The following is a 54,812-nucleotide window of genomic DNA, read 5'->3' as shown; positions in this document are numbered from 1 at the left end:
AGTAACATATCATATTCTATTCACAAATGATAAAAGGTTTTCATGTTACTTGATTTGATAGAAGTGTATTTTATACTATTATAGATTTATGGTGATAAATGATTATGAAGCTCTTTGAGAAATTTTAGGTAGTAAATCAGCTGAATTAATCAAATCAGATAATAAAACCTATATAAAGCTTGGTATGTCTACCTGTTGTTTTACTTGGCTTTAATTGGTTTGGTTTGACCCCCCAAATTGTTTTCGTTTTGTTATTTTTTTTTATTAATAATCTATATGACAAAGTGTATTTGTCACCGTGTTTTAGGGTGTCAGCATTGGTGGGTTTCAAAATATCATATTATGGTGACTTGGAGCGGCATCATAGTTGAGATGTCAACCACTATGATTAATGCATGTCTCATCTATTATTTATCAAAAATCAATTATGATATAATTATATAAAGGGTCCTTTTCTCAAACTAGACCTAAGACCTATAAAATGCTAAGGATGAGGTCGTGTGTTGGAAATTGAACTTGTTCAAACTCTTTAACGTCTCTTATATCACCAGTTGAGTTAACTATGCAAACTGTTATTGGCGCAATGAGATAATGTTGATTGCATATTCTTAACCCACACCACTCATCAAACTAACTTAGATGAATAATGTATGTGTGAGTTGGTTGTATATTTGTCTTTAACTTTTGAGCAACGTGGTTAAACTCGAGTTTTTACGTCAACTCTTTCTTCCTAAGTAGAATCAACTCATAAATCCATATGTGCTTATCTTATCTAAAAATAATATATATATATATATATATATATATATATATATATAATATGTGTGTACTACAAATGAATCAATAATTCAAAATTTCAACTTAATTGTTAAACAAAAATATTTCAAATCGCCATAATAATGTGTCATACTCATAAACTTTTATCAAACAACATAAATTATCCCACCAAATTATACTATCATCCAAAAAACAAGAATTTAATAAGTTTTAAAGTTATTAAACGTTAAATCAGACGATTTTACAACTGATTTAAAACTAAATTCAAACATAAAAATGTAAAATCATGATGATTTTACGAGTTAACACTCAATTTTGACAAGACTGCACTTGAGCATATATTTGATGCTAGCTTGCTTATTTTTGCAGAGGAATATTTATTTTAAAATGATTTATTCGAGTGATATCATCTTATTGTTTATATGGATAAGAATAGGTTGGTTTGTAACACCTAAGTCTGGTCTATAAAAAAAAAATCAAGGCTTAAGTTTAGTTTGTAGCATGTCATATAATTATTTTTCATGTGAGTCTGGCCTTTCTAAAATCATATGTGATTTGTTGTATGTTTAAAAGTTTATTTTATATGAACATATTTAACCAAGTAATCTCATATATGTTTAATTCTTTTTTTTTTTGTGGTGTCCAGGGTTCGAACCCCGAATCTTGCATATATTATGCGTTGTCCTTATCAACTGAGCTAAACTCACGGAAACTCATATATGTTTAAATAGACTAATGAATTAATAAGCAAATGAGATTAAACTCGCTTTTATATTTAACATGACATTTAGAAAATTTAATCATATATGATATCATATTTCAATTTTATTTTATAATAATACGCATTTATAACTAAATCTAAAGTATAAAATTAATATAATAATAATTAAAAAAATCATATTTAGTTGAGTAGGTGGTCTCGTAAGTCTAAAAGACTTATTTTTATAACATAAGACTTTTTAGTTAAATAAGTTTCTAAAAAATCCTATCTTAAAAATAAAGTCTAATCTAATTTGAGTATGACGTAGATTAAATCGTTGATCTATTTGTGCCTAATTTAACCTAGTACCATCCTGAGTCATTCTTCCATAGTTACAAATACAAATGAATAATGTTTGGTCACACATATTGAAATACTAAATCATTTTATTATCATTTTTTTTCATTATTGAAAAAAATCATGTAATGTGTGTGCGCCCAAACATTATGCATTTGTGTTTGTGGCTATAAGTTTTTTTATCTTTATCAAGAGTAGTGTAGCCATTTTCATCCATTCTAATGTTATTGTCGTCATTCCAAAACCTATACTTCATGCTGCTTCCGTGCCACTAATTTCATATACTTCTTCCACCCCCCATGAATTCTGCGCGGTGATTGTCTTCTCATTTTCTTTCATGTGTTTTTCTTCCAAACAAAATTTGAGTTAAGTAATGACAATCAAATTAATAATTAAAAGATGGAATATTGGATTGATGTGGGCATCAAGATGAGACTTTATGGCGGTGTGCAGAGGAGAATAATTGAGAGAAGGATTATCTGGAGAAGAAAGATTAGGAGAAGAGAGTGAGAAAACGTTAGCAAAACGTGGGTAATTGGTTGGTAAATGGGGAGAGCAATTTTTTATATTCTAATTCAACAAAATAATAACATGGTAAAATGATAGAATTTTATTGGTTGTCTGTGTATAGTTTCTCTACTTCGATCGCCTATCATCTTTAAACTCAAAAAGATTGCGAGAAATAGTATAGGATCCTTACATCATCTATCATACACTTACGTGTAAAAATAATCGTTTAATCAGAGCCATACTCATCTATTTGTATGTTTGGATTGGTGTCGTATTTATACAAAACTAGCAACAAACCCGTGCTAAGCACGGGCCCGTGCTCCGCACGGGTTAATTCAAAGCGAGGGGGTTATGCATCAAAGCATATTGCAATGTTATATGAATTGAGAAAGAAAAAACTAATGATTAATAAAGTCGACGTTAAAGATAAAAACTAATGAATAGAGATTAAAAATTATAACACCTTGAGTGAGGAACAATAAGTCGGGAAAAATCACTTCTGTGAAATGGAAAGAAAAAATGGTAGAAAATTAAGCGAGTTCATACTCGTATGAAAAAGTTAATTACTAAAAAATGGTAAAAATATTAAAAATAATAAAGATGTCGTTATGAGTCTCGTGTATTTAGTAACTCATTTATCATTTTTTCAGTGTTTTTTATAGTCATATTCCTAAAAGATATAATAACTAATAATCAACAACAATATAAATATTATTGTATAATATGACATGGTGCAATGATTGATTTGATTCTCGGTTGTTTCTAAATATGTTGAGATCTACAGGTTTCAAGGTCTCTTGTTTGCCTACACTTTGGTCCTTCAAGCTCGAAAGAGCTTCTATGCTTGCTGTTTATTTAGTTAGTTCTTAAAACTTGAATTTTGATATCGTGTTGACTGTCGATCCATTAGTTATTATACGCATATGTTCACTTTTCATTTTTTGTAACTTGGTTTCGCACTCGTATATGAGTTCACTGGGTTGCACCCGTGATTAGTGAGTTTTTTTTTTAAGGTTGATCAATCTTTTGAAAGTTACTCTCTCAACTAAATTGGATCTTTTGTTACAAAAGATACAAAAGGATAAATATATGTTGATGTATCAAAATATTAAGATAGGACAAACTTGTATTTTTACATGTCATTAACATTCATAATTAGAGAATAAGATAATAGATTGTAAATTGTTTTTTTAAAGAGATTGTAAATTGTTTTTTTTAAAGAGATTGTAAATTGTTTTTAACTCTTTAGATATTTAGAAGTTAAATTATAGGAGAATTTGTTTTTATTGAGATTAAGATTAATTTTGTTTGTTTTTTAAAAAAAGTTAATATTGTTTTATGATTTATCGAGAGAGTTTGTTTTAATTTGTTTTTAAGGGAGAAAAAATAGGGATTGAAGCAAAAGACACAAAAGGATATAATTTTGATGATGTGTCAAAAAATTAAGAAGGGGTAAGATTGTATTTTTGGTAGACATTAAGTTTAATATATGGAGAATAGATGAGATTAAAATTAAATTTGTTTGTTCTTTAAAAAAAGATTTAGTTAGTTTTGTTTTATGATTTATTGAGAGAGTTTGTTTTAATTTGTTTTTAAGGGAGAAAAAATAGAGGGTGATTGAAGCAAAAGACACAAAAAGATATAATTTTGATGACATGTCAAAAAATTAAGAAGGAGTGAGATTGTATTTTTGGTAGACATTAAGTTTCATGTATTAAGAATAGATGGCGTCGCAACGCAGGATGGTTTGGCAAACGCTTATCTAAACACAGGCTATATCAACGGAGTTTTAAGCAATGCCAGTTTTGAGAGTTTAGGCTCTTTGCTCTGCTGAAAGACAAAGTTACTGTCGTCATGGTCAACAAGATCATCATCCCCTTGCTTTCTTCTTCCCGTACTTGCTGACTCTTTTTGTATCTTTTTTTAATTTGTACTTATTACTATAAATAAGAATAATGATACCATTAATTGTTTTTGTCGATCTGGTTTAGTACTGTACAGTTTCTTCTTTTGAACTCGGTACAGTACTTTTTATTTAAATTTTAACTCGATGATAAATTAGACACCATGCACACCAACAAATTTGCTTGCTTAATTTCTGTATATGGCTAGACAATGAAAAATAGAAATAAGTCAACCTTTTTCTCTACAATCAAAATAATTTTTCTCAATTTTCTTTAGCATTTAACAGTATATCCAAGATCAATGAGCATGACTCATGAATTTGGACGGGGATCAGGTTTTGTCTTCAGATTAGATTAAATACATAAAATAAAAAACTTTTGAGTTGTTCAGAAAATAAATACAAGCCTTTGATAAAATAAGAATTGTGAATGCGTGTAGATCTAATTTATTTAGCTGAACTTGGTGAGTTTATGCCATCGTTCCATTCCATGCTTCGATCACATATGCATCCATCCATCAAAATCAAACTACATTACACAATACTAATACTAATAATTAACATTCCAACAAAATTAAATTCAAATCACAAAAATTCACCTCAACAAATGAAAAACATACAAATATGTTTGACTCAAACGAACAAAGTTTGGTAAGTACACTGGGGTAATGGTGGTGGTGAAATTCCCAAATATCGAAACATGGATGAAAAACCAAGGACAACAACATTGACATTTCAAAACCATGGCAAATTATGCAACGAAATCTAAGTACAAAAGCTTATAGTATATATACAAACCATGTACATAATCAAAAAAAGAGAAACCATGTTTCCCATATCATGGTTCCAATATTCTTGGAACTTTTTTTATCACCCAAATTCAAAAACCCATTTCTTCCATGCTTTACAACTTTAACACAACACAAGCATGTCACAGCCATTGAAGCTTAGAACAAAAAATATAAAATAAATGTGACACATGAAATGAAATCAAATCCACGTTGTCAAACCAGAATACCATCATCACCAACCAAGCAACCTCACCTCACGACTTTGATTGAAAGAAAGAAGAATTTGCATTACCCAACACAACACACATGATGCGCAAATTAGCCTCATCAGACACAAACACGTAATAATACGCACCACACTCAAGATAACGCTAACACCTTCTCTCTTTCTCTCTCTAGTCTAGTCTTACTCTGCCACCACCTTCCTTCTTCCTTTCTCTCACTAAAAAAAAAACCATTTCATATGGTAGTGCATTTTTTTTGTTCCATTTCATAAAAAACAAAATAACATTATAATTTGTCTGAAAAACAATTTTCAGATAAAAAAAATAAAAACAATGTTTATGTTTTTTCTCTTGTAAACTTCTCTCTGTCTGTTTTCTTAAGCTTACCACGAACAGATCCCTATTTCTTCATTTTTCTGCTCATTCGATCTTCACGATCACGTTTTCTGACATTCTCGTTTTCGATTTCATCTATCTTTCTTATAACCCTTTTGTCTCTTCTATTAATTTATCACCTCAAAATTCGAACTTGCTTTCAACTTCATCGATTGCTCTGTTTCTTCAAAACTCAATTTGCGATTAGGGTTTATGAGGTTTGTGTTGTTTTTGAGCATGGAAGTTTAAATTTCGTTTCTGGGGTTGTTTAAGTTTTGATTTTAACACGACCCGTTACTTCAATTTTTTATTTTGAAGAAGGAATGATTATTAAGCGGAACTTGAAATCTCAAATGCCGAGTTTGAAACGGTGTAAACTCGCTGACTCAGTTGGTGATGATGAAGAGTGTTCTTTTGCTCGTAAGAAGAAAAAAACTAACGGTCGTTATTATCCTTTGAATCTTCTAGGTGATGTTGCTGCTGGGTTAACTCCGGTGAGTTTTCATGGTTTGTTGAGTGGTGTATCGGAGAAGGGATTCTCTACGTCGTGGTGCAGCCAAGTTCCGTGTTCCCCTAGTGAAGTTGAATCGAACTCGAAGGAGGAAATGGTTGCGGTGAAGAAGAAACGGGTTCAAAGACCACCATTGGTGAGAACTTCGAGAGGGCGAGTTCAGGTTCTTCCTTCCCGGTTTAATGACTCTATTCTTGATAATTGGAAGAAGGATGGTAAGACTAGCTTGCGTGATTTTGAAGTTGAAGATGAATTTGAATGCAAGAAGGACAGGGTAGTACAGAAAATTTGCAATGGCAATGTTAGAAAAGGGCGAAACAATGAGAAAATCGGTTATAAGCAACGTAAGTATTCGGCATTGTGTAGGGATGATGATGTTGGTGTGAGTATGAGGGATAAGAGTTTTGGTAGAAGGAAGAATTCAGTTTTGGATGTAGATGAAGTTGATTTGATGATGTGCAGTGATGATGAAGTTGATTTGAATGAGACTAAAAGAGAGAAGAAAGATGGGTTGTATGGACCAGAAGATTTTTATGCAAGTGATATAGTGTGGGCCAAAGCTGGGAGGAAGGAACCTTTTTGGCCAGCTGTTGTTATTGATCCTTTGATACAAGCACCTGAGCTGGTCTTGAGGTCTGTTATAATTGATGCTGCTTGTGTCATGTTTCTTGGCAATGCAGGGAATGAAAATCAAAGGGTATGTACATTATCAAATATTTGAATATGGATTATTTACTAATTTACGATATAGAGCTTCTTTGCTATTTAAGAAATTAATAATTGTCTATTTATTGTGGTTTGATTATTTGAGTAGGACTATGCATGGGTGAAGCATGGCATGATCTTTCCATTTATGGATCATGTGGACAGGTGTGAAGTTGTTGTTGGTTATTGTTTCCTTTGTTTGTATTGTTTTACTTTTCGGAAGAAACTTTGCTTACTAGGATTTATGGTGGTCTTTGGTTTAGGTTTCAAGAGCAGACTGAATTGAGTAACTATAGTCCCTCTGATTTCCAAATGGCAATAGAGGAGGCATTTTTGGCAGACCAAGGCTTTACAGAGAAGTTGATGGATGATATAAATGCTGCAGCTGGTGACACTGGTTATGATGATACTATTCTGAAATCCTCCTTGCGCGAAGTCCGTGGTTTAAACCAGTATGGAGGAGCAGGAAAGCATTTTCTTAAACAGGTAAGTCGCTTCATCTTTATTTATGGTTTTGATTATGTAATCATTGCTTCATAAAGTTTTGAATGATGTTGAAGTCTAGTCATGTTTGCTGGTGCATTAATTGGAATTTTCTATGCAGGATTTATTTGATAAGAAAGACACAAGATCATGTGAAGCCTGTGGATTGGCTCTTCCTTACAAGATGTCAAAGAAAGCTAAGGGTTTGACTCCTAATGGTCAACTCCTATGTAAAACATGTGCAAGGGTTAGTATATCTCGCCTTTTTCTTCCAATAACTTATATTTAAGTCTGCAATGAAAACGTTATAATTGAAGTTTTGTGTTTGTTTTGAAACTCTGTATTTTGTAGCCTTCGAAGTAATTTATTCTTTGCAGTTAAGAAAGTTTTGTATTCGTTTTCAAAATTGCATATTTGTAGTCTCTGAAGTCATTTAGTTTTGGCAGTTAACGAAATCAAAACATTATTGTGGCATATGCAAGAAAGTATCAAATCATTCGGATAGTGGAAGCTGGGTGAGTTAGTTGAATTCCGTTAACTAATTAAGGCTATTTTTTTCTGCCCAAAGACTATTGTTTTTTGTAGTATTAATTCGTTCGACCTTTGGGGTGTTCCCACGGAATCAGGTACGCTGTGATGGATGTAAAGTGTGGGTGCATGCCGAATGTGACAAAATTTCTAGTAACCATTTCAAGGTCCATTACTCTTGATATGTCAATATTGTCAATTCTCAGAATTCAAAGTTCATAAAGTGACATTTGGGCGTTTTATTGATTGGTATATTCTGTTTCTTTGAAGGATCTTGAAACCACCGATTATTTCTGCCCTACGTGCAGAGGGAAGTTTGACTTTGAGTTATCTGATTCAGAATACACAAAGCCAAAAGTCAAGTGAGTCTATTATGGTTCTTTCTTTGTCTTCTCCAGTCCTGGTTTTGCAACTTAAGCTTATGATTTCATGTCAAATTCTTGTGAAGTCCATTCTATCTGTCGGGGCTCAAGTTCGTATATCAATTTAGAATATTTTGTTAGGTATTACATAAAAAAATGTCATTCTTATAAAATTTGTATTTTTCTAACAATATTGGAGGCTTTTGTGCAGATCGAGCAGAAACAGTGAGCAGCTAGTGCTTTCAAATAAGGTCAATGTTCTCTGCAATGGTGTGGAAGGCATATATTTTCCAAGCCTACACTTGTAAGCACAAACTCCATCAAAATTCTTGGACATAATTTTTTTTGTCCTATCACAGCTTATCATTTAACCTGCATTATCATGTTTCAAATTGATTAATGCTGATTTTGAATGTACCGTTGTTTTTTTTCTTTTTAAATAAACCAATGTTTTTATTATTATTATTATTTATATATTGGAAATTGCTTGCTTTCTTTATATTTGTATTGTGGGCTGTGATACGTATTTTTCTTCTTCTTCAGAGTTGTGTGCAAGTGTGGTTTTTGTGGGACAGAAAAGCAAGCGCTTAGTGAATGGGAACGACACACAGGTTCCAAATTAAGAGATTGGAAAACAAGTATTACTGTGAAAGACTCTAGGCTACCTCTGGAACAATGGGTTTGTATATATGACTTATGACTTTTCTAATTTTGATGCATAATATTCCCCATCTCTTTGTGCTGGAAATGCACGAATTAAATGTGATTATTTTATTCTATTAGAATTGTAGAATTGTACAAGTGTCTAACCAACCTCTTTAGAATAAAATAATGTGATTATTTTATTCTATTCAGTGTGCATTTAATGTACTTATGGGCTTACTATATAGTACTAGTATAAGTAGAGTATTGTATGCTGCTCTGTGAAGCCCCGACACGTATTCGACACCGATACGTTCCGATACGCGTATTGGAGAAGTATCAGGCAATTAATAATATTTATTTTTAAAAAAAAAATGACCAATACGTGTCGGATATGACTAACTTATACTCCGACACCGACACTTATGTCTTATACATTTCCTTTTAAAAAAAGAATATTAGAAGAATAAGAAATAAAAATACATAAAGACGGGCAATGCTATCCAAAACAAATTGTCCCTTCTAACCCACACAAAAATTAGGGTTTTTCGTCACCACCGAACGATAGCTATTCCCTCTTCTAACCATTGCCACCGATTGCCTCAATCTCAACATCTGCATCACTGATAGCCCCCATCAACACCTCCGGTGTGTTCTACTTTGTTTCTCTTCTCTCTAATGCTATGTTTCTTCTGTTCTTCTCCCTTTAATATCTTCTCCTCTTCTTCTGTTCTTCTCACTAATTGGGAAAAAATTGTTTGTGTTCAAATTGTTTGTTTTCAATCTCAATTAGGGTCCGTTTGGATTGGCTTATTTTAGAGCTTATGCAAAGCAACTTATGCAAATAAATAAGCATTAATGTATTATTTATAAACTTGTTAAGGTAGTTTATGAAAAAACAACTTATGAATATACAATTTTCGTTAGTAAGATCTTATGAATTAACATAAAAGCTTATTTATTTGCATAAGTTCTTTTTCATAAGCTCAATAGTGTTAACTATAAAGTAGTCAACATTAGACAATGATGTTCTTTTTTGATAGTACTAATAATGTTCTCTTTCGTTGGTACTAATAATGTTTAGCTAAATTCTAATTTGTGCCGAAAAAATATGTAATTGTCACTTGTTTTGATCATTTTCATTAATGTGAATGTTTGATTATTATCATTTTTAGTTATGTTTATACATTGTGCACTTATACTATTAATTTTAAATTTAATTTTTTACTAATGTATCGAGACTGTATCGTATCGGGAATTTTGAAAAATTTCCCTTATTGCCATATCGGTATCGTATCATGTCAGGTATCGGGGCTTCATAGATGATGTGTATTATTATTATTACTACTAGCGAAAAGACGGGCACTGTGTGGCCGTCTTTCCGCTTCTTTTATAGCGCTAACGCATGTAGATTATCAACAATATTTTATAGAAATTTTGTGTGTAAATTACAAACGATATTTTATATAATTTTTTTTATATAGATTAAAATTGTAAGTATAGATATTTGTGACTTTCAAATGTAACAAACTCAACAAATCATATTTACATTTTTCAATGACAACAATAATATAACAAATATAACAAAAATTCTTATAGAAAATTTCGTTTAAGGGTATAATTGGAATAACAAAAAAGCCAGCCCAAAATCTCCCCAAAACCCCATATTTTCTTTATATATAGTATAGATTATTGTTGTTGTTGTTGTTACTACTACTACTATTACATTTAAAATTTAAAATTATTAATTAAATTTTACTTCATCTTGATTAGGTCTTAGATTTCATAATATCTTTTTTCATCAGTATCAATTTTTTTGTTTGAATTTTGTAGTCTTCAGTGTCAAAATGCTAATAATACCAACCTTTTCAAACACTAAAATTGCTAATATGATGCTATTTGAATACTCAGATGCTGAAGGTTGCAGAATGTCATGCTAAAACTCTAGTTACTATCAAACCTAAAAAACCTTCTTTAAAGGAAAGGAAGCAGAAGTTGCTTACCTTCTTGAAAGGTACCTTTTTTCTCCTTCCTTGTTTATAACATTGCTATATGATGAGTTTGCCACATGGTCTCATAGTTGTAACGGTACTGCAAACTCTTCTCTCTGACAGAGAAGTATGAACCTGTTTATGCTAAGTGGACTACAGAGCGCTGTGCTGTTTGTAGATGGGTTGAAGACTGGGACTACAATAAAATTATCATTTGCAACAGGTAATATAGCATCTTCAATTTGTCATTTGCTCGTTTTTTGTCAATATTCACTATGTATATGATGAATTGCATTTCAATTAATACAAAATGCATTACATATTTTATAGATGTCAAATAGCTGTTCACCAAGAATGCTATGGAGCAAAAAATGTTCGAGACTTTACATCTTGGGTCTGTAAGGCCTGTGAAACCCCTGACATCAAGCGGGAGTGTTGTCTTTGTCCTGTAAAAGGTTTGTCTTGCACAATATTTCAAACATATGCTATATCAAGTCATCATCTTTTTATTTGTTTGGATTGATGTAGACTCTCCTTTAGTTTGTGAACTCTATTCTTTGAAACTGTCTTGCCTCAAATTTCTATTAATCTTCTATATAAGATTCTGTTTGTTTAATATCTAAAAAAACAATTTTTAATAGTGATTATTTTATAGAGAATTTTATGTAAAGAAAAACTTAATTTATTTATTTTATAATCATAAAAATTACTCCTTAGCATTTTTTCTCAGCTACTACTCTCATCAAAATCAATTTTTTGGTTAAAAAATACTAAAAATATATTTTCATTATAATCAGAATAGATTTCAGTTTTTTTAAGGTTCTGATTAATTCTAAAAGCTGAAACAAACAAATAGAAAATTCTAAAAATGATTGCATTTAAAAAAATAAAAAATTCATAAAATAATCTGAAGTTTTTAATCTTCTTGGCTAAGAACTTTTTGCCCCTTTTACACTATTTTATTAACTTGATCTACTATGTGGTGAATCAGTTTTACATTATCATCCAATAATGTAAGTTCTGTTTGTTGTAACTTCGTAACTTGATTCTTTTTGCCTTATATATGCCTATAATTCAGTTTTACCCACCCTTTTAACTATGGGTTATATTTTGATACATTGTGTCATTCAATAATGTATTACCACATCAAAAAAGTTTGACTTTTACAAAATTGCTCAAGTTATTATCATGAAGATATTGAGATAGTCATTTTTTCTCAGCTATATTGTTGTTTTCTCAAACTATTTGTTAACTCCCAGGTGGTGCTCTAAAGCCAACTGATATTGACACGTTATGGGTTCATGTCACCTGTGCTTGGTTTCGACCTGAAGTCTCATTCGCTAGTGATGAGAAGATGGAACCTGCTTTGGGTATTCTTAGTATTCCATCAAATTCTTTTGTGAAGGTGAGCAATTGGCCACCAGCAAAAGTTATTTCATTCTTTGCATATTTCTCACTATAAGAATTGTTCACACTTGACACTACCACACATCATAAATATGATATCAGATTCGATTATTTTTTTCGAGTGTGGGATACAGAAAAAGAACTAAACTCCTGATTTCTGAATATTTTTTATCATTTATGCGTCTCTTGGTTTAGTCTAATAAATGCAATCTAAGGTCTGCATTATTTTGATTTCAGATTTGTGTTATTTGCAAGCAAATACATGGCTCGTGCACACAGTGCTGCAAATGTTCCACTTATTTCCATGCCATGTGTGCATCAAAGGCTGGTTACCGAATGGAGGTGAGGTTTCTATTGGATTGAGGTTTTTTTTTTTTTTTTTTTTTTTTTTAACAAATCAGTTTGATTGTCGTCTTCATAGAACATTCACTTCCACTTTGTGCTTTAAGAAAATTTCGAAAACTTACATTTTTATGCTATAAGAAGATTGAAAAATTCATATGATCAACGGTGCTCAATGCAACCGTATATCCAAACTCCACCAATGGGATGAGCCTTGATTGTTGTATTATTGAATGTTCCATTTATGCAGAACTGCCAATATTTAATTAAATTTTCTCTCTTTTAACTGTAGTTGCATTGTTTGAAGAAAAATGGAAAGCAGACTACAAAAATGGTTTCGTATTGTGCTTACCACAGGTATGGAACCCTCAATTATAACTAAGAAGGAATTTCTCTTATCTTTTCATCTTAATAATCTGTTATTTGTTGCAGAGCTCCAAATCCCGACAATGTTTTGATTTTGCAAACCCCTCTTGGGGTAATTTCAACCAAAAGCCTTCTTCAAAAGAGAAAAGCTGGGTCAAGGTTAATCTCGTCTACCAGAATAGAGAAAGAAGACACTCCTATTGATATCACTGAGCATGACCCATTCTCTGCTGCTCGGTGTCGGATTTTTAAAAGAACAAATCTTACCAGAAAGGTAGATTGAAGAAAATTGTTCATGCTGGTCAATGTTTGTAAAATAAAACATAAACAATGCAGCATGGATTGTATTTATCAAAGATATATTAAGTGTCTGTTTACTACACCTTTTTTCTTTAAAAAAAACATTTTAAAAAGCAAAGTTACTTTTGAAAGTTTTCATCTATTTGTTACAGCTTTTTAAAAAAAAATGAAAATCTGAAAAAAAAGAGTAATAAAAAAACTGAGAAGTGTTTTTAAGTAGTTTCACTACAGTAGACAAATACAAATAGCTTCTATTTTTCTTAAAAGATCTCTCTTACAAATCATTTCTAAATTATCAAACATCAAAAACACTTTTTTGTTCGATATAATCATGAAATATCATGGTTACGTCTTTTCTTGAACTGGTTCCTTTGTTTCTATGTTCATTTTGTAGCTAGTTATGCACTGGTTCCTCTAAATTGTCTTCGTTTCTTTTCAAATGTTCAACTTGCACTAATTTTTATTTCTTCTACTTCTTAGAGAGCAGCGGATGAAGCCATTTTTCATCTAGCGAGGGGTCACTGCCACCATCCTTTAGATGCAATTCAGAGTTTAAATACATACAGAGTAAGCCTCTTACCTTCTTGAAATTATATCAGATATTATTAATTCTTTTACCTGGATTTTAAGATCTAAACTACCCCTTTCACTCTCTTAATTTCTCCACATTTTTTTCATATCATTTTCCCTCAAACAGGCAGTAGCAGAGGAGCCTCAAGCTTTCTCTTCTTTCAGAGAACGCCTTTACCACTTGCAGGTGCTTATCTTTCTTAGTTAGATTATTGATTTCACTGGTTTATTTCTGACTTTTGTGGTGGTACACTTTATGATTCCAGAGAACCGAAAATGAACGGGTTTGCTTTGGAAGATCTGGCATACATGGATGGGGACTCTTTGCACGTAGGAATATTCAAGAAGGACAAATGGTATGATTTTCATGCCAAGTACTATAAATTACAAAGACAAAAAACACACTCCTATGTGTTTGACTGTTGATCAATCATCAGTGCAATATATGTTGACGCATGAAATTATTGTCCTGATCGTTTGTCTTTTTTAGATTTCCCTGTAAAGCTTATCACCACATTTTTATGTAGCAATAATGAGCTTAATTTAATCCTAAGCAGGTTCTTGAATATCGTGGCGAACAAGTAAGGCGCAGTGTTGCTGATCTGAGGGAAGCACGCTATAGAGCAGAAGGGAAAGACTGCTACGTGAGTTAATTTCCCTATCTTTGCATATTAAAGTATCACGGCTATCATCTCCTTATTCATAATCATATGTTATCACAAACTAAAATTCCTTGCCCTCTTACTTTTGCAGCTGTTTAAGATAAGTGAAGAAGTGGTGGTAGATGCCACCAATAAAGGGAATATAGCACGGCTAATAAATCATTCTGTGAGTCACAACCGAACTCAAATAGAATTTTATAAACCCCCGATACTGTAGAGTTGTCTTACCAGTTCTTTGGTTCATGTTAATACAGTGTATGCCAAATTGCTATGCAAGGATCATGAGTGTGGGTGATGATGAGAGCCGAATTGTACTCATCGCTAAGACGAACGTATCTGCTGGTGACGAGCTAACGTATATACATCTCTCTCTACGTGTGCTGTTTTTTCTGTGCACTTGCATTTTGATATTGTAGTTGATGTTATTTTGTTTTGTGCAGTTATGACTACTTGTTTGATCCTGATGAGCCAGATGAATTCAAAGTCCCCTGCATGTGTAAAGCTCCAAATTGCCGAAAATTCATGAATTAGGAAGTATTATTATATATACAAAAATGAAGATCATAGGACAGCAAGTATTGTCTTCTACATAAGGAGCAAGCACTAACCCATCCCCTCTTCTACAGGGGAAATCTCACAGTTAACTAAAGCTGTAATTTTGTTCAAACCAAGAGAACAACAAAAGCAGGGACCCAAAAGACAAAAACAAAAGAAAACAAGCATAGTTTTTTGAGGTTTTCTTTTCCCTTTGGGATTACTTTGAGACATTAATCAAAAGTTTAATAAAAGTTATTAAGATTTAGCAGCATTTGGCTCTGTAAATGTATAAGCCGATATTAGTTTTATTTTATTTACGTAAATTTAATGTTAACCATTTTCTTCCCGACATGTATTTTTCAGACGTTCTAATTATCTTAACCACAAACAAACCAATTTAAGACTGGACAAAAGCTAGTGACTTTTGAGGCATCCTAAGAATATTTTTAATAAACGATACCGACATAAGCCAGTGGCCTTAGGTCACCATCATTTTCCAATTAAAATAACTCCAAAGAATAATATACACTATATACAGAATTATGTGCTACTCATTTAGCACCACAGTATTTGACAAAAAAAAATAATTTAGTACCCTCCAATCATATTTATAAGAGACTATTGGGTTTCAACAAAAGATGATTTTTCTGGTCTAAATTTTGAATCAAATATATCAACTGTTGTTGATCCAAATATCTCTTGTAAATAGGACAAGAGGGAGTACCATAATAGGAAATAGTTTTTTTTTAAAAATTTAAAAAAAGTGAAATAATAAGAATTTGTTTTTGTGCATTATCATAAAAAAAAAAAAAAAAAACTACATCGATAATAATCACAAATTATTCTGTATGATTTTTTTTGGTTACATTATTCTGTATGATTTTTGAGACAGCTTTGATTAATTAAAATTAAATATTTTATACAATCTCACGACGATTAATTGAATGTAAAATAATTTTGGAGATGGTTAGAATAAAAGACAAATGTTAAGAAGCGCTCAAGTTTAGAGAAAATTCCGTTGGGTTACATTGTATGCTCACATATTTTTCAGCGGCAGAAATTTCATACCCATAACATAGTAACTATCCTTAAAAAAAACATTGTAATTAGTCTGTTGTGATTAACTGACAATATAAAGCATCGTTGCATATAAGTTAAATTCAAAATTTTATACTAGAAGTCCAGACCACTTTAATTAATGAATGAAATAATAATCAATGATAAGGAATTTGTTTGACAGAAGAACGGCATGCCAAGCAAACCAAACCCTGTGAATTGCAGAGTTAAAAGGCATCTTATTCTTTGGTCTGTGTATGTATGTGACCATGTAAAAACAAACAATTCAGCTGAAAATGAAACAAAACAATATCTTGATATTGTTCAAGGTTTAATTCCACTCAATCATACCACATAATCCTTAAAATAAATAAATCATCATAAAGAAACAATATTTGTTTGCACAAAATGAATTCTAAAGAATTTAAAAAATAAATTAAAAATTACAAACAAGGGTATTTACCTGTATCACTGGTTGGTTGGGTGGCTGCCATAGCCCCTAATCTCCCCTTCCCTAACATGACAACTGACATGGTGATGTGATGTCATATTATTTGAGAACAAGGTACAAATTTTTGAGATAGATGAGATCTATCTATATATATTACTCTACTCAAACCATTAATATTAGTGTATTTGTATTCCCCTACCCCATATGGTTTACTCTATCCATTATCTAGTTTTGTGATTTTGGTATTTCTTACTTCTCATACTTGCTTTGCCCTTTTGGTTTTTGGAGGGTTTTAATTCTCTTATATTAATTCCATGACCAACTGGACGTGTCGGCCTTCATTATTTTTTTTTTTTTCGGAATCTAAAAAAAAATTCTCAATATTTTCTTGATTTTTTTAAGGGGATTTTCTTAATTGTATATAGTTTTTTATATGAAAGTATATAGGTTTTTTCAATTTAAAAATATATATATTTCTTTGCACTGTCTGTTTGAAATGATTTTACACAAATGTCTAATTAGTTTTTACTGTTTTGATATTTGTGTAAGTATTTTAAGAAATAACGTCATAATATATATTTCTTCAAAAAAAAACCAAAAAACATCATAATATATATAAGTAGTGTAGTGTGTAAGTGTGATCTGATTAAACATCTATGTAGAAAAATTGGAATGTCAGTACTTACAAATTAAACACTTTTTTAATATCTCTAAGATTAAACACTCTTCATTAATATTTTCTATAAATTCGATTAAGTTTTTACGAAGCAGGTCAATTCTATAACAAAATTATTAAAAATAAATAAAAAGATTATTACATTATTTATTTGATAATATATTTTTTTTAAGGGATTTGATAATATTTTATTAAAAATATGAGAAATATTTTCAATATAAGTTATGATGAACCCTTTTAAATTATGTAAAATTTGAAAAACTTCATTATTATAATATCAAATTGTTTATGATAAACCCAAATACATGATATCGTTCTTAATATAGGATCATAGGTTTATATTATTATTATTATTATTATTATTATTTCATTTCGATTGTAAAAAGAAAATTTATCTCATTTCAATAGTAATAGTAATAGAAAAAGAAATTTGCACAAAAAAAAATAATAGAAAAAGAAATATGAGGAAAGGTATTGCCAAATATGTGAAAGGTTTGGCTAAATCAGCCGACACTCAAGCTAAGAATGCTAGATGAAGATGATGATGCCTCTCGATAAACTAAACCTTGAAGTTTGTGAACAAAATTTCTCTACACACCGCAAGTTGATAGAACCAGATGTGTGATCAGAAGCTCAAACTATAATTATACACAAAAAATACATGATGTCAATAAATGATAACTTTCACAGTTCACACACATTATATAGAATTTAATTTAATTACTATACACTGATATTACAAAGGTAATCGATCATGTTTTATCATTTTGTAAATACATTATCAGAAATGCTTTTATATCCATCCAAAAAAAATGCCTACAGTTCCTAACCAGAACAGACTTCTTGAAAAAAGCATTTCAGATAACTAAGTTTGGTATATACAATGCTATGAGAATTTACATGAAAGTGTGCTCTGGAGAATATGCCTATAGCAACAACAAAACTACAAGAAAAAATAGTACTACAAATTTACATTTAACAACTAAAACTACTTGTGAATTGCTATAAGAACAATTAACTAGAACTGTCTGTGTCCACAAAAGACCTTGTAAATAGGAGAGCTGATCCATTAACCCCTCGAAGAACGAGCAACCTTGAGTCCACATAAGTTCCACACACAATCTTTGACAAATCAAATATTTCAGGGGGAATTTGTGTTCTTAGTTCTTGAAGAACATTTTGAACAGTATCAATGTTTTGATCTAAAGGATCATCAAGATTCATTGTCACATCAATATCACCCGACGCAAACTTGGCTGCAGGGAGACTTGATGGAAACTCCTTGAAAGGGGTTATTTTTCTCCATTTCTTGCTAGAAAATTTCTGAGCTAAAGCCTCCTCATTGCCGGAAGGGCGGAATGAGAGCCTCTCTGAGGTATTGTCTTGCTTCAGATATAACCGTCTCCCAGCTCTTAGTATAAATGAAGAATTCACCTGCACCCTTCCTCTTTTACCAGCTTTGTCATGAGGCCAGTCCTGACCAATCATGACTGAGAATCCAATGTCAGAGACGAAGGAAAGGTTGGCCTTCAACTTTGATTCTCTACTAACAGTTAAATGCAAATCTCCAACTAGTACACGGACAGGAGGTTGGCGAAGGGTCAGCCCAACATGCCTCCCAGTGCAATACAATAGGCGCCATTTTCCTGGAAGCAGCTCCAGCCAGTTCTGGACACATGAATAATGGCATATAAGTTGGCAATACATTAACATTAAAATTTGTGACTGTTTTGGTGATTGTTTTAACTGGCCAGTTGGATTAATTGTGAACTTGCAATGATGAGTTTTTCATGAATCACGTCTTGTAGATTGACAGCCATGGAAAGAATGGTTTAGGCTCTTGGGCATTAAGTACTTTATTTTAGTGATTGAAGAAATAGAACTATTTCAAAGAAAATCATTGTAGAAGAAACAATACTAGGAAAATTATACGAGAAAGTTTTTACTCATGAATTACCTTTGGCTTTGGATGAGGATTCAACATCTCCAATAAGTCAATGAAGTGGGCAAGCCTACTGCGCTAAAACATAGAAAACACCCATCAGTCGAACGCTATGCATATCTACAGCATTTAATAATGTAATTTCAATATACAAATGTAACCTTATTATTAAGGAAAAACTCGAGGACATCAGTCATCAACAAATATATAAAAATGTCTTATATAAGCACAAGGTACTCAAAATGTAACAGAAACACATTGCGTGTATGGGCTGTCCTTAGATGAATACCTGAGGCTGACGATAAATGTACTCCTCACTAATACGCATTGCAGTGCAACCTAGACCCCATCTGATAATATCCATCGACGGGACTACTCGCCATCTTGGCCCACAAAGGAATGGGTGCCTTAGAGCATCCAAACAACTGTAGAACATTTCACATGGTTAACACCAGCAATTTTTCAATCTCGGGTAAATCAAACTAATATATCTAATCAAATGCTATTCATGGTTCACAATTGTCAGAAACTAGCTACATGTTGTCAAAAGATCAAGCCTCCTGAAAGACCAAAGAAACTTGAACACTTCTCTTTATGATTTTTTTTGTATCTCTGCTGAATTTTCTTCAACGCTACAGTTTTAATTTTTAAAATCTTGACATATTTGCAAGATAAACAGCTCAATGTAGGGGAATCAATAAGCAAATTATTAAAATTTCAAATATGTAGATACTGCTTTGAAGCATACCTTATTCTCCGGGAAGGTTTGGTTGCTAGCAATAGAGATAAAAGGTGCCAACCAGCACCCCAGTTCCTATCAAGCATCTGCGAGAAAATAATATAAGGCATTAAAAGTTATGAAAACAAAAATGGTACTCTAAATACTAAGCCACTTTCACTGAAGATGCGTAGAAATATACTTACTTGTAAGCCAGCATTTCCATATGGAGAGTTTCTGCCGAGGATTTCCATCATAAGCTGTCGCAAACATGAAGGATCATTCCCCTGAAGTTTAATGTGGCAAGAATTATCGTTAGAAAATTTGCATCATTGCATGACCCAACTTACGTTTGAAGTACACCTGTCTACATATTTGTTAGAATATATCAACATACCTACATTTGTTAGGGTAACTATGATTATCTTTTAGTATTGGTTTCAACACTTCCTTATATTTTGTGACTTGTTTCCACGTGTAATTTGAATTATCAGTTCTACTACGAAATAATATTTATTATGCTAATACCAGAAATGTAATAAAATAATGAGGATGAGTGTCCACTTACAGTAGACCTACAAATAGTCTTTCCCAAGTAAACTACTACAGATCATGGCCACGTGACTTAACCATTAATTTAGTATTATTCTCAAATGACTACTTATTTCAACAGCAGAATTTTCAAATTTTCATGATAATGGTTTATGTCCTGCTATAAATGAAGTGTTGTTAAATAACCGGTATAGTGCCCCTATACCGCTATTACATCTCGGGATTTGTTGTTAAATAACCGTATAGTGCCCCTATACCGCTATTACATCTCGGGATTTGGAGCAACTGCGACAAAAGCCGATATGTTATTGTGATTTCGCTACCACTGCAATAGCAGTGACTTTTTGCATATCGGCGATAGCGATTATTTCTTACATATCGGAAGTTTTTTTGTATGCTTTTTTCCCTTATGATAACATCAAAAATATCATGTGAACTGCACGTGACTTTCTTTTTTTAAAAGAAGACGTGACATTTTTTAAAACATCAAAAATAAAATAATTTTGAGTTGGTGATGAGGTGAGGTTTTATATAACCCCACAACCTAGGTAACCTCTCATCACTAAACCGCCTCTGCCTCTATCTTTTCTCTTCACTTCATACTTCATATTTAATTTATGTTTCTGGCATTATTTTTATATATAAACCATCTTACAAGGGTTGACCCTTACATCTAAGACAATCGGTTGTTGCATATTAATCTCTAATGCCCTAACAGATGTGCAGCTCCTGCTAATTAACCTCTAACATGTAGGTTTTTGAGGGATTGAGAGATGATTATGTACATCATGCTTTATTTTATATATAATTATTTATTTCAACCGCTTTGTGGCTACTGCTATTTGCTCGCTATGTTATACCCTATTTCTCATATCAGATTTTTTGCTATCTGCAATTTTCCGCGATCCGCTATTAATAACACTAAAATGAATAGTCACAGCTTACAGCAAAGGGGAAAAAGGAACAAATTATTTAGGCCTTAGTTTGTATGAGGCATATTAGAGACAAGAAGGCGTCCTTGGGCACTTCCTTCACGGTCTATAAAGCATTTGAGTCAGGTAGTTTTTTCTTTTCCTTCTAAAAAGTTATACTTTTAAACATTCAAGGGGCCAAAATTAAATACAATATTAACTTGCCATACCTTTGTGAGGAATGATTTGAACTTTGCGAATATCAAAGGATCCATAAGCTCTCCCATTACCATTTTTGCCATTATAAAACCCATGCATCTTTGTAACACAGATAATCAGTTATCAAAAAGATTATATAGTTGCACACAAACTTCACAAACGATATCCTAGGCCATACCTCATGTCAAATGCAATCATCATCTGTCGCCTGTCCATGTTCTCCATAGAGCCTCTATTTGAACCATCCTCGCAAAAGTCAGCGGCATTTCCCAGTGTACCGACCTGTTAAGTAAACACTTCAGGTCAAACCAAGCATGAGAAGAAAGGTTGACCAGGCTATACATGAGGAAACACCAACTATTGGTGTACAGTAACTTTGATTACGTAGTTCACACATTGAGAGCTAAGAATTATCAGCCCGGTGAAAATCATCAACCAGAAAGTATATGTCATATGTTAGGTATCGGGCTAGGCCTAAGCCCAAAAATGTGCTAAATACAGTTTGTTATATTTGCTGATATGGCTAGTTTCTTGGAGGAAAATGACAGTTATATGAAGGACAGGTGTAGCAAAAGAAGGATCATTGAGTATTATTCAGTTAGAAACCACATGGTTTGGGCAGAGAGAGAAATGTCTCTTCTCTAAGGAACTTTTGCTCTGGGATTATAGGGATTTCCATCTCTGTAATAATTCTTTTCAATTCATTACCTTGATATTTTGGGTTCTATCATCATATATCTTATCTGTTATCTTTCCCTTCCTACAGTCTGTTGCACTTCTTATCAGGTTTTCTATCTTAGGATAACTGTTTGCTATTATGTGAAACAACCGAAATGTTCAAACTAGCAACAAAAACAAATTTCTAATTTTGTGATGTTCTGAGTTTACAGCACACGTGATGTACAAAACCTTCTCTGGGATCAGCCAACCGCAAGGTAATCCACACTCCACATAAAAGACAGAAAAGTGAATGAAGACGTGATTCTATTTATAAGAGAATGGCAATGCTTACTTTGATATGTCTGTCTATTGGGCTTATATGCACATTTTCCAGCCTCAACTCTGTATGGGCAAGACCATGACTATGCAGGTAATTAACCTGAAAGTAAATAAACCATTGTAGAAAATATCACTCCTCATGTTGCTGTGCAAGTATTCAAGCACTTATGGTTAAAAATGTCTTCCAGAAAACATTAAGGTTAAAATTTCTAAAGACATACTCCAATTAGAAGATCTCTCATCAATATTCGAATTAGTCGCAATTGCCTAGAAATTGCGGGACCTCCAGTTGTGTCTTCTCCTACCTTCCTAACAGATTCTTCGTCCAGTGCAAGAGTGGCCTCTAAAGTTTGAAGCCAATCTGACTGTTGAAGCCAGTGTCTCAAAGAAAAACTGCCATGATACTGAAAGGAAAATGTATTGAGCCAAAAAGAACATCAGTGGTTCTTTTTATGCAAAGGGGCAGAAATACTCAAATAGACAACATTCAGAGCAGGATATAATCAAACATGTATGAAATTAAAATAATGAAACACACTGAGATACATACCCCGTGGACTAGGATAAATGAACCACTACCACCACTTGCAGGCAACGAGATATAGCCATGAACTTGCATTGAGTAAGAATGATACAAAAGTTTACGGCGACCCAGCTTCTTCAATACCTTGAAGATACCAACAAAATATTGTGAAAAGGGGCATGAACAAAATTAAATTGAGATACTACAAACAATGTCAACATACCTCTATTGCTCGTTTTCCTCGACGCTGAGCTTGGGAACTATAAAGCTGTCGAAGTATAACTCTTGTGTTATACAAAGGGCTGCAGAGAACAGAACAAATAAATACAGATACTGTGATCAAAACTCATCATGTAACCTGAACGGACAAAGAATTATCTTACCTAACACTGTCCTTAACCTTGCCTTCAAACACCACCTCATCCGCCTATAGCAAAACTTAATCGATGAGACCACCGGAATTAAAAAAATTAATCCAGTCATGACACATCGTAAAGTTATTTAGATTTCATACCCGTCCACCAAGGCCAATGCTAACACGATCTAAAACCTTAAAGTCTGACATTTTGAACCTCATAACATGATCCGTTTCCTCCTCCATGCAAACGGAAGAGGTCTTTGGAACCTCTTCATGCGACTCCATTGAAGAAGCAGATGCAGATCTCCGTAGTGAAGAACTGCATATTACCTTGTGCTTTCTCTTGCCTGCATTTGATGATTGTCCAGCGAAACGCAGGGGAACAGGTAAAACAAGCCTTGTCGACAAATTTATATGTGAATAAGCTAGGACATTACTCTCCAAAATCGGGTATGGCCCAGTTCTACAAAGTGCCATTGTCAAACCTCTGATAGCCAAATATTAAAAAAAAAAAAAAAAAAAAAGGATGGCTGTATTTATCAGCAAATATTCAGAGGATCCATCAATACTGCAAAACTAAATGTAAAGGCGTAAATAAAATTAAAAAAAAAAACTAATAATTATACATAATTACATCTTATTTAACAGTAAAACATACTACAAAATTTACATTCACCACATCAATGGTGCATACAGAGAAAAAGCAGCAAAGTATTTGATTATCATGAACTATATAGCATATCAGAAATGTTAATTCCTTGGCGAAATTGAAATGAAAATTGAAAAACGTGTCGAATAGAAAAGATAAAAAAAATAATTAAAAATGAGACTCACCAGAACCAGAATGAGAAAGGGAAGAAGAGTATTGGATGGAACATGGAGTTGATGAATAATATAGGAAGAAGAAGGAAACGTGCGTGTGAGAGTTGCGTGCTACAGAACGCCGGGAACGTTTTGCCACGGGTTTCCACCGCGTCAACGTCTGCCTCCCTAAATATCTCCTATTCTCTTTCTTATTATGTTATTGTTAATCCCTCCAAAAATCAAATATTACTCACTTAAGTTACTCCATTCATTATTTTATTATTATAGTATCAACAAAAAATAAAGAAAGAGAATATGGTAAAAGTGAGTTAATAACTTGAACATTATACACCGCTTCTATTCATTTTATAAAGTGAGTTTTAACCGTTAAGTTAAGTTTTGTTAAGTTATAGTAAAAAATTTAGAGCAAAAGATAAGGTGAGGCATAGAGAGAGGATAGATATGATTTGTTTTGTTTTAATAAAAAAATATAAGTAGTGATAAGAAACAAAAATTGAATGCTAGAATAAGAGATGAACCATGTGAGAAAGAAGGAAATTCTTATTATACCAAGTAATCATAAGCCTGATAATCAAGGGAATTTTTGTTATACAATGATTTTATTGTCTTGAAAACCTAGTTACTATTTAGAGGATGATAAAAAAAAGATATCAAATAGTGAAAGAGAGGGGAATCATGCATGACCTAATCGTCTTTTCGCTTTATTCGTCTCAACTCAACCATTGTCAAGTGCAACCCCCTTTGTTACTTAGTTCTAACTGAAACTCGCAGTAGTAAGTAGAAATTTCACAATCCTTGTGGATATGAACTTATAAATATTATTACACTAGAGTAAAGAATAGAAAACAACACGCCAAAATTTTGTTCACCTAGTTCGGCCCATAAATTACATATGTTTGAAGAAGATAGCATCTATCTACATCACTATCAATTAGTTATTTATAAAGAGATACAAACAAAGTTACAAGAAATTAGCTTCAACATGTTCTCCAAGAGCACACCTAATTTCTATCATTTTTTCGAATCTCTTCGTGTGACCAAAAGACTCACTAACCAAGGTATTTCCAAGTTGTTTCCCAATTCATAATCTAACCCTAAAAGAAATCAACCCCTAGCCTATGATTTCTTAAAGGTCTCCTCTTTTAGTCTCCTATAAGATTTACCCAAGTTGCTCATAAAGACACAGTCTTTCATGTGTTTCCCAACTTTCAAAAGCCATGAATATTTCCCTAAAAGGCATTAACCCTTTTTCTAAAAGCCCTCTTTTTTTGTTTTCCAATATTCACATTTTGACCCTTTGAATCTCACCTAAAGACCCTTAACCTTTATACTACATGTTCCCTTAAAGTTTTCTCCTTTGATTACATGAGATTTCCAAGCTCCATCAACAAATGGGTAAAAGATTACTTATGTAGTGTCTTGATCCCGAGCAAATCGTGTCTTTATGATTACACGATTTGCTCGGATCACGCTATGATTTTATGTTCCATACACAATACTAATGCTAGTAGGCGAAATCAGGACACGATTTTGAATGAATCAAACCAAGCAACCAACATAATCAAATTGCGACACCATTGATCCCAGTTAGAAACTCTCACTATAAATATCAGACTTCCTCATTCAGAATTTATCGTTCAGAACGGTGGCAGTTCAACAGGAAGACAATTCTAGAGCTTCGAAGGAGTTTCTATCTTCTCCTTGATTTTCAAGGGTATGTTTTTATCTTTAGTAATTTACTTTTAGTTACCATGTGTGACTAATTTTTTTTTAGGTTAGAGTTCTGATATGAACCTCTATTTATTTTTGTTGGATATTTATTCAATTTAATGTCATTTATATTTTATTTATTTTATGTTCGCTGTTAAGTTTTGTTAGGAATTTAGTTTATTTATGTAGTAGTGCAACCCTAGATTAGATACTTAGATTGTGACAGGGCCTAATATTAATATTATTATACTGATGATTATATCTTGATATTTACATCTTGCTATTAATATCTATCTGTCTAAGAAGTAATTAGTCATAGCTAGTGAAAGATACCGAAAACGAGTTGACCCTAGTAGTAATTACTTAGGAGGTGATTACTGATATTGAGTAAAATATGTTGAACCTAGGAGGTAACTAGTTAATAATTAAGGAAACAAGTGTCTGGTTGAAAGAAATAAGATGCATCCTAATAAAACCATTCTCTTAGACCCTTAGTAAGGTAGACGCTGACAGGGTTGTCCGTTTGTGGAACTACCAAGAGCGAGAGAGAGTGTGTGCTATGAGTGTCCTGAGATTCAAAGATGGGTAGACCAACAGAAACACTGGCCAGACTCCACACTAATACTCCTTATGAAGGTGGCGCAATCCTATAGGATTAATAACCTTATACGATAGTGCGCGTATAATCTTAGTGTGACCATTATGCCTTTGGAAATCTTGGAACGACAATTTAAGTATATGATTTCAATTACCTTTGAGGTGGTAAGACCCGACACGTAAGGACCACCGTGTGACCAGCATGTGCAACCAAGCATTGGAGGGATAAACCTAGTCAACTGAGATAGTATAGACCCTCCACGAAGGATCACCGTGTCATCAGCAGGTGTAACTTGATGACCGATTAGGTTAGTAACGTCCCAACGACCTCATCACTTGTATAGTCTACCTAAGATAAATATACACGACATTACTGCTATTTAATATCCAACAATATAAATAGGGGGGATTCAAATAATCATAACCGCTACTTACTTTTCTACAACCAAAACAGGTAACTTGCTCTGTTGCAAACAGATAAAAATTGCAAATCTCTAACCTTTAACTCTTTTATTTTATCGTCAAACTAAAAATAAGTAACGCGAATTGTTTGGACAAAGCGACAATCCCTGTGGATACGATACTATACTTATCATTTTATTACTTGGTAAATATTTGGTACACTTGCCTAATCCGCACATCAGTGGGTCTATCGAGGATGAGGCTTGGAGCTGATGTTTGTTGGGTCATGACCGACAATACAGAGAGAATATAAAGAATACGTTGATTCCCAATGGATAAGAAAACGACAACTACACTTGAAAATTACAAAAGGGCACATCGAGGATAAATAAAAAGACTTATACTATAAAAGAACGATCACACATTGTTGTGTCAAGGTTCCAGAATTCTAATCCAACTAAGGGGTCATTTCCATATGTTAACCCTAACAACCATTTGAGATCTCACAACCCATATTCTACCCTTCATCCATTTCATACGAGAGCATGAATGCTAACTCTCAAATAGTTGGAGTTTTATGAATGTTATGAGTGAGTAACGCTAAAAGATCATTCCTTTTCACCTCGGATTGTAATATTCCTTTGCAAACTTTAAACTCTTCTATTGATTATTGTAATTATGTTTTCATTCATTTCTTATCTTATTTCTATTTTGTGTTTAAGCTGATCACGAGCTAAACCACTTTGTGGTTAGTACATGTTGAGGTTTTGATTATGTTTACGTAAGTTTGGTTAGTTACATACTTAAACTTATTTTAAATAAGTTTTATAAACTCCAATTTGTAGAGTCAAACGAGACCACTTTTATCTTTATTGCCAAATTTCTTAAACTCAAAAAAGGATAAGAATGAAACTACTTGTTTAATACGAGAAACATTTTTATGCTCAAGAGCGATAAAGACCTTGAAAGGCTACTTGAAAGTTTATCTCGATTTTTTTGTCATAGGAAAATGACTTAACTTTTCAATTAGGGAAAATGGTTGAGATATGGTCTTAATAATGTTGCATGGTTAACTTGACAATCTCATACATAGAGAAAGTAATTTTCCACTTATTTGCATGGTTACCACTTGGTCTCTAGGAATTTGTATGGAGTTGTAATTTTCCACTTCTTTGCAAATATATGTTCATAACTGAATTTTGTTCTGAACCACACTTTGTCATACGAGATCTTTAAGTATTTTATTGTTTTCAAACTTTATTTTAAACTGTTGAAATCTTGAATGATTTATTTTGTTTTTCCACAAACAACTTTTCTCATTGAAAAGCTGCAAAAAGTTGCAGCGCCACAATTCCAATGGGTTCGATCTTTTTGTACAATTACTTAAGACATCGTGTACTCAAGCTAGTTAAACCCTAAAAATACAGTATTGTTTTCAGAGCCTTCGAAAATGGTATCGAGGGTGTGTCTTTCCTTTGGGTATTATTTGGGGTTCTCTTTATTCTTCTCTTCCTCTGGGTGGCGTTGGTCTTCGCCTCGTCCTCCTCTGATATATCCTCGGAGCTTTCATTCATGTATAAGTTTCTCAATTTCTTTCTTAAGCTGCCAACAATTGTCAGTTGTATGGCCTCGAATTCGGCGGTACTTACACCATGCCTCCGAGTCGTTACCCATGCGATCACTCTGAGGCTCAGAGGGATTAGGGATGAGTCTGGATTGGTAAACTTCCTTGTAGATTCGTTCAGGTCTTGTGTTCAGTGGTGTGAATTTGTCCAAATGGTAGGTTCTTCTTTCCTGTCTCTTGAAAGTTCCTCTGTCTTTTGTTGGTGGCGGGTAATAGTTTCTTCTATCTCATACGGCGTTACCTCGCTCTTTGACATCCCTGGTTTTCTTTTCTGCATTACTTTCCTCACCTTTGATGTAACATTCAGCTCTCAACATGATTTCTCCATAAAATCTGCTGGTTTGTGGGCTAAGGATGAAGTAGCAATAAACGTCACAAGAAAGGGGGGGTTTGAATTGTGACCCTTTTAAAAATTATTCCTAAAAGTTAAGTTTAGATTTATATACTCAAGAATGTTCTTGGTGTACGTTAGTTCAACAAGAATAGAGTATATAACAATTAGTTAATCAAAAACAGAATGTTCTGAAGAATGATTATAAGCAGAATGAGAAAAATGATGTTTAGTTAAAATATAAGATTATTTTAACAAGGACCAGAATATTCTGGAGAATGATGACAGAATGATAAAACAATGTTATATGCTGATTTTAATCTTTAGTTAAATATTTAAGCAATTGTTTTATCTTGGACCAGAATGTTCTGGAGATCAATATAGATGTGATAAAGTGTGTGTGTGTAGTGTAACTTTAAATAAAGAGAGAGAGAGAGAGAGAGAGAGAGAGAGAGAGAGAGAGAGAGAGAATAACACATGAGAGTTATCCTGGTTCACCAAACCCGGCTACTTCCAGTCCCCACACCTCGTGTGAGATTATCCACTATAGTTTTCTTGCTAACAGAAACTTCTGACTAGCACTATAAGATCTTGATCACACTAGATCAGTCCGTTACACCTGTATTATCAACCTCAACAGACTTCTACAATTCTTTGCGCACTAGCAAAAGAAAGGTTGGAATTTTCTATCTCAAAACTATTAAGCCCAATAGACTTTGAGAAATACAACACACTTTGTAAAATGAGATTTGGTTGGATCAAATAAATACTCAATTATTTGTTTGAGTTTTACAATAGCAAATTCGAAAGAGAAGATCCAAGCGATATAGTGAAAGAGCTTGGAATTTGCTTTGTTTGCGAAGAGCTTTGTTTGTAGTGATGATTTTCACTTAGAGAGATATTAGCTTGCAAAACTCTTGCTTATAACCTTCAAAGGCCCTTGTATTTATAGGTGAGGAGTGTCTTGGTGATCAAGGGAGAAAATAGAGTTGTTGGACACGTTTTTGATAGCTGTCCAAAGTCTCAATTGATTTCTCTTTTCTTCTTTAAAATAGCCAGAACGTTCTCAGAATGTTCTGTCTGATTTGCCTGGCATTGAAAGCACTGTTGCTTGCTTGCGCATGAGATAACCAGCTGTAATGAGCTGTATGACTGTTTGCCCAATGCAGATGATGTCATTGTCCTTTGCTTTAGTGATGTCATGTTTTGATAAGCCATATGCTCTTTATTCATGAGATAATAATGGACTTTCTTTTCCAAATGGGTCGAACCCTTTCCTAAGGCCCAATAGACATTTATTAAAACATAACCAGCCATGCTTACACATTGTGCAGACTTGTTTACTTTTGATGTACTGTTCCATTTTCATCGTTTTTGCCAGAACGTTCTCAGTTCATTCTCATGAAACAAATTCTCACAAAATGAATTAGTAGATAACAAGATTAAATAAATATAATATGTTTGTAATCTTTAAAACATCAAATAAGGATTTTGTCTCAACAAAGGATTCATTGAATGGTCCCGCTCGCAGCCCGTGCTGGAAGGCGCCTACGAACAGTTCCTAGTTGGGGTGCACTACTTTGATGGTGGCGTCGTTATAGCGGTCAAGGTAGCTTTTCAGAGATTCATTTGATTCCTGGCGGACGTTGAAAAGTTGGTAGTCGAAACTTTACGGTGGCGACTTGCTGAGAATTGGTGGATAAGCTTCCTCGTCATGTCTTGATAACTAATCACAGAAAACCTGTGTTGGTTCATGTACCAGCGAAGGGCGGCGTCACTCAAAGTTCCACGCCAGTAATTTGCACTTGAGAGAATCAGGGGCCATGATCATGGCCATGCGGGTGTTGAAAGAAGTTATGTGCTCCACCCGGATCGCCCTTACCATCGAAGGAAGATAGAGACGACGACTTGAAACCTTCTGGAACGGGCTCGTTCCAAATCTCAACTGATAGCGTTTGGGGTTCTGGTTCGTCTAGGTCGCCGTAATGAGAGTCCTCCTTCTTTTGGTGTTGTTGTTGCTGGATGGTTTCCATCGACACTTGCAATGCTTCGTTCTGCTCCATTAGTTGAGTGATCTGGGTTCTCATCGTTTCGCCCTCTTCAGGAGTAGCCATGGCGATGAGGGGGTTTGGGTTCCTAAATCACGACGAGAGATGTTATTTAGGGTTTTTTTTGCGGTTGATTGGAGATTCCAAATCGCAGTCAGAGGCTACGATTCAGAGTTTTAGGTTTAGGGTTTCCAAATCACGATTTGCGATTCAGAAACATGGTCAAGGTTAGTTTTACCTCTTCCCACAGATGGCGCCAACTGTACTAGCAAAAGTACAATAATCGTAATTAGGATTTGTATTGTATCGGTCATGCCTTGAGAAGGCTCTCAAGGGTTGTATTTATAACCTCTTCATGGGCCTAATTTACGGTTACTTAAGCTATAAGTAACAAAGGTAATTAGGTATTTAAGCCGAGCTCTAGAGGCTTCTAGAAGTTGACTGAGGCGGCGTTTTGGGGAGGGCGTGCCTTGGGCCATAGAGTCCTTCTGAAGTGCGCTAAGGCCTTTGGGAGGGTCTAAATGCCCCTTTAGATGACTTCTAGGTCTTTAGGAATATATTGGCGGTCAAGAAACAATAGGCTTCTATTGCTCGGTTGTCCCAACGTTCTCCTCACCTTCCATTGAATGGGGGATTTCCTTGGCTAAAGTTCAATCGCGTATCTGTCGATGTCGAATAACGTGATAATTATTTTTGGTGTAAACATTTAAGAATTTCAAAGCATCTAGATACCAGGTACCATTTGTTTCAATTTATGAAATGTTGAATCGTAAATTATTTTACAACTAACTTACTTTATAAAAAAACGTCCAAATACCGTGTATTTTCATTTCATACAAAGTATTAATTATACTTTTAGTAATTAATTAAAATTTTAATTACCATTATCACTTATTTTCCTTGAAAATATAATTAAGCATTTTATAGCATCCAAATACCGTGTGCGTTTTGTTTAATTGGTGAATTATTGATTCAAAAATTGTTTTACAACTGTCTTACTTTATACAGAGCATCCAAATACTATGTACTTTTTCGAATTAATTTGAGAAACATTAAACCATAATTTATTTGACAACTAACTTACTTTATACAAATAATCTGAATACCGTGTACGTTTTGTTTTAATTTGTGAAATATTGATTCAAAAACTATTTTACAACTGGCTTACTTTACACAGAGCATCCAAATACCAGGTACCTTTTCGTTTTAATTTGAGAAACATTAAACCATAATTCATTTGACAGCTAACATACTTTATACTAAGAATCTAAATATCGTGTGTCTTTCAATTCAATTTGTGAAATATCGAGTTAAAAATTACTTTGCAATCTTGACGCAATGCATTCGAATATCGTGTATCTTTTGTTTCAATTTGTGAAATATAGATGATAAATGATTTTGCAATTAGCCTACTTTATACAATTCATCCAAATGTGAAATATTAAATCAAAAATTATTTTACAACTGACTTACTTTATACGAATCATCCAAATACCGTGTACTTTCATTTTAATTTGTGAAATATTAAACCATTAACTATTTTACAATTGACTTACTTTATACGGATCATCCATATGCCGTATACTTTAGTTTTAATTTTTGAAATATCAAACCATAAAGTATTTTACAATTGACTTACTTTACACAAATTGTCCCAATACCGTGTATCTTTCGTTTATATATGTGTACAATTGAATCATAAATTATTTTACAATTAAATTCTTTATACAAATCGTCTAAATACCGTGGATCTTACTAGTGAAACCGAAACATGTCTTCAACAAGTCATATAGTTTGACTTTTGTACATGAAAAAACATAATCGAGACAAAGATTAATAACCGAAGATCGATGCTACAAAAAAATACCATAGTTTTTTTTTAAGTCATTAATAAGATAGTAGTAGTCAAAAGCAAACAATTTAATTTAATTTTGGAAGGGTAAAAAAAGAATGAATGAAATGAAATAAAATCTATATAAAGAAGATTGCATTGTAACAAACAAGCACACAAATCTTACATGAAGCGTTGCAAGTAATCAATCATATGGCAACTCTTGGGACCAAATGTCTTATTGGACGGTACAGCACTTGAAACATCGCCACAACAATAAACACATTTAAGGGCAATTCCGTCATATTCACAAATTCATTATCCTTCCCAAACAAGGTCTCCCCAAGTCTCTCATAAACATCCATAAAACCAAAAAACCCCCCAACAAAAAAAAAAAAAAAAAAAACACACTCATAGAGAGAGAGAGAGAAAAAAAAATTGGAGTTTTGATTTTGTTGCGCTTTGTTCTACTATTGAACTCAACATTTTTGTCACATTACCCTAATATTTGTGACATTCGATTTCAGAGATCTAATTAGGGTTTCAGAATCGTGTTCAATTTCTCCAAATTAGGGTTTCTCGATTTCAATTCGATTAATAGGGTTTGGGGGTTTTGCGATGCCGCGAAGTTCGAAGCATAAATCGAGTAAGCATAGTTCCAGGGATTACTCTGATTCCGAGAGAGATTCCGGTGCCAAAGATCGGAAGAGTAAGGATGATACTTCCTCCGTCAAGGTTACGAAGGATTCGAGTGGTGCTGAGAAACGGAGATTGGATTCGAAGGAAGTGCACGTGCACGGAAACGGTGGTGAGTATTCTGATGAATATGCCTCGTCGTCGAAGCGGAGGAGGGAGAGTGGTGGAGGAGGAGGAGGAGGAGGAGATAGGTGGAATGGGGGTGATGAAGGGTCTAAGAAATCGTCGAAGGCAATTGGAGATTCACGGGATTCGAGGGATTTAAAGAACAGTAAAGGCGAGGAGGTGAAGAGGAGTAGCGGGAGGCATAGGGATTCTTCTTATTCTGGGAGGAAGGAGAACGTGGAGAAAGAGAAAGAGAAGGATAGGAAGGTCAAAGAAGGTAGAATTGAGGAATCTGTTGATGTTGATCAAGAACACCGTATATCCAAGCAAGGGGTTGAAAATAATGGTATGAATTTGATAACTTTAATTCTTTCATTTCTGGTATTTTTGTGATCATTGTTCTTGCATTTATGTATCATAATTTGATTGTTTTGAACTGAAATTAAGCATATTTTGCATTCTTATTAAAAATGATTAGAATCACCATAGAATTGGTACCAAGTTGAATAGGAATTAGGAATAAAAATCAAGTTTTTAAGAGTTCTGAAATTGTTTGTGACCGATTTGTGTTGCTGCTACTTTCAATATCAAATACCAATTTCTGATGATGACTTGAGTAGCAGACCTTTTGATATACATGCTGTATAAGCTGATTGAATTTCATAGTATTTGGTTTTGAATATTAGTTGGATTCCCTAAGCCTTTGGTAAATGTATCTCTGGATTGTCCGCGTGATGTTAACTTCGGCTACAATGAAGAAATTATTCCATTTCTTGCACTTTTGAATCTTTTCTTTCAGAAAAATGTTTATCTGGGTTGGGCAGATGAAAAAGATGTTAAATTTTTCTTGATTGAGAATCATATAAGTCGAAATTGTTAAAATGCTGATTTTCATATAGCTGTCGACAAAAAATGCTGCTGTGTTGCGTTTTGATACAGCAGTTGCATTGCTATGATCATGGCCAATTTTGTTGCCGCTCCAACCGCAATCACTACGAAGCATTCGAAAACCAAAAAATGCCCTCCACTTACAGCCTTTTTTTAATATTTTTTTGCTGTAAATTTAGAGATAGTGATGCTTAGAACTTGACTCATTTAAGGAATCACTTTTGTTTACTGTAAATGCTCAGATGAATTATTTTATATTTTGTTTGAAAATTAGCAGCAATGAACTTTGATTGTTTGTTATGAATATGTGTTTTATTTTGTGCAATCTTCTATTTTCGAGCTCTTACACATATTGTCACCCTAAGTTTCGGCGAAGCAGCGATACTGCAACCTGCTTCACCACATCAACGTTTTGGGGGTTGGATGCAACACTCTGCAATCAGCCATTGACTGCATAGGATACTCTGAATAACATGACAGCCTTTACCGAAGGAGATATAAAAATTTATGGTGAAGGGAGAGGGACCAATCATGCTCTGTGGTTGGGTCCGCTAGTATTGTACAATCAGAACTGCATTTTATCTATTTTTTCTCTCATAACACGCCCCTCTTCTTTCGGTGAATAAAAGAAGAGAATTTGAATCCTATATTAATTGTGTTTTACCTAACAAACTCTTTGTTTGGACTCCATCACTCGAAGTAAGCAAAGTTTGCATTAAGGGCATGTATTATTTTTTTACTTGGTATAGATTTACAATTAAAAGCAATTTAGAATCATTGACCGGGAAATTTAAAATGAAGTTAAGACTGGTTTTCCTCAATAGTAGATAGAGCCATTGGATTTTCTGGCTAAATCTTTTCGTAATTAAACTCAAGTTTTCTATATTAGAAATCAAATGTGGTGGCTATTAAACATAATATCAAAATTTCATTTGTTGAATTTTGTTATGTAGGCCTCAATACTGTTCACATAGTCAATTAAGCTGATCACTTATGGAAATTTGAATGTTGAAATTATTTTGTAATAATATGTCACTGGCAACAGAGGCTCTCTTTCCATATTTTCTTCTCTTTTGAGATCCTCAAATCTTTTTAACATTCATGCATTCATTATGTTGAAGTGATCAATGTATTATATGTTGCATTACGTCCATTGCATATTTGGCTGTCTCATTTTTGTTGAATTTGATATACAATGATTTTAGTATAATCTCTTTGCAATATTTAGATAGTGAAACTGTGTTATGCTTACAATTCCTTTCGATCCTTTTGATGAAAACCATATGCAAGTGTCATAATTACAAAGTTTTAGATAAGGACTCAGGCGGTTCTTCCTAGACATATATCAATCTACACTGTGTTATATAATCATATTAGTTTTTGACAGTTTTTTGAGCTGTTTGTTGAGATTGTATTGCCCTGCAATCTGTGTCTTTTAAAAATGCGTTTGGTTAATGTTTTATTGTGATATCACGAGTTTAACGAAACAATTCATCTCCTCTTTTTTATCTTATTATGCTTGGATAGTTCTGCCAGTAGGCCCATCCGCTTGTTGTTAAGTCCAGTAAGTTTTTAAGCACTGTCTCTATGGTTTTGAATATGTTTTTATGTTTAACTTTGTGACATGAAAATAGTACCATACAAGTTTATCTCCCCATCTCTAGTGTTCTAGACATGAATTATTTGAACAGTTGAACATTTATTTGTGCAGATATCGATTTTTTAATTAAATGTCCTTAGTACCCTTCTACCATATAAGAATTTGGGCCTGTGATGTTAAATGTTTTGTACCTTATTTTTCTCTTTCTTTTTTGTAACTTCGTCCATATGTTTCACAATTTTTTTCTTGGATTGTTTTGTGTCAGAAGGCAGTTGTTGATTTTTATCTATGTGGTCAATTCTTTTTGCAGATTCGAAAAAAATAGACGAGTTGCGAAGCCCTGAACAAGATATCCAGCTTGAGAGGCGAATGAGGAAGAAAAGGGATGACTATGGTGATGGGGATAAGCATCAAGATGATGTCGGAGATGGTTATGATAGACATTTGTCTTCTAGGGATGACATTGCCAAGGATGGAAAGAAAAAGGATGATAGGCGAAACGATGAAAAATACAGAGACAAATATAGGGATGAAAAGGATAGGGAGAACAAACATCGACATGACAAGCAACGTGACGAACGTCCAGCAAAAGATCATACGACCATTAGGTCTGACGATAAACATGCAAGGGAAGAAAAGAATAATTTAGAATCACGACAAAAGAGAACCAAGCATCCAGAGAGTGATAGAGACCATTATCGTGATCGAGACGGAGAACGAGACCGTGATTTTGAATATGTCCGTGAACGCGAGCGCCGCCATGAACGTGATCATGATTTTGATTTTGACAGGGATCATGATTATGACCGAGATCGAGATTGGGACTTTGACCGTGAACGAGACAGAGACCGTGATCGTCATCGTGATGGGTCACATGGGGATGATAGAAGTGCAAGAGCCAAAGACAGTGGGACAAAAAAAAGAACTTTGGATGATCGTGATGATTACAGTGATTCTAAAGCTAGAGCTGTTAAAAGCTACTATCCTGACACAGAGAAGAGGAGTTTGACCAGCAGTAGGGCTGATCCTGATCTAGACAAGGGAAGATCTCTACCTCGACAAGCTCATGCAGATTCATCTGGGACTAGCAGTAAACACAGATCTTCTCCTGCATCAAATGCACATGTTGGCAAAGATGAATATAGGTACTTTTAAATTTTCTTGAAAGTTTTGTTGTAGGCTAGCATTGTAATATGTCCTTTGCACTCTGTGTCTGTACTTTTCAGGTGATATTTGGGAATTTGATTTGTGCATATATTTGGTTTCATGTTTTTCAAGGTGTTGTTGTATGATGGCAAATAAAAGTTTGTCATAGCTTTGCTTAGTTCCAGTAAAGTTCCAATGATCAATGTTACCTATTTGTGACCATATCTTTCATTAAGGCATATAATGCTGTCTATAAGTTACTATAACACCATTTTTCAATCACGGGAAGCTTTTAGAGCTCAATGAAAATTTTCTTTTGCTTTGCCAAGAGGGGATAATTGTTAAATGAGTTTGTTGATGTCGATTGAAATATTGCTTGCATGATTTAAATTTTATGATTAGGTCTATTTTCACTTTTGTTCACAGAATCTTGTAACCATGGGGATTATACCATTATCAATTTCAATTATAATTGTTTGACATTTCCCCCATGTTTCAGAAATGCAAATGCTGAAGATACAAAGTATAGAGACTCAACTATAGAACAGAGGACCAAAGCCTCAAGAGAAGGTTACTCCGGGATTTCAGATAGAGGCCCTAAATACAAACTAACGGAGAAACCCGTTAAAATAGATGAATTTCCTGCAGGAGACTTACCAATTGAAAGATCTTCTAGTCGCAAGGCTTCACCCATGGGCTTGATGGAAAGATCTCCTTCGTCAACAAGCATTGAACGCAGGTATATGAATAAAAGTGTTGTTAAGCGGAATCTTGAAATTGATGAAAGTGGAAGAAGGAGCAGTATCGATGCAAGAGATGTCTCTTCAGATGACAGGCATAACCGGGAGTTCACTGTAGAGAAACCACTATTGGATGAGCCCTCTCAAGCAGATCCATCTTTCTATGGTAGGACTAATCAGAACAATCCACCAGTAGTTCCTCCCCCACCCAGTTTCAGGGCTACACTTGATAGACCATATATGGGTTCTTTAGAGGATGATGTTAGAGATAACTCCAATACACGATACAGGAGAAATAATGAACAATCTGGCTTTGGAAGAGTGCATGGTGGCAATTCCTGGAGGGCGAATCCAAACTGGACTTCGCATGTACCAAATGGATTCGTTCCCTTCCCACCTGGGCCAGGTCACGGAGGTTTTCAAACAATGATTCCACAGTTCTCATCTCAACCTCTCTTTGGTGTTAGGCCTCAGTTGGAAGTCAACCATGCTGGTATTCCCTATCACATTGTTGATGCTGACAGGTTTCCAGGTCACTTGCGCCCAATTGGGTGGCCAGGTTTGATGGATGGTACAGGACCTGCTCATCTGCATGGATGGGATAACAATAACGGGGTTTCCAGAGATGGTCCTCATATGTATGGCGGATCTGATTGGGACAGAAACAGGCACCCAACAAATAATCATGGATGGGAATCTGGTTCAGAGAGTTGGAAAGAACAGAATTATGATTCAAAGAAGGACTTGCCTTCCCCAGCCTGTAAAGATGAATCAGTTCCTGCTGTGGTCGACAATGGTGGTGTGCCTGACCAGACTATTCAGGTGTCTCAGGATGAACACAAACCCAATGAATCTCATGAGAAATCTCCTGAAACAAAGTTGTCTAGTGTCATGTCTCCAATAAAAGTACCTTTGAACTCTTCTCCCACAACTGATTTTGAAAAGGTGCCTGATAATTCGACACCTGAGGATTATTCTTCTATTTTTACCCGTTTCTACCTTTCCAAACTTGACATTTCCTCAGACCTAGTACTGCCAGAGTTGTATGATCAGTGTGTATGCGCTCTGAATGTTGGCAAGAAAGCATCGGATGATGTTGTTGCTAGTACAGAACTATCCTTGAAGGTATGAATATTAGAAAACTTTCATGCTTGAAACTTTGACTAATCTTCTGTTACCTAATATATTGAGAAGTAAATTTAACTTGGTTATTTGACTGACCACCTGTATTTAATTTAATTTAATTATTATAGTCGTATTTTATATTTTTATTAATTAAATTGAACACAATCCCTGCCATTATTGATGTTCCCCTTGCTGTGATTTGACAGAATGGTTCGAGGTCACAACATAAATACGCCACCACTTTCTCAGGACATTCACCTTTTCCAGTAGTTGATAATTCTATCTTCCAGGTAAAACTACTCAGCTGTTGGCATGGTTGCAGTGAATATCTGTATGTGAATATATCACAGTGCTTGTTTCTTTAGACTTTTAACAATGTGATCATTTTTCTCTGACCTCCAAGTACTATAATAATATGACAAATGCTAAAATGTGTGCTAAAAGCACCTGTTAATAAACTAAATATATACTGTCCTGAAATTCATTCAATTCCTTAAAAGTTAAACAATTGTTTTCAATGTATAAACCTTAAAGTTAAAAAATTGTTTTGGATGTATAAATATACTGAAATGCTGGACTCTTGATGCAGAGAGCCATTGATATCTACAAGAAGCATAGGGTGAAATTGCCTAATAAGGGGGATGTAGATATATTTGCAGCATCCAAGTCCAACCAGGTGCAGATGGATGAGTCAGTTCCTATTTCCAGTTTGGAGAATAAGCATGATTCTGTCTCAGCTTCTGATGCAGCAAAAGATGTGCCAACACCTGCATTACAACCGAAGGAAGTTGAAACACTCTCTCCTGCAATGGAGCAATTGGATGGGATCAATCAAACCTGCAGTCAAATGGAGCAAGATGGTGATTGTACCGATACTCTGAAGATAGACACATCTAGTCCATCGTCTGGTCCTGAGAACAAAGAAGCAGCTGTAGCAGCTTTGCCTATGGAAGAGGATAAAGTCGCATTTGATCAGCTGAATTCAGGGGATGCTGAGAACAATCACACCACTGCATCAAAAAGTGAAGCACTGTTGGCCCCCACTTCACATGAAGAGTGTGAAAACATGAATATTGAAGACACAATTACTGGTTTTTCCCAATATACAGATGAAAAACTGGGTTTTGGTGACACTAAGGGTAATCCCTTAATTTTTGAGGATGGGTCTCCCAAAGCTTGTGATGCTTTGATGCCTGGTTCAAATGAGTCTGAGTCGCTTATTTTAAGCCGGATACATCATTCTCCTGAAAGTACACATTGAGACAAATTTTATTTCTATGCTTTTTATCCATTAGGTTTTCAATTTCTCCCCCTTCTTGTTGCTTCTTTTTGAGCGAGGAAATAAAAGAAAATGGCATTCGTTATTCCCCTAGAAATGCGCTTTTCAGACCCAACCTGCATTTGCTCTCTCACATTTCATTCCTCCTATTTTAGCATTTGTTTTTGCATGAGCATGCCATGAAAGTTAGTATATCTCGATTAAGTTGCACTCCGTTCTGCATGAACGGAATGGGCTTAATACGACTTGTAAGTTCAGTTTACTCAAATAAAAAACTTTTCAAATATATTTAGAGACGGTACCGATCGCGACTCCTCTGGTTTTGTTTAATGTTTTGTGCTTTTTCTACTCATTTTATGTCTCTATTATCTACACCAGTATTCTTTCCACATGATTTTTTACTTGTCTCCGTATTCTTTCAAAATTTTCAGTTTTTTCAAATAGATTGAAAAAAGAAAAAAGGTTTTCTTCCGACCGCCATATGAATATGGTGTCTGATTTAAAAGGGTTGTGCCACTAAAGTGTTGTGCACAGTTGATTTCGATTTTGATGGTTAATCCATGTCAAGAAAGTTTTTAATTATTAATAATTAAAAACTTTTTAATTATTAATAATTTTTTTGAAGGAATTAACTATTATTAATATAGTTAATTTTTTTTGGAAGTTTTTAATATTTTCTACTGGGTACAACTTATTAATATAGTTATAAATTTAAGCTATTAACTATTATTATGAGTTACTAGCATTCAAATATGCATTCTCTACTTTTTCTAATTTATTGCATCAATGCGTGTAAAATATAGAAAATGTTTATTTTGTGAAATTTAGGTATATATGTTTGTGATATTTTTTTTTTCTTTTTTTTGGTTGTGTGTTTGTGATATTCTAATTGTCACAAATTATGTTTTATTTTTTTAGTGACACAACAATATAACATTTTGTTTCAATTTAATTTCCCTAAATTAAGAATACATTTTTTTAAGGGTATTTTTTATCAAAGAAAAAATTCATCCCAAAAACTTGTATCTCCTTTATATATTGTTGTAGAAATTTAATTTCCAAAATTAAGGATAAGTTTGTTTAAGGGTATTTTTGAACAAAAGAAAAATCCATGGCAAAAATTTGTATCCCATTAATATCTATACTATTGTTTAAAGACAACTCTAAATTAACCACTAATTAACTACTTTTTGGTTGGACATTTTCTCAGACAAAATTACTCTTGAAAATACGATTGACAATGAATTGAACCAGCACAAAAATATTTTGATATCGATAATTAACTCGTTTAATTTGATTTATGAATCAAATGAGTTAAACTTGAGCTCAAAACAAATGAGTTGAACTTGCGCTATGTATAGTTTAAAACAACATATAGCTATAAATATCTTGAAACATCATTTATAATTCTAACGAATATGAAGATAAATAAAGTTGTTGAACATGAAGATAAATAAAGTTGTTTCAAATATCTATGAGTTATAAACAACTTTTATATTTATTGGGGTAAAGGGCGGACACATTTTTTCCACTTTTATTAGCAAGGGCCAAGGAAGGATTAAGTTGTAAAATATAATGAAGTCAAGACCAAAATTAAAAAGAAATTTTACACCGAAACACAATAACTTTTTTTTATATAAAGTCAAAATAAGATTTTCATAGTCTTCTGTATTGATTTTATGATTGTGAATTGTTCGTCCAATTATTATTATTTTAATGGGATTTAACTAATTATTTTAACGAAGATTTAAATAAAAATGGTAAAATAATTTAAATAAAATAGTAAAATTGGAAAGAAAAAATCCAGCTATAAATGGTGTATTTTATTTATATATTGATATAGATTAAAAAGGAATGTAATCAATTGAGACTTTAAATATTCAATCAACGTTATTAATGTAGGAATATACTCATTCAGTTTAGTGCTATACATTTAAAATAATTTAGTTTAACACAAAATACTAAAGTTAATTTGGTTTTTTAAGTTCTCTTGCCGGAAGTAATTATTTTTGGAGACATATTCCACGGTCTCTCTCTATATTTTTAATAGACAGACGAAATAACAATAGTCATTTTAAATTCATACACATAAGTATAAGTGGGAGAGTCAGGTTCAAACTTAGGACTTTCAGCTAACAATTCCGACAATTTTGCTGGTTGAGATAGAATTTATGAACCTATTTTAGCTAAGTTTTAGAGAAATAATAATTTTAGTTCTTGAATATGTAACATATAAGTACAATAGTTTTTTAATGTATTGAAATTTTAAAATAATTTTTGATTGCATATTTCATTAATCAACATAATATTTGAAAATTTCCTTAAAAAAAAACATAATATTTGAAAATTGAAATATTAACGAAATATTTTAAAGTAACAAATTATTTTGAGTAACATAGGACAGAAACTATTTTTGGAATTTCTTTGTTGAAGGACTATTTAGTCACTAGCACAGTACTGCCACGTGGAAAAGAACACCTGAAAACTCGGTGGTTGCCGCGTCAAAGTGAAGTTAACGGCCAACAACTTTTTTAATGTTTCTGGGCCAGCTTTGTTTTTTTTGTTTAGTACTATGAGTCAATGAGATTTTGTAGTTATGTTCTGTTGGGTCTGTGTGATTGTTCGGTTTTCCAACATTTTTGTTTTTGACTAAATCTTGATCTGTACTTGGACTCATTTTAACCAAACTTTCTTTAAAGTTTCAATTTTTATTATATAATAATAACTTATACACCCACATATGGTTTTATTTGGTTTGTGTCTTCGAAATAAATTCCGGTCTTTTATTATGTTGTTGCTGTGCTATTTTAAAGATTAATCCTTTACATTTATATAAACAAACTCTATTGGTGATTAATTAATGTGTTTCTGGATGATGACATTACAGGTTGCCGAAGATGAAATCAGCGAGAAGCCAAACCAATGAATTTGATGCTCAATATTTGCTTGAGACTAAAGAAGGGACCTATGGATATGGAAATGCTATATGGCCTAAAGATTATGGGAATGGTGCTAGTTCTAGTTCCGGTTCTGATTGGATGGGGGGTGACCCTATTGTTTTCGAAGAAAAGCCGTGGAGGCCGTTGACCGGAAAGTGAATATTCCTGCTGCAATTCTGAACCTTTATCGGTATGATTACATTTTTTATCTCCCTTGCTTGTGCATATGAATTTTTTCGGATCCCATTTTTTCATTGATATTTTGATGAAATATTTTTAGATGGTGATAATTTTAAATCTAGTTGGAGTCTCTAATATCTTATATTCAATTGGAATTTGGTTTTATGCTTTGAGGTTTTAGTAAGTAAGTTTCTCAAAGAACAACTTTTTATGAACAATGACAACGATTATTATTTTTTACAGAAAATTTATTTTAAAACATATCAATTATACATTAACTAACATGTTCCATTTCATTTTGTTTTTCTTATCTTCTGATTCATAATTTTTTACTATTTCCTTCTATTGATTTTTGTTAGTTCTATTTGCCTAGTTGCTGCTGGTTTTATTGTCTTAATTTTGACAATTTCTTTTTTTTTTTCAACATTCAGGCTCATAATATTAGCTCGGATGGTGCTTCTTGTTTTCTTCCTAAAGTGGAGGGTGCGAATTCCGAATGACCATGCAATGTGGCTATGGGGCATGTCTGTTGTTTGCGAAACCTGGTTTGCATTCTCTTGGCTTTTGATCAGCTCCCTAAACTCTTTCCGATAAACCGTGTTGCTGATCTTAACATTTTGAAAGAGAAGTTTGAAACTCCCAGTCCAGCCAATCCAACCGGCAAATCTGTTTGTGTCGACCGCAGATCCGGAGAAAGAGTCACCTCTTGTTACTGCGAATACTATTCTTTCAATCCTTGCCGCAGATTATCCTGTTGATAAACTATCTTGTTATGTCTCTGATGACGGCGGGTTGCTTCTTACTTTCGAGGCCATTGGCAGAGGCAGCAAGTTTTGCTGCTCCAATCAATCTGACCGACAGGCTTCATCAAGTTCTTCGGTGGGCAACTGGCTCTGTCGAGATATTCTTCTCGCGGGACAATTCTCTATTGGCCAACTCTAGACTGAAATTTTTGCAAAGGATTGCTTATCTGAATGTCGGAATATATCCATTGACTTAATTCTTCTTCATCGTTTATTGCTTCCTCCCGGCTCTTTCGCTTTTTACTGGTCAGTCCATCGTCCAATCCCTTCAAGGGACTTTCTTAGTTCACCTCTTGGGAATTACCGTGACACTTATTCTTCTCTCTGTTCTCAAGATCAAGTGGTCTGGTATCGGACTCGAAGTATGGTGGAGGAACGAGCAATTCTGGTTGATTGGAGGCACAAGTGCCCATTTCGCGGCCGTTCTTCAAGGTCTTTTGAAGGTCATAGCTGGCATTGAGATCTCATTTACTTTGACATCTAAATCGTCAAAGCGACGAGTACATTGACCTCTACATCATCAAATGGAGCTCGTTGATGATTCTGCCAGTCATAATAATGATGGTTAATTTAATGGCAATTGGAGTTGCGGTTTGTAGGACTATATACAGTGACAATCATCGATGAGGTAATTTAGTTGGAGGTGTGTTTTTCAGCTTTTGGGTATTGACTCATTTATATCCATTTGCAAAAGGTCTTTTGGGCAGGAGAGGTAGAACACCAACCATTGTTTTTGTCTGAGCAGCTTTGATATCAATCACTATATCACTTCTATGGTTTGCTATTCATTCTTCTTCTGGTTATAGTCAAATTGGAGGGTCATTCCAATTTCCTTGATTTTCTAGTGATTACTTTTGAAGTAGCAATTGTAAGTAGCAGTTTTTTTTGGTTGTTTAGAGCTTTTAGTTACCATTCATTGTTTGCTGGTAATGGGATAGAAATCAACCGCGGTTAGGATTTATTGTTTTAATGAAGTTTACCTCATTTACGTTGACAAGTGTTGTATGGCTGAATTGTTGGACGATTGTGTGATAATTTCACTATTCCCAACTTCATGTTATATGAAACTGCAATAGTAACATCAAAGTATTTTTGGTTTTAATGAATCTCTGTTATTCCTTTTGAATTTATGCCTATTGTTTAAGTCATATATGGGTGGACAATGTAGTTTTCAATCCATTGTACACAACATATTTTGCAAGACCATATCAATATATCGATCAACCAATACATTTTTATATCAATGGGTATAGAAAGTTAAGATACATTTTTATATCAATGGTATAGAAAGTAAAATTTTCAAACAGAAAGAACATTCTCTAATTTATTCTTTCATCAAAGGAAATTTAGGAGCCATATAAAACCATGAAAGTCATTGAGTATGAGATATATTGTGGATATAGGAGATGGATACTACTGAAACTTCTGTTGTTCTAACTTCTAAGTTTCTTACTTACATTATGAATAAAATGGATATGCGTTGTTTTAAGTACAATAAAATTGAATGCAATAATGAACATTAGGGAACCATATACCGAAAATTTATCAGTGCATATTTCTATCTGATGATGGAAATTTCTGCCAAACTGATTTTAAGGTCTTAACATCTTGCAAAGTCCTTTGTGTTTACTTGCTCAGTGGCTGTTGAGTTTTGAGCCTTAGGGAAAGCCTCAACTCTTTCAACATGTGTTATAGTTGGAATTTGAAATTGATTACTATAATCTTATAAGCCCGTGAGAAAGAATTGTTACCAACAAGATCAACGACGTGTGTTTCAATGACTTGATGATATGTTACACCGAGCGGGAGATATTCAAGTCACTTGATGATATTGATATTATTCAAACATTCACCGTAAAGAGATTTCAGAAAGGGCATTTACCTCCTAATTTTATTTAGCATAACACACTATTGGGCATGTTATGTTTCATTTCTCTTATTGTAAATTGTATCTTTGTTGACAAAATGACGAACGTCTTTTTATTTCGATTTATGACTATTTATATATTATGTCACATGTGAATTTGCGGTTAAAATTTTGCCCAGAATCTATAAAATTTATGGCTCCGCCACTGACATTAGGTATACCCTGATGCTACATATTCACCTCTTGAGATTTGAATAATAACCATTTTTGTTATCTTAAGTGAAGAAAGATCACGTCACAATATACCAATGGCCGTGTAAGTTGTTTTCATTCATCAATCACACAACCTTATCAATTTTCATTTGTGGAATCAACTAAACTTAATTGATATTAACTGGGTGGTTGCTTCTGCTCCTGGGAAGGTGTTAATGACCGGTGGCTACCTTGTTTTGGAGAGAACCAATGCTGGACTTGTTCTTAGTATAAATGCTCGCTTTTATGCTATTGTCAAACCCATCTACCCTCAAACCAAACCTGATTTCACAATGATGTTAATTAAATATAAATGCAGAATAGATATATAAGTAGATTTATCTTATTGATGAATATGTCGTCTTTTAGTAGACAACTAAACACACTTCCTCAAAAAAAAAATTAAACACACTTGTATAAAAGTATCGTGAAATCCGAGTTTATTTTTATAGACTTAAAGATGAGGTTAATTGACTTAAAGATGCCATAGTCAATATTTGTGAATTTAGAGGATCCAAATACAAAACCCCTAATAAGAAAAATTAAGGCTAAGTTTGGATTGATGGAAACGAGCGAAGCGGAATGGAATAAGATGGAATGGAGTGGAACAAAGCGGAATGGAATAGAGATTATATTTCATTGTTTTGATATTTTATGACGGAATGAAACGGAGTTGTCATTCCATTGTTTGGGAATGAGACGGAATGAAATGAAATATAATTTTTTTATTCCAATTTTACCCTTATTTTTAAAAAAAAAAACACTATTATGTAAAATGTATTATACTTTCCTAAATAATTATATTTGTATAGCTTAAATGTTATCTAAGTATTCTCTCAAAAAAAAATCTAAGTATGAAAGCATCAGGCCTGACATTTTGAAAGAAATCCATAAAAATTACATCGATATACCATTGACCTGACATTATGTTGTACACAAAAATAGGTTTTTCAAATATTATTTGATTTTTTTAGTTTGATTTCATTCCATAATTTTGACATTATGTTGTACTTTATCATCATATTTAAAATTGAAACAATAAATCACTGTTTATTGAGACCAAAAAGGTTAAATTTTATAAAGATATAACTATTTTTGTGAGAGTGAAAATAGTGATATAAAAATAAAGATATAACTATTTTTATCGGAGTCGCCTTTTTAAATTCCTTGAAGATAGAAAAATAGTACATTCAAACGGATATATCTTCAAAATTAATTGAAAAATAATTAAAATAATAATTAAATATTATAATGTGTTATATATTTAAAATGAAAAAATAAAAACAAATTAGGTTCACCCATTCAAATTCAATTCAATGTTCTTGTAATGTATCTTTGTATTCTCTTTCAATACCCACAAGAGTTGGTTTAATTTCTTTCATTCTTAAAGGCTCACTTAAGTATAATTTCTTTTATTGAATCCTTATTATTTTTAGTGTGGAGGGAGTGTGGAAGCTAGGAAAGTCAATTGGGTTAAGTGGGATAAGGTGTTTCTTGGTCGATATAGTTGTTGCTTGGAGGTTCGTATAGTGCAGAATTTTAACTTATCTTTGTTAAGTGAATTGTTTTGGATGCTAATATGGATCAATGAGTTTGCGGTTTAAAGTTTTAGCATATTAGAATAGGTTGGAGGGAGTTCATGTGAAGAGTGGGGACAGTTAGGCGTATATGTGGTATAAACACTTCCATAGTGCTAAAATAGGGGCGGAGATTGGGAATTTGAAATTGGTTTGATGACAACTTGACGATAGTGGAGAGTAATGAGAAAAATACACTTTTTTGCCATGATTCGTGGTTGTAGAGTGGTCCTTTGTGTAATATATTTAGAAGACTTTTTTAGTTATCTCAAAATAACTCCGTGCCATTTAAGGAGATGCGTAGGTTAGAGTTGGATGGGGTTGAGACGATGTCATAGAATTTTTCTTGGAAGGAAGTGCAGGGGATATATTGTTGTTCTTTGTTGGACAACATTTTTTTAAGGCTAGCGTCATTGATAAGTGAACATGGAAAGTTGATCGTGGTGAAAGGTACCCTGACAAAGGGGTATATCATAAGATGATGCAGGTGGAGCATAGTGAACCTATGGCTCTAAGAAAATCTCATTGGGAACAAAGTAGTTCCTCTAAATCTCTCTCTCTTTTCGTGGAGACTCTTGAATAACTGAATCTAACAAAGGATGACTTAACTTGATGGAGCATTTTAAATATAGACTCATTTTTATGTTATGACAGGTGTGAGAAAGAGGAAAATGTTAATCATTTTTATTTTTAGTGTGAATTCTTCGATAATATTTGACATCATATTCTATAATGGTTGGATAATTATTGTGTTCTTCCCATTAATTCCTGCGAGAGTACTCTTAATGATTCTCAACGGTTCAAAAAAAGGTTTATTTTAGTTTTTAGTTGATTTTGTTGACTTGCATTTGGATTATTTGGAAAGACATAAATTCTTACATTTTTGTCACAAGAACCCGTTTATGGTGTTGTTAGATAAATTTACAATTCTCATTTAGTGGTGGCAAAATGCTAAGAAATTAGGTTCGTATTTTGAGTTGCAATGTTGCTAGAATAATCCATTTACTTGTCTTGGTTATTCTACCTCATGATTTGGTTCTTTTACATCTATGCATCTCGAACTTTGTATTTTCCTTTGTTAGGCACATCTTGTGCTTGAAGGATTTTTAATATAATTGATTTGGCGTCTTCATTCAAACAAAATCCATCTTAGTCAAGACACCAACTACATCAATATATAATATCTTAAATGTTAGGTAACTTAACACTAAAATTTTCAAGTAGTTAGAAAAGGGGTAGGGATGGGGGTTCAAAATTATTGTAATGATAAAAATATATATAACCAAACAATTACATTGATGGTTATAAATTATTACCTTGAAACAATTTAATTTTTGCCAACATAATGGCAACAACAACATTTTGAGATTCACCAAAAGATAGAAAAGAGTTCAACTCTTCAACATACTCTCCAAAAAGAGTACATTTAACGCGATACCTATTCAAAATTGTCAAAGGCTATACAAATATTAATTACTACCATAATACATGTTTTAAAAAATACACTTACAAAAAATCAAGCTTACCCATTTGACTCCAGTTCAATGACATTCATCTTAATTTTTCCACTGTCTCATTGATATTCTCATTAAACACACACTCCAGTCATGACTCCAATTACATCAGGTATCAGGTGCAGATGTAAACGAATACACGTTTGTTGGGACCAAAGCAATTTTAGATAGTTTGACTTTTGTGTTGATTGTGAAATTCAGTTTGTATTCGATGTGTGATGGTCGATACGAACCATTGTTGCAAGCAACATCGAATGAGGAAATCGTGAACACCATTCCCTCTTGGAGATGCTCTTTGAACTTGTATCAATGTTCATCGTATAGACGCACCAATTCGATCACCCTAGATGACAAAGATTAAAACATTATACTTTAAACAAAAAATTAAAAAAAAAACAAAAAACAAAAAGGATATGGAAAAAGTACCTTTCGATCCTTTAGAACCAACTCCATGGAAAACGGTAGTTTTTTTTATTTTTGTAGTCTTGAACAAACCAAGCACGAACAACCTCACAACCAATGTCCACGATTGTTTTCTTGGCGAAACATCAGAGATGAAGTCGTGTTTCGTAGACATTTTTCTTTGCAATAGAAAAAATTACAGAAATAACTTAGAATATAGTTATGAGAGAACCAAAGAATATAAAAATAAGAACTATATTTTGTGATTCTTGTGTATTCGTACCCAAAGGCGCTCCTATTTATATAGAAAAATAGTACCATAACGATTAATATCTATTAATTATTAATTTGACCGTTTTAAAATTAACATTATCAACGTCGTTAATATTATAAAATATGCATTAAACAATTAGATTATATTTCATGTAACCTACAAAAAATTAACTTCATAACATTTGAAATTTAATAATATATTATTAATATTAAGTAATATAATTTTGTAACGAATAAATATTAATTATATAACCTTAAAAACTAATCACTACAATTAAATTTTCAATTAGTACGTTACTGTAATAGTGTAACGGACAAAAATTCAAAATATAATTTATTCAAGTTATTTATTTTAATTTTGTAACCTACCAAATTTTTAATGTACCATATAAATGTTAATCGAATACTAATTATATTAATAATTATTTGATTGTAACGTGCAGATTTTTAATGTAACATATAAATTTTAATCAAAACAATAATTATATTAATAATTATTTGATTGTAACGTGCCAATTTTTTAATGTAACATATAAATTTTAATCGAAACAATAATTGTATTAATAATTATTTGTTTGTAACCAACTATATATTTTATGTACAATTTAAGGTTTCTCTCAAAAAAAAGTACAATTTAATGTTAAATAAAAAACGGTTTTTAATAATAATTATAATTATTAAGCTTGTATTAAAAATAAGAAGAAATTTTTTGGAACTAATGCCAAGTAGGATTTTGTTGAGGTGAACATCTTTAGAGGAGAGAATTTTGAAATAGGCTATTTCTAAGAACTCTAAATTGTTAGTATAAAGATTATCTTTCAAGACAAGAATTGGCATAGCACGATGTAATTAATCATGTAACACAAGTGCAATGAAAATAATAAAAGAAAAAATGGGTACTAAAATGAGTTAAAGAGAGACAAAAGGGAAGCACAAAGTAAAAATCATATTTGTTACTTTTTTTATTAATTGGGGAACATTTCATTAAACATAATAGAAAAATGGAAGAAAAAATACATTTGTTGGTGGAGAAGAAAAAGGAATGGGGCGAAGAGGAAGACAGACCACGAGAAAAAAATATTCTCAAGAAAAAGCATTGCAAAGAAGATTAAAAGGGCAAAAGAGTAATTTTACAAGTATAAGAAGAGATGATTAGTGATTCCATTCCATACCTCCCAAATTGGAGGGGAACAAAATTGAGTGTAAGTGATGGAATAAGATGAAATAGATACCATTGAGTTGAGTTCCATTCCATCATGTTTTTTACAATCCAAATAATGGAACATAATTTTATTCAATTTCATTCCATCCCATTCCATCTCATCCCACCAATCGAAACATAGCCTAAGGGAAATAAGAATATGCCACTGAAAACGACAAGTGATGGAAACTCAACATTTGTGACTGGAGATCCATAAAGAAGGTTTATATGGGACAAACAAGTCACTTGTTAGTTACGGTAATGAATATGAGAAGTGCTAATTAAATTTAAATTTCAAGGGTAAGCTTTAGATGCTTGTAATAATTACCATATGTCCTTATGGGTGGTGTATGGTTGTAGCATGCACTAGATACTAGACAATTTGTCTAAATAAACTCACAGTTTGTCTAAATTTGCACATGATAATAAGTTTAAAATAGTAAATTTGTATTGAAACTTGTGCATTTAATATTAAATACGTAACTTTATAATAAATAATTGTTGTTATAAATATTATTTTTTTACTTTTAGTTGCTTAAACATGTTAGACAAACCATTTTTTTAATCATTAACGTCATATGTGATTCAATATACTCACGCCATGTGTCTCAATAAGCCAATGGCATATAGTAAGAGCAAATTTTTTTAAATTTACAAGGACTAAATTCAACAAAAAAAAAAAACAAAAAACAATATAATCGGAGGAACTAAAATTTTATTTAAATTTATCATAATTACTCAACAAAAAAAATATTTAAATTTAGAGCTATTAGAGGTATATTAATATTTATATATCTTGTATTTTTTATATTTCCTTCAAAAAAAAATCTTGTATTTTTTATATGGAGATTTTTTTTTTTATATTTCTTCGTTTTGTTAACCAGAAAAATCTAACATATATATGTAAAACATTTGAGAGTTTGACTTGAAGAATTAGATTCAAAGCAAATTGTTTTTTTTACTACATTTCGTTTATCAATCGTTTTCTCATCACCACGACTACGTAAAGAGGAACTGTGTCTCTTGATGTTAGGCCCCTATTTTACTTTATTTTATTTGGCTTAAGCCTCTGAATTTGTTGAAGATTTCTCAATATGCCTTAAAAATACGACATTTTATCGGAAGCACACTTTTGTTAGTGTATTGGTAAATGAAAATAAATACTGAAATATAAAATAAAAGAAGTTTGATGACTTATGGTTATGAGATTAATGATAACAACAAATTTAACTCTACATTTTCGACATTCAAGCTTAATAGAAGATTCACATTATGAAATATGAGAGTGAGTTGACGTAACAAGAGCTCCAATCCTTCAAATTGAGTTTCAATTATTCTTTAGTTGTCCCATTCCAAGAAAAAAACGTAGTTGGAGGTGCTTGTTAGCAAATGGTAGGGGCCTAAAGAGCAAATTCCATGTCCAATTATCAGGAATTCAGCCCGCACAAACCCAGCAGGATCCAAAGAGTAACTATTTAAGTCTGAAACTTGGTTGAAATCCACTACAATTATTGCAGTCAGTAACCTAACGATTGAAACCCTAACCTAACGCCAGAGAGAACCTCCCTTATCGATCGAGTTCTTCTTCTTTGATTCAATTCAATCCAATATTCAATTCATCAAATTGTTCTTCTTCTTTGATTCAATTCAATCCAATCAACAAAGAAACTTAAACCCTAACCTCCCTCCCTTATCGATCGATTCATTCAATTCAATCAACAATATATATGGCACCAACAAGAGATAGAATCAGCAATTTACCAGATGAATTAATTCATCACATCCTCTCCTTTTTGCCCTCCTCACAAATAGCCCTCACAAGTCTTCTCTCAAAGCGATGGAATCGAGTCTGGTTAACAATGCCTAAAGCAGACATAATCAGCGCTTTACCCGTCGAGCTACGATGTCACATCCTCTCTCTTTTGCCTACAAAACAAATCTTTGCAACATCCTGTCTCTCAAGGCGCTGGAGACGACTCTATCAAAGAATTCTTGATATCAACTTGAACGACACGGAGGATGATCATCGAGACAAAGACGCCTATATTCATTATTCTGACGTGGTCAACTACCTTATATTTCGCCGATGCCAACCCATCAAAACTTTAACTCTTTTGTCTGCGTCTCCCTTCGCCAACACTAATTCGTTAAAGTCTTGGCTTAACCCTGCGATATTAAAGAAAGTTGAACATGTCAATCTCACTTTTTTGCAGCATTCTCCCACTACCCCCATTTACTTGACTCATTCCATTCTAATGTGTTCAACTCTTGTTGTTTTGAACTTGAATGGGAATGGGGCCCTAACTATTGACTATGTTCATAGGTCTGGTACTAATTTGCCAAACCTCAAAAAACTCCATTTCACAAGGGTTCATTTTCTAAAGCTTCAATTTCTTATTAAGATTCTCTCCGTATGTCCACTTCTTGAGGATTTACTCATCAAAAATGTTACAGCTGATGATCATAATGCTGCTGCTACAGCAGATATGTTAAAACCCTTCCCCAATTTGCTCAAAGCCCACATTTCTGACTCTTCTTCCTCCGTTTCTTCTTGTTTCCCATTGAACTTGTTTTACAACGTGAACTTTCTTCGCACACAAGTCACACTACAACATCAATACACTACTCAATTTCTCAATTTAACTCATATGGAGCTTACAATTGTGGACGACGAATATTCTTCTTCTTCTTCTTCTTCTTCTTGTGATTGGTTAAACAAATTCGTCTCCGCCTGCTTCTCTCTTCACACTCTTGTGATTCATTATAAGGTTTGTTAGTTTGTTAACTTTTATAACACCATTCGTTGTTTTATCTTTGTTTGCTGCCTCAGATGTGTGATTTTTATTTTATTTAATTGTTGTCAGTTCGGAGGCTGCTGTGGCGAAGAAGTGGTGATATGCATCCGCAGTTTGTCCCCCAAATGCAATGTCTTTCATCACAAGGAAAGTGTGAGCTTCAATTCACATAAATTATGGAGCCAAGGAAAGTGTGAGCTTCAATTCACATAAATAGATAGCACCTCAAATCCCACCCGAAGATTATCAAACAATTAGGGGTTCTGTTCTAAGCCAACTTCATCTTCTCAATGATGCACAACTACAAATCTGAATTTTCGCTGCTTTTATTTATTGGCTTTAGCTGTTGCTGGATGAATGATTCTAGCATGCTACTCAGAAAATGATGTATCGCAACTCCTCTTTTATTTTTTTATTATTTTGTTTAATCTTAATCTTAACTATAGTTATTTATTGTTTATGACTGATGATAGTCATTTTGAAATTACATTTTTCATGATTGTTGAGTTGTGTTGTTTAGCTTGTTTTCTATAAATAACAGTGCCACTCATGCTGTAGCTATACATGCGTGCTTATAATTAATTATCGCATCTCTTAATCAGATTACACCTTTT

At 33.2% G+C, this 54,812-nt stretch overlaps 4 protein-coding genes, 1 long non-coding RNA gene and 1 pseudogene across 13 annotated transcripts in view; 4 read left to right on the top strand and 2 right to left on the bottom strand.

Moving 5' to 3' along the window:
• The first annotated feature begins 5,435 nt into the window (after positions 1-5,435).
• On the top strand, positions 5,436-15,314 carry SDG29 (SET domain group 29). Of its 2 annotated transcripts, none has more exons than XM_085755087.1 (24): positions 5,436-5,855; positions 6,106-6,845; positions 6,963-7,018; positions 7,117-7,339; positions 7,458-7,583; positions 7,783-7,851; positions 7,963-8,031; positions 8,135-8,226; positions 8,438-8,530; positions 8,770-8,905; positions 10,780-10,882; positions 10,983-11,082; positions 11,190-11,314; positions 12,119-12,264; positions 12,504-12,608; positions 12,901-12,965; positions 13,041-13,248; positions 13,755-13,841; positions 13,972-14,031; positions 14,111-14,200; positions 14,402-14,488; positions 14,598-14,672; positions 14,761-14,861; positions 14,947-15,314. In XM_085755087.1, exons 2-24 carry the CDS (start codon positions 6,243-6,245, stop codon positions 15,035-15,037), a joined length of 2,910 nt encoding a protein of 969 aa, XP_085611213.1. In that variant the 5' UTR covers positions 5,436-5,855; positions 6,106-6,242; the 3' UTR covers positions 15,038-15,314. The 2 variants fall into 2 exon arrangements, with proteins under 2 accessions (XP_085611213.1, XP_085611212.1); XM_085755086.1 differs by having other exon boundaries at positions 5,956-6,845.
• Positions 14,541-16,827, bottom strand: LOC146941315 (uncharacterized). Its single transcript, XR_015032323.1, has 2 exons — positions 16,563-16,827; positions 14,541-14,994 (listed from the first exon to the last, which is right to left on the bottom strand). It is a non-coding gene; the product is annotated as an uncharacterized LOC146941315 (long non-coding RNA).
• A 1,099-nt stretch (positions 16,828-17,926) lies between these two features.
• On the bottom strand, positions 17,927-24,432 carry ORG1 (OBP3-responsive protein 1). Of its 4 annotated transcripts, none has more exons than XM_085755081.1 (14): positions 24,283-24,432; positions 23,605-23,935; positions 23,474-23,517; positions 23,314-23,392; positions 23,118-23,234; positions 22,789-22,971; positions 22,581-22,667; positions 21,747-21,850; positions 21,580-21,667; positions 20,093-20,173; positions 19,917-19,993; positions 19,458-19,593; positions 19,184-19,246; positions 17,927-18,894 (listed from the first exon to the last, which is right to left on the bottom strand). In XM_085755081.1, exons 2-14 carry the CDS (start codon positions 23,923-23,925, stop codon positions 18,241-18,243), a joined length of 2,034 nt encoding a protein of 677 aa, XP_085611207.1. In that variant the 5' UTR covers positions 23,926-23,935; positions 24,283-24,432; the 3' UTR covers positions 17,927-18,240. The 4 variants fall into 4 exon arrangements, with proteins under 4 accessions (XP_085611207.1, XP_085611209.1, XP_085611208.1 ...); XM_085755083.1 differs by having other exon boundaries at positions 23,605-23,911; XM_085755082.1 differs by having other exon boundaries at positions 24,289-24,432.
• Positions 24,433-33,223: 8,791 nt separating this feature from the next.
• On the top strand, positions 33,224-40,492 carry LOC146941313 (LOW protein: zinc finger CCCH domain protein). Its single transcript, XM_085755080.1, has 5 exons — positions 33,224-33,963; positions 36,416-37,250; positions 37,751-39,116; positions 39,323-39,406; positions 39,706-40,492. Exons 1-5 carry the CDS (start codon positions 33,435-33,437, stop codon positions 40,375-40,377), a joined length of 3,486 nt encoding a protein of 1,161 aa, XP_085611206.1. The 5' UTR covers positions 33,224-33,434; the 3' UTR covers positions 40,378-40,492.
• Positions 40,493-43,148: 2,656 nt separating this feature from the next.
• On the top strand, positions 43,149-45,288 carry LOC146941312 (cellulose synthase-like protein D2; annotated as a pseudogene). Its single transcript, XR_015032322.1, has 2 exons — positions 43,149-43,524; positions 43,946-45,288. The product of XR_015032322.1 is annotated as a cellulose synthase-like protein D2 (transcript).
• A 7,625-nt stretch (positions 45,289-52,913) lies between these two features.
• The window catches only part of LOC146941311 (FBD-associated F-box protein At2g26860-like), a 2,979-nt gene continuing 1,080 nt past the window's right edge, over positions 52,914-54,812 (top strand). For 2 of the 4 annotated variants that reach the window (XR_015032321.1, XR_015032320.1), the window contains exons 1-2: positions 52,914-54,171; positions 54,268-54,585. Coding sequence is in view for 1 of the 4 variants with exons in the window: in XM_085755079.1 (XP_085611205.1) it covers positions 53,131-54,171; positions 54,268-54,411 (1,185 nt within the window). In the remaining 3 variants the exon portion in view is untranslated. Of the gene's footprint in view, positions 54,172-54,267 lie in introns of all 4 variants that reach the window. The other 2 variants (XR_015032319.1, XM_085755079.1) reach the window with 1 other exon arrangement.

This window comes from Medicago sativa, chromosome 3 (assembly GCF_051527215.1).
Source record: "Medicago sativa cultivar Bolivia chromosome 3, Bolivia_mono, whole genome shotgun sequence".
NCBI classification, from domain to species: Eukaryota; Viridiplantae; Streptophyta; class Magnoliopsida; order Fabales; family Fabaceae; genus Medicago; species Medicago sativa.
Note: the sequence above shows the minus strand (reverse complement) of the source record. Positions and strands in the feature narration are given on the sequence as shown.

What these genes read in the sequence shown, in the direction of transcription:
- ORG1 (XM_085755081.1), bottom strand. Translation starts at nt 23,925, where the DNA reads ATGGCACTTTGTAGAACTGGGCCATACCCGATTTTGGAGAGTAATGTC. An exon ending in AAGGTTAAGGACAGTGTTAG is followed by an intron (nt 23,393 to 23,473) that starts GTAAGATAATTC and finishes TGTTCTCTGCAG; the next exon opens with CCCTTTGTATAACACAAGAG. An exon ending in ACATTTATCGTCAGCCTCAG is followed by an intron (nt 19,247 to 19,457) that starts GTATTCATCTAA and finishes TCTATGTTTTAG; the next exon opens with CGCAGTAGGCTTGCCCACTT.
- LOC146941313 (XM_085755080.1), top strand. Translation starts at nt 33,435, where the DNA reads ATGCCGCGAAGTTCGAAGCATAAATCGAGTAAGCATAGTTCCAGGGAT. An exon ending in GTTGGCAAAGATGAATATAG is followed by an intron (nt 37,251 to 37,750) that starts GTACTTTTAAAT and finishes CCCATGTTTCAG; the next exon opens with AAATGCAAATGCTGAAGATA. An exon ending in TTGATAATTCTATCTTCCAG is followed by an intron (nt 39,407 to 39,705) that starts GTAAAACTACTC and finishes CTCTTGATGCAG; the next exon opens with AGAGCCATTGATATCTACAA.
- SDG29 (XM_085755086.1), top strand. Translation starts at nt 5,961, where the DNA reads ATGATTATTAAGCGGAACTTGAAATCTCAAATGCCGAGTTTGAAACGG. An exon ending in TATTTTCCAAGCCTACACTT is followed by an intron (nt 8,531 to 8,769) that starts GTAAGCACAAAC and finishes CTTCTTCTTCAG; the next exon opens with AGTTGTGTGCAAGTGTGGTT. An exon ending in ATATTCAAGAAGGACAAATG is followed by an intron (nt 14,201 to 14,401) that starts GTATGATTTTCA and finishes AATCCTAAGCAG; the next exon opens with GTTCTTGAATATCGTGGCGA.